This window comes from Mixophyes fleayi, chromosome 11 (assembly GCF_038048845.1).
Source record: "Mixophyes fleayi isolate aMixFle1 chromosome 11, aMixFle1.hap1, whole genome shotgun sequence".
Taxonomy (NCBI): Eukaryota; Metazoa; Chordata; class Amphibia; order Anura; family Limnodynastidae; genus Mixophyes; species Mixophyes fleayi.
The window spans coordinates 79,322,569-79,394,657 of record NC_134412.1 but is presented as its reverse complement, the minus strand read 5'-3'; the positions used below and the strand labels follow the sequence as shown (position 1 = coordinate 79,394,657).

The 72,089-nt window shown below is 40.3% G+C and overlaps 1 pseudogene; it reads left to right on the top strand.

Moving 5' to 3' along the window:
* Positions 1-39,082: 39,082 nt before the first annotated feature.
* Positions 39,083-39,243, top strand: LOC142108049 (U2 spliceosomal RNA; annotated as a pseudogene).
* Positions 39,244-72,089: the final 32,846 nt, after the last annotated feature.

Below are 72,089 nucleotides of genomic sequence, written 5' to 3'. Positions count from 1 at the left end.
CTGGTGCACTTTTTCGTATTATTGCCCCTATGAGATCAAGAAAGTAGTCGAATCGTACATTTTTGTTGTTGTGGCTTTATGTTGCTTAGCGAAAGACACTAGGTGTCAGAAATCCGCTCTACTTTAGAGAAGAAAACAGTCTAGATGGTGGATCAGTTTAATAAGAAAACCTTTGCACTTGAAGGATTACATGGCTTACCAGAACAAATTTATTTGACCCCCATGTGGTTTCTCGAGAGGCATCCAAAAAACTAAACAAGTAAATATAAGGACAGAATACAGCTTTCTCAGAGTCTTCACGCACTAGAGACCTAAACAGTTCTTTCAAAAGAAATCAATTTGCATAAATGCTGTTAACACTTTTCTTCAATACAGTGCCTGGCTCTGCTATTTATGAATGAGCTTACACTATAAATTTCCCATACATTATTGTGAAATGGGATACGTTTCAGATATTTTAATCAATAGCTATTTTGTACAGTCTGGCTAAAATATTTAAAAAGAGTTCAAAACCTTTATTACAATTACTAAAATATTTGTTACTCTAAAAGAAGAAAGTATTAGATGTGTAATATAGGTTGAAATATTATCTTTTTGTCAAAACAGGTCTATCTCATTAGAAAGGTCAGTTATAGTCCACCAACCTTCAACCTGGCCTTACTCTGGCAGTACATTTTGGCTGAATAATTTAATCAGACACTTTGGAAATGAAAAGTAACAAAAAGATTATGCATGTAATGTTTATCACCATGTATTTGTTGCCTTCAGTAGATTAACATGAAAGTATAGGCAACTATGCAAAGCATTGCAAACCTGTTCACCACAGCACTTGTTCAGCTGTACTTGATCAGTGCAGTATGGTCATACAGAGGCATTGCTTTATTTTTTAACATATATCAATTTCATATATCAATTTGTTAACTTTAAATATCCTGTTAGGATGGCTTTAGAGACTGAAAGGATCCATCCAGACCTTATCTATGGATTCTCTTGAGACCTTACTTGCTTATCCAGGGGTTTCATACGTCCAAAAAGCATTGCTGTTGTCACACACCTGTCGCCATTTGGGATTGTGCCTCTTCTCTGTCATGGCACGGCTCCTCTGCTGCCGCTTTTTATGCCAGTTGACTCCTGTGCTGGATTTGAACTGCCAAACTCTAAGTTGTAGCAGGAAGGCCTCTGTGCTGTGAGCCAGACATCTAGTTAATAAACCTGCTGCATCTTTTACATTTCATCTTTATAAACCTGCATCAGACTTGTTATCTACAGGTTCAGGCCTATATAGACAGCTTCCAGTTAACAATATACTTATACACTGCTAGTTTTTGAACCAGCTTGTTTGAACCAATTGTCCTAAAAACTTCTCGGACTGTTTACCTGTTTTTGACCCTGCTTTAGACCTTTCTACTGTTTACATACTTCACAATTATTCTGGTACCCAAGGCTCAAAGTCTCATCTTATGTATAGAAATCATTTGTTTGTTTGTTTGACTGTCTGGTTATGCATTCAGACACCCCTGCACTGATTGGGATGAAACTAATGCGAGGTGGTCCAGTTGGATCCTGGCCAGGTTTTAGAGGGGTTAGGATCCCTGTCGAACCTCTCGTTGCTGTACATTGGGCAGAAAGTTGATCAGGGGAGCCTGTTCTGAGCCTTCCACTGGATTGATTTGGATGAAAATGCCACAAAGTGGTAGCAATGGATCCCAGATCATACTAGGGGGCTGAGGTTCCGGTCAGACTCCCTGTTAGTGTAAGCTGGACAGAACTTTGACCTGGGGAGCCTGTTCTGGACCTTCCACTGGATAGATTTGGAGAAAAACTTCACAGAGGGGTAGCATTTGGTCTGGAAAGCCTAATGGAGTGGTTGGGGTCCAGGTCAGACCTCCAACTGGTGTATACTGGGCAGAACTCTGACCTGGGGAGCCTATTCTGGCTCTTCCACAGTATGGATTTGGATAAGAATTTCACAAGGGGGTAGCAATTGTTCTGAGATGCCTAATGAAGTGGTTGAGGTCCCGTCGGAACTCCCATTGGTGTACACTGGGCAGAACTTTGACACAGGTAGCTTGTTCTGGGCCTTCCACTGGATGGATTGGATGACATCTTAGCTGCTAATTATTTTTAAAATGATGATAGTTACATCCAACTCATTGATAACTTAATAACTTGAATATTTAAACCCAGGCAATGCCAGGTACTCCAGTTAGTATTTCATTTGTGTTGTTGCAGATTGCATTATATCCCTGTCTGCTACTGAATTATATCAATAAAAATTGTATTATCATACCAAACGAATGTGTGTTTTTTTTTCTGCTATTTGAATTCATCAGTTATAATTACCAAGACTTTAAACCATGCCTACCACTATTTAGTAGTTACCAGTTAGAGGATAGCCCTTCTGTGAGCTAGTCTCGTGCCTTACAAGACTTTCTAATATCCCCCTATACTAAATTCTATGTTGCTTCAAATAAAATGGTGTGGAATTTATCATTACTAAATATATTTAAGATGAGAATGTAATTACTTAAGATGCCTTGCTTCTTATGACACTTAAGATAGCCTATGACTTGAGGGGCGAAACATGGGTGGAAGGGGGAGGGCTAACTTAGGCAATGTACAGTCAGGGCGTGTCGACGCAGTATGAACCAATTCAATTCCTAGGTTTATCGCTAGTATGCTTGATTTCAGCCATATCATGTGCACAAGTTACAAGGTGGAAGTGTCAACTGACATTGATGACTGATACGGCATAGTCTTTTATACTGTTAATAGTTGCTTGTTTATTTTATAATTTAATATTTTTTGTATTAATTTTGATGTGAGCTTATATTGCACATAAGCTTGTGTGCATAATGCACTCTGTTCTGACTGTTCTGTCTGTCTACGTAAGGCAAGTACCATTTAGGCAGAGCATACTGACACTCAAATTGAGGCATATCTTGAGATCCACTTCGATTTGAATACAGTTGGAACTATGCTCAAGTTTCGAACGTGATTCAGGTCCTGAGATTGCCATAGCTGGATTAGCAATGTTCCATCCCCAATTTGCACCAATGCAGAGTATTAAACTAATAGCCAAAACAAACAAAAAATAATGAAGAGGCATTTCTGGCATTCCTCTGGTGTGTTAGGCTCCAAGGGAATAATAATATACGTCTCACACTTCTTGGCCCCACCTGAAGTGTTATGGGGCCAGGGTACAAATTATTTCAACATATGACTATGGGAAGACTCTATGAAGATCATCTTTGTCTGGTGTGTAGAAAATAATCCTCTCATCTAGGAGCGGTCTTCAAAGGCCACCATGGTACATTGTAGGCCAACTTATAATTAATATAGAAGCTAAACCTCAATCTTCTGATTGGTTGAAAGTTTTACCCAAAAAATGCTTGGTCAGAGGATTATAAATATTCCCACAATACCCCTTGTCTCTAATTGGTCAGACCTCTCAATTGGTCGGAGTTCAAACTGACTTTTTCTTCTTTAAGACTCATAATGCCACAATGTAGCACTAGAAATAGGCGTTGAGGGGTTCCCTTATTTTTTGAGCAGTTACCACATTCTACTGCTGGAATTGAGGACCAAGGGTCATTATTTGTATAATGAGGGTTCAGTCTTTGTATCGAGATGAGGACAGTGGGCATCTGTTGACAGTGCATAGAATAACGATAGAAGGTTGTGCTTGAGTAAGTGGCTACTCTTGTAATGGACACTGGCTTCTCTGGGGCACAGAATGTAATAGCCCTTCATGATTTCACCATTCTATGGTGTCTTGGGCTCTACTGTAAGAGGACCACAGACCAACGACCCAAAGGAGTCTTACCAAGAGACTGGTTACATACAAACAAGCAAGGTGCCAGATTACAAATCCAAAGACAAGTGGAATGTCATGGGCAGACAGCAGTAAAGCATAGTTGGAAGCAGGTTGAGTTTGTTGCTGGCAGTTATCAGGCAAAGACAGGATGTAAAGCCAAAGTTAGAATCCAGGAACTGAACAAAACATTGTTAAAACTCTTCTGCCTAGCAGGGTAACCTGTTACTCATGCAAAGGCTGAGAGATAGTGAAGGGTTTAAATTTCTGTGCTTAGCCACATGAGGGACACTGGGATGCTCAGTGATATAATCAGCTTCCAAAAAGGACTCTGCAAAGCTGCACAACAGTGATTGCAAGAATCCCCTCACCAAACCAGGGCTATATCTAAGTAAGGTTAGTTCTTTATATTCCAAGGAAGCTGTGTGCTTCCTTGGGAATATAAGGACTACTGAAATACATGGGCCCCCACCACCAACCAACAGGTGAAAGGGTGTCGTTGCTCCAGAAGAACTGTCTTTTGTATCCCTGAATGTCTGGGAAGGAACATGTAACGATACTGGTGGTATGATCTGAAGCCCAATAGCCGAGTAGATATCCAGTGAGTAGTCAGACGTTGTGCCGGGTCGGTCACAAGCGGGTAGTCAGACGTTTGCCGGGTCTGTACACAAGCGGGTAGTCAGACGTTTGCTGGGTCGGTACACAAGCAGGGAGTCACAGATGCAAGGAAATGTAGCAAGTAACAGGAGCTGAACATGCAGAATACTCAAGCAGATGTCTGATCTAGGAAATGCCTATTATAGGCCCAAACAGGAAATAAGATCCAAGATGGTTTCTACTTGATGCCTTTCTGGCCATCTTGGATAAGGGCAAATCTAAGGGCAAGTTTACAAATACAGAGATCTCTAGTGGTCGGAGGTGCAAATATCAGAGTAATTCCTTACAGAACCGGAGAGAAATAGAAAGAACACATGGCCATATACCAGGAAGATCTACTTGAAACACGTCAGGGCTTGTGTCACTCACCGGACCGTGAGTGCCTCTTCCCGGACATTTAGGAACCGTGGTCGTCCACCATCCTGAGGGTCTGCGCATGCGCAGCCCTTTTCTATACTTCAGTGTATACCCCTTTAACTCAATTGGCAGATCAGGCAACACTCCCTATATTAAGCACCTGTGGTCAACACCACGTTGCCTGATCTTGGAGTCTCATTCCTCATGAGTCTCTGAAGGTGTTCCTGTATTACTCGTGTATTCAGCGCTGCTGATTCCTGTGGTTTCTAAACCACTTCTACTACTGTGGTTCCATACCACTTCTACCATCAACTGTATCATCATGACTGTTTGCTGATTCCTATCCGCTGCCTCCGTGCACTACAGTCTTCTAAACCACTTCTACGTTATTTTACATCTATGTGACTGTTTGCCCATTGCTATCCGTTGCCTCCGTGCACTCCAGCTTTTACTTCACTCACCTGCTTCTCATCAAGTTTGTTTGCTGATTCCTATCCGCTGCCTCCGTGCACTACAGTCTCCTGCTGGCAACTCGCCTGTGTTCAACATCGTGACTGCCAGCTGATTACTATCCGCTGCCTCCGTGCACTACAGTCTCCTGCTTGCAGCTCGCCTGTGTTCATCATCGTGACTGCCAGCTGAATACTATCCGCTGCCTCCGTGCACTACAGTCTCCTGCTTTCAACTCGCCTGTGTTCAACATCGTGACTGCCAGCTGATTACTATCCGCTGCCTCCGTGCACTACAGTCTCATCTCATCTTTGCTGTGACTTCCTCGAGCCTGCCGCTTTCATTACCATCTGCTACACTTCATGATCAACAGCTCCTGCCCTGCGCTGCACTCCTGTTTCCCATCGCTGTTGGTTCCTGTGGTTGCTACTGGTTACCTCCGTGTGCCGCTGAGTCCTGCTGCTGTGGTCAGCGCTATCCTCCATCTCCTGCTGATCCACTCTCCACGCCTTCACGTGTTCCACTGGTCTCTACCCTCCTGTCAGCATTTGATTTGTATCTCATCTACTACCCTCTGCTGGATCATCTTCATTCTCCTGGGTCTCCTATGAGTCCAGTTCCACGTGTTGCTGACTCCTGTGAATTCGTGTCCCTGTTGGTCTACTCACCTGTGCGCTGCACCTGCTAGACCGCTGCCTCACCTATCCAGGGACTTTCTATCCAGGCGGCCTCCCGCCGCTCAGGTACCGCTGCTATCCCATCTGACTGCTACTGCTGAACCACGGTATGCATACTTCTCATTGACTGTGCTGTGTATTGCATATCTTGCTGGACTGTGTTTGGTTCTCTCTGGAGTCTGCTATCCGCTGAGTCTATTGCCATCATTGACTGTGTTATTATTGTGCTGGACTACTTCAAGAGACTTTCTAGATTGCAGACCCGCTCAGTCATTTATATCTATATGTATATCTATATTGTGCATATTACTGTGGATCGTGTATAAGGTGCCTGTGTATATCCTGTGTTGCAGTCTTCCCCTGTGCACCTCCTCACATATATATTCAGTGGTACAACTTGCTGATGTCAGACCACTGATCCCTGTTTCCGTTATCACCTGTTCCATCATCCTCTCACATAGCAGTGGTACAACTTGCTGCCGCAGACCACTGACTACCCGGATACCTCCACTTGGATTCCATTCCTTCACTCAGACAGCGGTACTACTTGCTACCCGCAGACCGCCGACTCTCATCACCTCCTTGTTTCTGTTGGACATTCCTCCTCCCTATAGCAGTGGTACAACTTGCTATCGCAGACCACTGACTATCTTCACGTGTCCTTGTCCATACAGTTCCTTGTGTATTATTACCTCATTATTACCAGTGTTGCTAGTCATAGACTTTCCTGAGCATCTCATCGGCCATCATTTCATGTTCCGTGATCACCTAGCTACCAGAGTATTCGATTACCATCTACATTGCTCTGGTAAGCCTACCATCTGGTGATCCCTGGGTAAAGACTCCTAGTGCCCGTGACAGTAAGATCAGGCCATGACAGACCCAGATGTGGAACCTACCGCCAAAGAGATGCTGCAACATCTGGTTAGCCGTGTGGAGCAACAGGATGCCCGCCAACAGCTGCTACTTCAGTGTTATCAGTCATTAACCTCCCAAGGAACATCTGGACAGACTGTGACAGCTACTACTGAAGCTCCTGTGCTTTCCTCCGTTTCCCTATTGCCATCCCAGGTGTCTACAGCTTCCACGCTTCACCTGCCTACTCCGTCAAAGTACGATGGAGACCCCAAAACTTGTAGGGGTTTCCTTAACCAATGTTCAGTCCATTTTGAGCTCCAACCTCAAAATTTTTCTACCCATCGTTCCAGAGTGGCCTATCTTATCTCTTTGTTTTCAGGACAAGCCCTGGCTTGGGCCTCCCCTCTGTGGGAGAGGAACGATCCAATATTACAAGATAGTGCCAAATTCATTTCTACATTCCGAAGTGTGTTCGATGAACCAGGTCGTGTGACCTCCGCTGCTTCCAGCATCCTCCGTCTGCGACAAGGATCTCATACTGTAGGCCAGTACGTCATTCAATTTAGGATCTTAGCCTCTGAACTTCAGTGGAACACTGAAGCCCTAGTTGCCGCCTTCTGGCAGGGGCTTTCCGATAAAATTAAAGATGCACTGACTACCCAAGAGCTTCCTTCGTCACTTGAAGATTTGATCTCTCTATGCCATCGTGTTGATATGAGATTTCGTGAAAGAGAGGCTGAGAAAACGACTTCTGCTAAAGCACCTCTTCGCTCTAACCCTCAATTTCGTCCAGTGTCACCCGCTGTGATTCCCATGGAGATAGGACGTTCCAAGTTATCTTCTGAGGAGAGGAAACGAAGAGTCAAGAATAGACTCTGTATCTATTGTGCTGATTCCACTCATGTTCTCAGCTCCTGCCCTAAGAGATCGGGAAATGCCAGGCCCTAACTAGTTCTGGAGAGGTGAAGTTAGGGTCCCTGGAGTCCTCTCCATCGTCTATGAAATCTAAAGTCTGCGCTTTTGATGTGACTATTTCCTTTGCTACCAAAACCTTTGAGTCACAGGCATTGATTGATTCCGGAGCAGCAGGAAATTTTATTTCCAAATCGTTAGTAAATCAATGGTCTCTACCAGTGATTACCTTAAAAACTCCCATTACTGTGACGGCTATCGATGGATCACGTCTCATCAACGGTCTCATCACCCAGAGTACGTCTCCAGTAACCCTTCAGATTGGTGCTCTGCATCATGAAGAGATATCGTTTTTAATTCTTCCTGTTACGACAAGTCCGATTGTCCTAGGCCTTCCATGGCTTCAGTGTCACTCTCCCCAGATTGACTGGCGCACCCCTCAAGTCACGTCTTGGGGGTCTGAATGTCACCATCATTGCCTTTCCCAAGTCATTCCTCTCAAGGTACAGCAAGCTTCCATCTCAGCTATTTCACCAGGACTCCCTCCTTAATATGCTTCATTTACCGATGTTTTTGATAAAGCTCAGTCTGAACGTCTTCCTCCTCATCGTTCTTGGGATTGTCCGATTGACCTTCTTCCTGGCAAGACTCCTCCTAGGGGCCGGGTCTATCCACTCTCGTTACCTGAAACTCAAGCTACATCTGAATATATACGGGAGAACCTCCAGCGTGGGTTCATTCGACCTTCCACCTCGCCCGCTGGAGCTGGGTTCTTCTTTGTCAAAAAGAAGGATGGATCATTACGCCCTTGTATAGATTTTCGTGGACTCAATGCCATTACTATCAAGAACCGGTATCCCATTCCGTTGATCACTGAGCTATTTGACCGCATCAAGGGAGCCCGTATTTTTACTAAGTTGGATCTTCGTGGTGCCTACAATTTAATCAGAATTCGTTCCGGTGACGAATGGAAGACAGCGTTTAACACCAGAGACGGGCATTACGAATATCTGGTAATGCCTTTCGGGCTATGTAATGCCCCCGCTGTTTTTCAGGGCTTCATCAATGAGATTTTTCGGGACTTATTATATGTATGTGTCGTCGTCTATCTGGACGACATATTGATTTTTTCACAGGACCTGCCCTCTCACCACCAACATGTGGCAGAAGTTCTCTCCAGGCTACGGAAAAATTCATTGTTCTGTAAATTAGAAAAATGTTCATTCGAATTACCCCAGATTCCATTCTTGGGGTATATAGTTTCCGGAGTTGGCCTGAAGATGGATCCTGACAAAGTAAATGCTGTACTACATTGGCCCCAGCCAACTACTCTTCGTGCGATCCAGCGTTTTTTAGGTTTTGCCAATTACTATAGACGCTTCATTCAAGACTTTTCTTCCATTGCATCTCCTATTGTGGCCCTGACTCGGAAAGGGGCTAATCCTAAGCAATGGTCAACTGAGGCTATTCAAGCCTTTCAAACATTAAAAGAGTCCTTCTCTTCGGCTCCAATCCTTCGACAGCCTGATGTGACACTCCCCTTCTTCCTAGAAGTAGATGCCTCTAATGTGGGCTTAGGAGCTATTCTCTCCCAACGCTCGGAACAGCAAAAATTCCACCCTTGTGCCTTCTATTCTCGGGGTCTCCTACCCGCAGAGAAAAATTATACCATCGGGGACAAGGAATTACTGGCTATCAAAGTCGCACTAGAGGAATGGAGATACTTGTTGGAGGGAGCTCGCCATCCGGTGACGATCTTCACGGATCATAAGAACTTGTCATATCTCCAGTCTGCCCAATGCTTGAACCCTCGTCAAGCAAGATGGTCTCTTTTCTTTTCCCGTTTTGAATTAATAATTACCTTCAAACCAGCTGCCAAGAACAAAAAAGCTGATGCCTTATCTAGAGCCTTTGTTACGTCCTCTGATATAGAAGAGGTTTCCAACCATACCATTCTAGACCCCAAATGTATCTCACTGGCTGCTTCATCCACCAGAACGCTACCATTTGGGAAGACCCTTGTGCCTCCTATACTAAGGAGGAGAATCCTTTCGTGGTTCCATGCCTCTCGCTTTTCTGGACACGCCGGTGAACACAAGACTTTTGAGATCCTCTCTCGAAGTTACTGGTGGCCTTCAATGAGGAGAGACGTCAAAGAGTTCATTGCTTCCTGTGAATTATGTTCGCAATTCAAATCCTCTCGCAGAACCCCAGCAGGGTTGCTGCGACCACTACCCATTCCGTCCAAACCATGGACCCATATTAGTATGGATTTCGTTACTGACTTACCACCTAGTAAGAACCATAACACTATTTGGGTGGTAGTGGACAGATTTTCGAAGATGGCTCATTTCATCCCTCTGTCTGGTTTGCCTTCCTCGTCTATTCTGGCTGAACATTTCATTAAAGAGATCTTCCGTATCCATGGATGTCCATCTGAGATTGTGTCTGATAGAGGAGTACAATTCGTGTCCAGATTCTGGCGAGCCCTTTGTAAAACCTTGGGCATACGATTAGCACTCTCATCTTCTTACCATCCGCAATCCAATGGACAAACCGAACGTGTCAATCAAGATCTTGAGACTTTTATAAGGATATTTTCATCAGCCAATCAAGACAACTGGGTAGAGTTACTCCCTTGGGCTGAGTTCGCCCATAACAACATGTACCATGAGTCATCATCCAAAACTCCATTTTTTGTGGTCTACGGTCACCATCCGTCTTTTCCGGAATTTCCTGCCCTCCCGCCCACCCAAGTTCCTGCGGTGGAAACTGTTTGTCAGACTTTTAAAAATATCTGGTCTCAGGTCAGAACCTGTTTAAAGAAGACATCTGTCAAATATAAATCTTTCGCTGATAAGAAGAGGCGGGCTATTCCACCACTAAAAATTGGAGATCGTGTCTGGTTATCCACAAAAAATATTCGTTTGAAGGTTCCATCCATGAAATTCGCCCCTCGTTTTATTGGTCCATATAGGATCATTCAAGTTATCAATCCAGTATGTGTGAAACTCCTTCTTCCTAAGAGTCTTCGGATTTCTAATGCCTTCCATGTATCCTTGCTCAAACCTCTTATTATCAACCGTTTCTCAACTCCTCCCTCAGCTCCGCAGCCAGTTCAAGTTCATCAGGAGGAGGATTTTGAGATTACCGAGGTACTAGATGCAAAAATTTCGCGAGGAGTCCTCCACTTCCTCGTTCATTGGAGGGGCTTTGGTCCTGAGGAGCGCTCTTGGATCAAAGCTGAAGATCTTAATGCTCCTGCCCTTTTGAAGAAGTTTTACTCCAAAAATCCGGACAAGCCCGGTTCCAGGCGTTCTGTGCCCACCTTTAAAAGGGGGGGTACTGTCACTCACCGGACCGTGAGTGCCTCTTCCCGGACATTTAGGAACCGTGGTCGTCCACCATCCTGAGGGTCTGCGCATGCGCAGCCCTTTTCTATACTTCAGTGTATACCCCTTTAACTCAATTGGCAGATCAGGCAACACTCCCTATATTAAGCACCTGTGGTCAACACCACGTTGCCTGATCTTGGAGTCTCATTCCTCATGAGTCTCTGAAGGTGTTCCTGTATTACTCGTGTATTCAGCGCTGCTGATTCCTGTGGTTTCTAAACCACTTCTACTACTGTGGTTCCATACCACTTCTACCATCAACTGTATCATCATGACTGTTTGCTGATTCCTATCCGCTGCCTCCGTGCACTACAGTCTTCTAAACCACTTCTACGTTATTTTACATCTATGTGACTGTTTGCCCATTGCTATCCGTTGCCTCCGTGCACTCCAGCTTTTACTTCACTCACCTGCTTCTCATCAAGTTTGTTTGCTGATTCCTATCCGCTGCCTCCGTGCACTACAGTCTCCTGCTGGCAACTCGCCTGTGTTCAACATCGTGACTGCCAGCTGATTACTATCCGCTGCCTCCGTGCACTACAGTCTCCTGCTTGCAGCTCGCCTGTGTTCATCATCGTGACTGCCAGCTGAATACTATCCGCTGCCTCCGTGCACTACAGTCTCCTGCTTTCAACTCGCCTGTGTTCAACATCGTGACTGCCAGCTGATTACTATCCGCTGCCTCCGTGCACTACAGTCTCATCTCATCTTTGCTGTGACTTCCTCGAGCCTGCCGCTTTCATTACCATCTGCTACACTTCATGATCAACAGCTCCTGCCCTGCGCTGCACTCCTGTTTCCCATCGCTGTTGGTTCCTGTGGTTGCTACTGGTTACCTCCGTGTGCCGCTGAGTCCTGCTGCTGTGGTCAGCGCTATCCTCCATCTCCTGCTGATCCACTCTCCACGCCTTCACGTGTTCCACTGGTCTCTACCCTCCTGTCAGCATTTGATTTGTATCTCATCTACTACCCTCTGCTGGATCATCTCCATTCTCCTGGGTCTCCTATGAGTCCAGTTCCACGTGTTGCTGACTCCTGTGAATTCGTGTCCCTGTTGGTCTACTCACCTGTGCGCTGCACCTGCTAGACCGCTGCCTCACCTATCCAGGGACTTTCTATCCAGGCGGCCTCCCGCCGCTCAGGTACCGCTGCTATCCCATCTGACTGCTACTGCTGAACCACGGTATGCATACTTCTCATTGACTGTGCTGTGTATTGCATATCTTGCTGGACTGTGTTTGGTTCTCTCTGGAGTCTGCTATCCGCTGAGTCTATTGCCATCATTGACTGTGTTATTATTGTGCTGGACTACTTCAAGAGACTTTCTAGATTGCAGACCCGCTCAGTCATTTATATCTATATGTATATCTATATTGTGCATATTACTGTGGATCGTGTATAAGGTGCCTGTGTATATCCTGTGTTGCAGTCTTCCCCTGTGCACCTCCTCACATATATATTCAGTGGTACAACTTGCTGATGTCAGACCACTGATCCCTGTTTCCGTTATCACCTGTTCCATCATCCTCTCACATAGCAGTGGTACAACTTGCTGCCGCAGACCACTGACTACCCGGATACCTCCACTTGGATTCCATTCCTTCACTCAGACAGCGGTACTACTTGCTACCCGCAGACCGCCGACTCTCATCACCTCCTTGTTTCTGTTGGACATTCCTCCTCCCTATAGCAGTGGTACAACTTGCTATCGCAGACCACTGACTATCTTCACGTGTCCTTGTCCATACAGTTCCTTGTGTATTATTACCTCATTATTACCAGTGTTGCTAGTCATAGACTTTCCTGAGCATCTCATCGGCCATCATTTCATGTTCCGTGATCACCTAGCTACCAGAGTATTCGATTACCATCTACATTGCTCTGGTAAGCCTACCATCTGGTGATCCCTGGGTAAAGACTCCTAGTGCCCGTGACAGCTTGGCATATTGTTACCTAGCATCCACTGCACCAGCGGCCTCCAAAGGGCACCTTGTTATATATCGGAATAGCGATTGTTCCAGGGCTATGGGAGTTTTGCAGAGCTCAATTTGGATGCTATTTGACTATTACCACCCATTCATTAAACCATCTTGACCAGTGCTGAAGACATTTCTAGTCCTATGTCTGGTCCTGGCCTTTGGCAATAGAGAGTCAATGTTTGCAATTAAAAATATTGCATTTGTTGGCCAATTTTTAAAATGCAGCTTAGGATCTGAAAAATACCAATCATTCTACCTATTTACCTTAGGATCTGAAAAATGGCATTGAGTCACAGGAAACATGTACAATTAAATATATGTTGCATCTAGTGTTATATATTTGCTTGTGGTTAATGGTTTTAATTGATGTTGACACTGCAATTGTTTTGCTTTTAGTTTTTTATGTGCTCCCATACTAAAAAATAAAGTTAAAATAAAAGAAAAACTTCATATAAATAAACTGATTCATATGACACTAATTTACAAGCTTTCTGGCTTACTGCCAACACGTTTTTAAAAAACGACTGAAGCACCAACACTTTATCTGTGTAAGGATTTATTGTAATCTCCAAGTGTATTTATAAGATGCAATCTCCAGAACACTTATAATGTTATAACGTGGATCTAAATTGTTCCTGTCAATGTTGACTTGCATGTGAGTCAGCGTTTACAGGAGAAGCGAGGGATTGGGGAATATTATATTTGAAAACACATCATTACAATATATATTACACCTTGAAAATACATGTCTCGCCATTGATAATTGTTAAAGTCTGGACATTTACTGCTCAAGTTCTTTCGAGGAAGACTTCCGCAGCATCTGAATTTGAATTGTCCTTAATCCAAATGTGGAAATTCCGGACACTGCCAAAGAGTTGGAGTTAACTCTTCGCGGTTAAATGGTAAACAAATAATTATTTATTCTAAAAACAGTTAATGTTTTGTACAAATGTTATCACTGAATAAAACAAGTGACCCATGTCTTAGTGATACTTTATTTAAATCAGGCTAGGTAGAATTCTCTAATTTTCAGATAAAGTAGTTGTACCTACTGCAGTGTTTACAATTAGACTAACATTTGGTTTTTAAGATATCCATTCTCTTCTTTTAGTTGACCAGTACTGAATCACAAATTTTCATAGTGCAAAATAGGTTGTCAATGAAGATGTCTATCTGGGAAAAGCTAAGCTGGTCAAATGTGCTATTCGTGCCTGCCGAATTGGCCATATTAGACAGCAAATGGTCTAAAATCGCTATTCCTGTGTGTTCCCATCAACCAGCGAGTGGCTGAATCTGTCCAACATCCATATGAGTGGCAAAATTGGACACAAGTCAAGACATTCGGTGATCAGGCCAAACATTGAGATCTTAAGTTTGTGCCAAACTCTATTATATTATTATTATAAATATTATTATTATTAATATTATTATTATTAGTTTTATTAGTATTATTATTATATTTTGTTTATAAAATGCCTATATCGTAATCGATGACGTACATTGCGAGGATTGATGTAACAATTGTAGCTGGTGGTCAGGGGCGGGCTTGGCTGGGGGGCAGGGGGGCATCGCCCCCCTGGGCCTCTCAGACTCACCGCTACAAGGGACTCTTGTAATGTCCAGAATAATAGCAGTTACAATCATTCTCGTCATCACCATTTATTTATATAGCGCCACTGATTCCGCAGCGCTGTACAGAGAACTCACTCACATCAGTCCCTGCCCCATTGGGGCTTACAGTCTAAATTCCCTAACACACAACCACAGACAGACACACACACAGACTAGGGTCGATTTGTTAGCAGCCAATTAACCTACCAGTATGTTTTTTGGAGTGTGGGAGGAAACCGTTGCACCCGGAGGAAACCCACGCAAACACGGGGAGAACATACAAACTCCGCACAGATAAGACCATGGTCGGGAATTGAACTCATGACCCCAGTGCTGTAATGATGTTAAATAAAAGGGCCTCCCTTTAATCACCTGTATTTCATAATGCCACAATGACGTCAGACTCACACTGACTCTTGTCAATGCCCGGACCTTTTTATATTGTTTGCCACACATTCCTCAGCTTGGTAGAAAGAGACTATGAGGCTGAGGCAAAAACAATGGCTCTCTGCTTGCCTAGGTTTATTAATAGCTTGGTATCAGCGAAGTGCAATTATACATTAGTCAAATAACAGTTACATTAAACAAATATAAATGCAAAATGAAAACATATAGGGCTATATATCCAGTGGTCATGCCTAAGGGTTCTGCAAATAGATTATATATAGAGATTCTACAGAATACCTTAATGCAATAAAAAGAGCAGTAATTAAAAATAGACGCATTGAATTACAAAAGTGTTTTATACTGCAAACATTTAAAATTAAAATGTCTACAAGGGTGGACATCCCTTTAAGAATTAATTCTATGCAAGAGTAGTACATAAACGTCTGCACACATTTAAGTTAGCATTTACTGCAGAGGGCTGGAATATTATATGATTTAGGAAGTGCAAACACATACATGTTACATAGGTGACAATATGTTTTATTAGCCAATATTTCCTATGTGTTGGGACATCCCCAGAGCGGTTGACTCAGAATCACATCTAGAAAAGCTGTAAAGATTTACGACGGTAAGTTGAACGCATTGGGTTTGCAGTCCGATGTTTTGGGGGGATTTTTTTTTCGATAGAAATGCCGAGATGAGTGCTACTTCATCTATACCTCTGCAATGACATGCCAGTTCTGAGAAATGACACACACTTTCTGCAGCACATCTGCCAAGATCTGATTCACTATAGGCCATTTCAGGCGCAGGGGTTAAGGCTCCAAGCATGGAATTGGCTGACAAAGTCAGAACACATCAGCAGTCGGTTAGTCATGCTGGGAGCTGAGAATAAAACACATCATACTAGTAATTAAAAGAATAAAAATGAAAACAGTATAAAACAAAAACTTCCAATATTCACAATATGCTCTATCTGCAATTTTACTTTAAACTTATTTTACATGTTTAATGTAATATAAGGTTTTCTTTCAAAGAAATGTTTGTAAAATATAGAATAATAAAAATAAAATGCATTTTTGGGGGATGTATATGTGTGAAGTGTTGTATACACAGTGACTATGGGCAGCACGGTGGCTTAGTGGTTAGCCTCACAGCACTGGGGTCATGAGTTTAATTCCTGACCATGGCCTTATCTGTGTGGAGTTTGTGCGCGTTCCCGTTGGTTGCTCCGATTTCCTCCCACACTCCAAAAAACATACTAGTAGATTAATTGGCTGCTATTAAAATTGACCTTAGTCTCTCTCAGTCGGAGTGTGTGTATGTTAGGGAATTAAGACAGTAAGCCCCAATGGGGCAGGGACTGATGTGAGTGAGTTCTCTGTACAGCGCTTCGGAATTAGTGGCGCTATATAAATATATGATGATATACAATACCCCAGAATTTTAAACTTCCTTTTTAAAATGAATTTCATCTGGTAAGCAAATGCTCTATTGTACAATTGACCTTAGAAAAGAAAGACGTCAATAAAAAATAAGAGAGTGCAGAAAGGGGCATTTCTGAAAACGTGTTTGAATCGCTAACAAGATGCCTCAGTTTAGCCTTTAGATTTATGTCATTTTATCATACTTAGGAAATTTGCCTTTCAAAAAAAGTCCTGAGTTATTCAATGAGACCATCTTCCCCATTGATGAAATGGTTTGAATGGCATGTCTACGTGACCAACGGGGGTGGGGCTCCAGTAAATAATCCTTCTTCCCCTCCCCCTGCTAATGGTGGTTCTTTGTCAATAGTTGCGCCCTGATTGAGTGTTTAAGTTGGGTTTTCCAAGACCTAGGCCAGGTCTGGTGAGTTAGTTTAAAGTTCCACAGTAAACTGAATACTATATATTGTATACTGTCTGTAATTTGCAAATGTTATATTGGTGTGTTCATATTCCACCCTCCCCCCCCCTTTTTTCTTTCTGTACCCCCCATTTACTTAAAAAATTTCAATAAAAACGATTGATGATAAAAAAAAGTCCTGAGGTTATCATCTCTCAGGATCAAATCCAAATTAAAATGTCACAGCCTTTAACACTCCTTTGGCAATTGTCCTGATTCATGGACCCCAAAAAGAAGTGATAACTATCAGAACCTGGGAGTGGTTTGGTGAATCTGGGCAGGGTTTAGAAGAGACGGGATGGATTTGGGTTGATCGTAGGTAAAACTTTTTTTTTACCCCATATTTGCTTTTGAAAATGCCTTTGATAAAATGATTATTTCAGGGGGTAAATTTACTAAACTGATGGCTTGAAAAAGTGGAGATGTTGTCTATAGCAACCAATCAGATTCTAGCTGTCATTTATTTAGTGCATTCTACAAAATGACAGCTAGAATCTGATTGGTTGCTATAGGCAACATCTCCACTTTTTCAAACCTGCAGTTAAGTAAATATACTCCCAAGTGTTTATTGTCCTTTTTATATATATATATATATATATATATATATATATATATATATATATATATATATATATATATACAGATGGTCTTGTCAGCATATTGCTCCTTGGGTTCTGTGTCTCCTCTGGGTTATAATGAATTGCTTGATTGACCCTCACTAAGACGTTATTGGGAAAATAAAGAAAACATCAGGGCAGCCTTTATTTCATAAATCATAATTTGGGATTTGGTAACCTGTGAGGATTCTACTTCCTCACCATAAAATTAAGATAAGGTGTAAAAGTCTTGTTCCGGAGTGTAAAGTAGGGAGCGCCATTTCAGTGCTGAATTAAGATCTACTTGTTTAATTACGTTATGTATATAGCACATGTCAGTTTAGGAATTTGACATATATCATGGTGCACAGTTTCAAATAATTTGTATAGTGCCTACACAATTCAGAGTTAAAAAGATTTTTTTGAATGGAGGTCTCCTTTAATGTTGATTATGCAAGAGTGCCTATTATCTTATTTTGGTATTAAAAATGGAACAAATTCTAAAATGACTGCCTTTTTGCCATCTCCTCTTGGATGTCTTCACTTTTTTCAAAATTAACATTGACAAAACTGAGCTCATCGTCTTCCCTCCTTCTAGATCTTCATCCCATCTTGATTTCTCTATCGCTGTCAACAACAACACCATCTCATCTGTTCCCCAACTCTGCTGCCTGGGCGTCGTCCTCTCCTTCTCCCTGTCTTATACCCCCCACATTAAAATTCTCACCCAATCCTGTTGTTTCCAACTCGGCCCGTTTTCCTGTCTTTCCCTTCCCAGGATGGCACCAAAACTGTCATCCATGCACTCATCATTTCCCGTATTGACTACTATAACCTTCTTCTCCACGGCCTCCCCTTCTCCCACCTCATCCCCTTTACGTCCATACTCAGTGTGGCTGCAAGACTCTTCTTCCTCTCCCATCGCTCTTCTTCTGCCTCCCCTCTCTGCCTTGTCCTACACTGGCTCCTCTTCCTGTACAGGATCATTTTCAAACTCCACATACTCACCTACAAGGCCCTCTCCAACTCTACTGCCCCATTTATCTCTAACCTCTTCTCCATTCACACTCGATCGCGTTTCCTGTGATAGGTCAATGACTGTTGCCTCTTCTCCACCCTGATCACTTCATCCCACTCCAGAATCCAAGACTTCTCCCGTCCATACCCTAATTTGTGCTCCTTCAATCGGGCACTCAAAACTCCTCTTTTCCTCAAAGCCTACCGGCCATCCACCTAACCTTCTCTCCATGCTTGGATACCTCACCCTCTCTCACCCACCACTCTTGCGATTGATCCCCTCCTCTGACTCCCTTTGTGCCTCCTGTCTGTTAGCCCTCCCTTTTGGATGCAAGTTCTTACCAGCAGGTCCCTCTTCCTTCTTGTATTCTTCTGCTCCTACTGCAATAAACAAACTATGTATTGGAGTGAAGTCTTGGTATTTTTTTGTTTAATGTTTGGTACTGTTTTACCCTGTATGGTCTAATGTCTGTTTCTGTACTGCGCTGCGGAAATTTTGTGGCGCCCTATAAATAAGCACTAATAATAATAATAACTTGTAGTTCAGCTACAGGACCAAAGTTAGCCAACCTCAGAAAATAAAAATAATAGCAATATAATAATAATAATAATAATAATAATAATAATAAAATGTTATTTTATATTATTTATTATTTATATAGCGTTTCTCTCCCATTAAGAATTCAAACACATAACAAATATAAAGTACACATGATATAAAAACATATTTTACACACTGTTAACTAATAATTATAACAAAGGGGAAAGACTGCGATCAATGTGGACTTTAACGTTGTCATGAACCTAAGCTTCTCTTCTAACACACGCCAGCTGAAAATCTGTTTTTCTAATTCTGTACTACGGTGACATGGGATTGAATCAGAAGCTCATCAGGCTATTGTTTAGTGCAATTCCCAGGAACTCAGCATTATTTTTTGTCTTTCCTTTACCAAAACGTAAGGCTATTTCCTTAAAGTTGAATGAGTAATATACTGGACAACCACATCAGCTGAACGAACTGCTGACTATTTTGTTGCTGACAAATACAGCACTCGTTGGGGTCTGTTTTATCAAGGTCAAAAGCAGCAAAATGCTCTATATCCGTCCTTATTCATACAAAATAACAGTTATGTCTATTTTACTTATTTATCATACAGCGATGTCAATTTTTCCTGCATTCCCCTAAAAATATGCATCAACAGAAATAAGAGTTATCAAAGTCAATTCAACAGGTACACTTCAACCTACCTGCGACCAATCCCTGCTGGGAGAATGACAACAAATGGTAATGTTTTAGAAAAATGACAAATTAGGACTATTTTAAATTTAATTCTACTTTAACTTTGGTTTTGTGTTAAATTCAAGAATGTGCCAAGTATGGGCCTGCGACACAAATTATAATTTGTTCTGTCATATGCCTATTTTTATGCCAATGTGAATAATTGTATGTGTAGCCTGTGGAATTAGTGCAGAGGGCAGAATTTCAGATCTTCTGATGGAAGGCTCTGGGCTGATCCCTCATACAGTCCATTTTAAGCACACATGCAAAAGACGCTTTTTATTGTAAGACATAGGGGTATATTTACTAAACTGCAGGTTTGAAAAAGTGGAGATGTTGCCTATAGCAACCAATGAGATTCTAGATGTCATTTTGTAGAATGTACTAAATAAATGATAACTAGAATCTGATTGGTTGCTATAGGCAACATCTCCACTTTTTGAAACCCGCTGTTTAGTAAATCTAGCCCAAAATGTGTATATGGGATTGATGGGGGGAAGATAATGCATTTTCTGGATTGGGGGCAATGAAGGACATGTGTACCGCTAAAGGACTTTCCACATTCATAGATGAGATGGAGATAATGGCCCACCTCTACTAGCAATGAGGTGCCCTTTGCACATGTAGCACACTTTATAGAGCAGAGAAGGGTTCTCAGGAGGCAGCGGGGCCCTTGGCAGGGATGCAGTTCCTGGCGGCATTTCTGTGCTCCCCTCACCTCCGTGGCTCCTAGACATCGTGCCCCCTTCCTACTACCTTTCTAGACGTTCTTTTAGCATGTCTTCCAAGCCCCCCCACCTCCTATTTCTATTGGAGTTCCCCAAGGCTCTGTCCTTGGTCCTCTGCTCTTCTTTCTCTACACCATCTATCTTAGTGAACTTATTCAATTATTTGGCCTCCAATACCACCACTATGCTGATGACACTCAAATATATGTGTCCACCCCTGACCTCTCTCCCACCTTCCTAACCCAGGTATCTATCTGTCTCTCTGCTGTAACCACCTGGATGTCACAGCACTTCCTGAAACTCAACATCCCCAAATCCAAGCTCGTCCGCTATCCTCCTACCAATGTTGCCATCCCTATCAATTTCTCCCAATTGGTTGACAACATCACTCTTACTCCTGTCTTCTAAGCCCCCTGCTTTGGAGTCACCCTTGATTCAGCCCTCAACTTTACCCCTCATATCCAGTCCCTCACCAAATCCTGCCACTTCCTCATCAGTAACATCACGAAAATCCATACCTTCCTCTCTCAGGAAGCAACCAAAATCCTGGTCCACTCACTCATCATTTCTTATCTCGACTATTGCAACCTCCTTCTCACTGGCCTTCCTGACTCTCACATTTCTGACCTTCAATCCATACAGAATGCTGCGGCTAGGATCATCTTCCACTCCCATCGCACCTCTTCCGCTTCTCCTCTGCGTAAATCCCTTTATTGGCTCCCTAGCCTTTCAGAATTCAGCTCAAGCTCCTTACCCTCACATACAAAGCCCTTACCAACACTTCTCCCCTTTACATTTCTGACCTTGTCTTGAGGTACATACCCGCCCAGGCCAGTCTGGACTTCCTCTGACCTCCCACTCAATTCACTTCTCATTACCTCCTCCCATGCTCGCCTCCAAGACTTCTCCCCCAACATTCAGTCCTTCAAACTCTCACTCAAAACTCACCTTTTCAAGCTCGCCTATCCTACCACCTCCTAACCATTTTATCCATCACCTCTTCTTCCTCGTCTGCCAACTCCATTTTCTCCCTATTGTTCCATGTCAGTCTACTTTCTGACTCCCTTGTATAACTATGTGTGAGCCCCCGTAGCACTAGTCCCACTCATCTGTGCTTATTATGTATATTACTTCATCTATTTGTTACTTGCGTCTGTATCCGGCGCTACGGAATCTCTGGCACCTTATAAATAAATAAATAATTATAATAATTGGGTGTATGTTGTGGACTGTTTGTCCCACAGAATGTGGTCTCCACTATCCAGTGACAGAGCTAGCATTCGAAATAAGATGAAGAGAAAACTGGTGTTAAAATAAATTCTATGTATTAACAATATACCCCTTACTATTAAATATGACAATATCTGTATACAGTAACCAATGATAGCAACTGTGAAAGGTGGACAGTGTTCCAATCATAAAAGTCAACCAGAAGTTCCGGTTGTGTGCCACCTATATTCCAGATAGTATCCCACAATGACAAACGCGTTTTGCACACAGCTCTTCCTCAGTGGCTTATGGGAGCATCCACCGGCGGTGCATTATATACTCTAATTGTGCTTTAGTGCAGATATTTTCATACTTAATTTTAAATGAGATATTGCATTTATTGTTAATATTTTTTATTTTATTTTATCACCTTTTTTTTATCTTCTTCTATCTTATTTTTTATTTCAAAATACAGGGAGATTTCGGCTGCCCTGCAGAAGGCAGCAACTAAAGTATATGGTGTACATATGTGGATGAGTGGGACAAGGTTGGTAGACAGTAGTATGGCTAATACTGCAACTGTTATGTGTTCCCAAATTAGCGCTGGAATTGCTTACTGTGGCATTCTCTCTGCCAGGCAGATTTGCTTAACAGTGTTGCCTGTAGATAAAACAACAGTGTAGATACAGACTTGAGCTTCTCAAAATAAACAAAATTGTTTGAGGATAGAATTCTCTGCGGGTCCCAAAACTCAAATTAAGAAGTGACCTTATGGTATTCGGAAACTCTTATTTTACTCAGTCAAAATAGTCATGGGTCATGGACCAAGTTTTGTTTTTATTATAAAGGAAAAAAAATTTCCCCCGAAATTGTATTGACATCATCATCATCATCATCACCATTTATTTATATAGCGCCACTAATTCCGCAGCGCTGTACAGAGAACTCACTCACATCAGTCCCTGCCCCATTGGAGCTTACAGTCTAAATTCCCTAACACACATAAACACACACACACACACACACACACACACACAGACAGAGAGAGAGAGCGACTAGGGTCAATTTTGATAGCAGCCAATTAACCTACCAGTATGTTTTTGGAGTGTGGGAGGAAACCAGAGCACCCGGAGGAAACCCACGCAAACACATCGAAAGCCAAAGAAATTGCAGTGAACTGTACCTAGACCACACAAATCTCTTGTACATCTTTATATCAGGAGTCATTCAATAACACTAATCTACTTTAGTGTAACTCAGTACAAAATATAAAGTAATATAGTACTGAAAAATAACAATGAATCTTTATACAAATCTATGCGTCTTTATTCACTGCAACCCCAATTAACAACGTAGAACAATACAAAACCAAATAAACCCAGGCATTGTAAAATAATTTGCCATAAAACATATTTAATACATTTTCTAAGCCAGATGTACATCAACAGCATTTATATTAATTCTGCCAAATAGTCCTGTTTAATGAGTTTTGATGAATTAATTTGTGGAATGTCTCATGTCATTTATTGAATTATATGGGCACATAACTTTGAAGCAAAGTTGGCAAAGTGCACAGTTGGCTAAACCGCTTAAGATAGGAGAAGGATGATTAAAATTCTGTGGGTTCGAGTTCATCAACATAAATTTCAAGACTTAGATTCACGAGGGGGCTTCACATTACAACCAGGCTTTGGAATTCCTTGAAAGTGTGTCCTCTGGATTAACCATCAATTGAATCATGACTTTTAGTGGTAATTGTATTTTATAACCACCTCCAAAAAAAAAAATCACACTTTCTAACCAAAAAGGAATAATTTGTTAAGTGTGGTTTGTTTATAGACTAAAAGTCCAATTCGGAAGCGATCCCAAGTGATTCATTATTTCCAATAGTGCCGAATCTACTGGTTGCTTTTATTAGAATCATTATTAAATGACTTAAATGTAGAAGTATGTATTTAAATGACTTAAATATAGAAGTATGTATATATATATATAGATTTGACAACTGATGTGGTTAATGTTTCATACAAGTACATAAAAGTTACTTGTATGAAATGTATTAGTTTGATAGAAGCCTCTCATCACTACTATGGGCTCTGCTTAACTTGTAGGTGCTACATCATGTTCTAACACCTGGGGCCTGATTCATTAGTGATCTTATCTGCCGTTTTTTGCTTCTCTTAAGCAAATCCACTCTGTGCATGCTCAGAAAAGGGAGATAAGAAGCAAAATCCACTGCGTAAGTGAAGAATTTCTTAAGTTAAGATAAAAATCCATCTTAACTTCCCTCTTATCTCCCCGTTTTTTCTTAAAATAAGCATCTTAACTTTTGCACAAGAAAAGGGGCCTGATTCATTAAGGATCTTAAATGAAGAGGTATCTTATTTCAGTCTCCTGGACAAAACCATGTTACAATGCAAGGGGTGCAAACTAGTTTTCTGTTTTGCACATAAGTTAAATACTGACTGTTTTTTCATGTTACAATCCACAGCAGTTCTGAGCATGTGCAGAACTTTCTCATTCACACTGAAAGTTTCCTGCTGAGGTCATCAAGAAGCGCCTATTGTCACTATAAAAGGGACCCTCTGTCATATAGGCTTTGCTAGATGATTGTGTTAACAGCCAGCCCAAGTACTTGACACTGACCTCTTGCTTGGGACCCTGCTTTGGATTAATTGGACCTGCCTTTGCCTTAACCCTTTGAAATCCTGTTTGTTGACCTGCTATACCGTGTATTGACCTGGCTTTGGATTCAGCACTCACCCTTGTTTATTGCTTTGGCACCCTGGATTCTAATTTGGCTATTACCGTGTACCGACTAAGGCAAGTGGACTTACTTACTGACATTTACTCACCATTTACTGATATGATTTGCATACTGATCACGCTGCAGTCTATTCCATGGTAGTCTCCTAACTTGACCACTGCTATATATATCCGTACACACATATTGCATTGTGTAGCCCTGGGCATTCAGTCTCCTGATATTAACCCTTTAAGGTTATACTTTCTCCAAGTCTTCTCCGTATTGGCCAAACCGGCTGGGACTCTGGACAGTGACTTTATTCATTTATTTATTATTGTGACATTAAAGCCTTCAGCCTTAGTCACATCTTTCTGTGCCTGAAAACTGTCTACCTGGGACCATCACCTCTACAGACTTATGGATCACTTCCAGCTAAGCTTCATCAGGAGTTCCTCTCTGACCAGCCAACTTCCAGCCTTTGGGGATTCAAACGCCAGAATAAGGTAACATATATTATTATTTATACTGTTATCTTGACAGGATCAGACACCTAAGGGAACAATATCTCATCATCATCCTCCGGGAGATGGAGCAGTAGTCTGGATGGATTCCAATTAGGCCAGACTTTATACAATTTATTTTACATTTGTATGTCAAGGGGTAAATCTAATACATAGGGGTAGCAGCCTTAGGGTTAGATTTACTAAAACTTCTGGGGGGAAAGGTGAAGTTGTTGCCCATGGCAACCAATCCGAATCTGACTCATTTACATGGTACATTCTAGAAAAGGGTGGCTAGAATCTGATTGGTTGCTTTGGGCAGCACCTCCACTTTTACATTTAGTCGTGGTTGGGTATACAGGGTGAGTATGTGGGTGGAGCTTAATAGTTTGAGATTAGGGGGTAAATGTATCAAGCTGAGAGTTTTACGGCGGGTTTGAAAAGTGGGGATGTTGCCTATAGCAACCAATCAGATTCTAGCTGTCATTTTGTAGAATGTACTAAATAAATGACAGCTAGAATCTGATTGGTTTTTCAAACCTGCCGGAAAACTCTCAGCTTGATACATTTACCTACCCCTAGATGTTTGTGTGTTTCTAGGGTATTGATACTACTGTTATAATATTATTGTTATAGTATGTGATTTCTGTGAGGGGGCAATTGGTGTGGATCTGAGCCCCTGGGTCTCAGGGTTGTGGTTTTAAATCTAAATGTCTGTTCCCCTGGAATGTCAAAGGTCTGAATAATGAACTGAAAAGGACCTTGGTTCAGAAACAGTTTGACTCAGACATTGCTTGTTTATTGGAGATCCATTTGGTTGGTAATAAACTCTTGGCACTCTCTAAACCATGGGTTATATGGGTCTAGCATGCCCCATTCACATCAAACTCTAGAGGGGTCTCTATTTTGATAAGTAAAAAAATGAGATTTAAAATAAAAAAAAAATGCAGATTGATCCATTAGACCGATTTTTCCCTAATTGATTTTAGCAGTCTATACTCCACCTCCATATAGTTGTTATGTTTAAAGATTTGTTATGCATTTATGGTGATGGATGTGCGCATAGGACTTAGGGTTTCCCAAAGCCAGTCCTCAGGGATACATAACAGTGCAGGTTTCCCATATCTCCTTGCTGGAGCACAGGTGTAGTCATTACTGACTGACACATTGTAACTGATCCACAGGTGGTAGAATTATTTCACTTATCTGGAAAACCTGCCCTGTTAGGGGCGCTGAGGACTGGCTTTGGGAAACCCTGGCGCCTATATAGTGGAGGAGAATCTTCTGCAGCTACATCCTATGGAAGTTTGACATTTTTGTGCAATTGATCTATGAAACTTGCTTAGTAGATGTCCGTCGCTTTAGAAATCTGGAGTTTGAGACTTTTTTGTGCTACTCTTCTACGCACCAATCTTTCTCTCATACAGATATAGCAATTGTGTCTTGTAAGCTGGTCCCTTTGGCTGCAGAGGTGCATTATAGACCAAACGGAATTTCCCACCAGTCATCCCCGGGTTGAACGTTAAACCTCTCGTAGCCACAGGGGGACAGATTTTGTGAACTTAACCCATTTTGGCTGACTGTCATGGGGTTAGGTTCTGAATTACTGGAGCATGAGAGGGTTACTTTTCTCTGAATGTAAAAACAATTAGGCCCCCTGTCAGGAACTATTTTGCACTCAAGCAGGATTAGACCCCATCACAATTCTGACACAACACAGGTTTAAAATGATAAAGTACTTGATAGCAGCAGGTAAGACTGGATAAATTTAATACAGGTTCAGGGCACAGCAATAGTTTTGTTCTTGATAGCAGCAGGTAAACACTGTGCACATTTAATTCAAGATCATAGCGCAGCAATAGATGAGATCCGGGTATGAAACATATTTAATTCATTCATGCACGAGGAGCGTGCGGATCAAGGCTCTCCTCTATGGGGTAATAGGACATTTTAAAAACTCCTAAATTTAGAAGGTAGAGGTTTCGGTATTAGTCTTGGCAATGATAGGTCAACTTTTTTGCTAAGAAATGCTTCAATTCATTTGAACAGTTTGGTATTAAATTCGGAATATCCAGCTCCGTCATGCCTTGTAGGTACGGTTCAGTGCTCCTATGAAAGTCCATCTTTTGGCACTGTTTTCTAATAAAATAGCCTCTGCTGTTACCCTTTCTTAGTGATCTACTTGTCTGACAACGGCTTATCGCAACACCTACTCTTTCAGATAGTTTTCAGCAAATACAACTTTATGTATTACGTAGGGTTTACATAGCGCCAAAAAGATTTGGGACTAGATTTACTAAACTGCGGGTTTGAAAAAGTGGAGGTGTTGCCTATAGCAACCAATCAGATTCTAGTTGTCATTTTGGAGAATGTACTAAGTAAATGATAACTAGAATGTGATTGGTTGCTATAAGCAACATCTCCACTTTTTCAAACCCCCAGTTTAGTAAATATACCCCTAGTTATATTTTTCCTTAGGACTGATACATCTTGTTTGAATAGCGCAGCAAGGGGTGCAGATTGTTGACATCTATTATGGGAATGTCCAATCTAAAAGATTTTGTGCGGCGGTAAGAGGTAAAACTGGTGTTGTCCGAAGACCTCTAAAGTAGAACTCTTTGGTTTAAGATTATCTACAATGTTAGATGAGTTATTGAGACAGTATGTGATTAATCGTATTGCCATGGCCAAAGTTTGTATCCATAGAGTCTGTATGGCTCCCTCAACCCATACCTGGAAGTGTGGGGGTAACATGGTACCTGAAACGCTTTGGGTGCGGACAGTGTCACTTTTTTGTGACCCAGGTACTCAGCTCCTTTCATTTCTATTGGTTTTTGTTGTATTTGCTGTGTGCATCTATGTGATATATACCAATCTGATATATATTATTTTATATAGATACCTTTTATATGTTATATCCTGCTATAATGATTGTTTTCTACTGTGCTTGTTTTTGCAAAATCTAATAAAATAAACTTGATGAAAAATAAAGAATCTGACTGACCACTTGTATATGCATACTCTTACCTACAAAGCCAACAAGACCACCCCTTCATACATCTCAAAACTAATATCAAAATATTCTCCCTCCCACCCTCTCAGATCTCTCATGAGCAGGGTCCTCCATACCCTTTGTTTTCATGTCTGCATTTATTTTGTCTGCCTTGTATGTCCCTGTTTTACGTATGTACTGTTTTCCCTGCTGTATGGCACTGTGGTGCCATACAAATCTATGATAATAATAATAATCATAGATATGAGACATATAGATATGAAATAGATAGATAGATTTGAGAGACATATAGATATTGAATAGATAGATAGATATGGGATAGATATCTATTAGATAGATCGTTAGATATGAGATGGATAGATAGGAGATAGATGGATTAGATAGAGAGATAGATATGAGTATAGATAGATGGATATGATAGATACAAAATATATGAAATATGATCGATACGAGATGGATTTGAGATGATAGATACAAGATGGATATGAGATATAATGGATACGAGATGGATATGAGATATGATAGATACGAGATAGATATGAGTATAGATAGATGGATATGAGAGATGGATATGAGAGATGGATATGAGAGATGGATATGAGAGATGGATATGATAGATACGAAATATATGAGATATGATAGATACGAGATGGATACAAAATATGATAGATACGAGATAGATATGAGATAGATATGAGATATGATAGGTACGAGATAGATATGGGATATGATAAATACGAGATGGATATGAGATAGATATGATAGATACGAGATGGATATGAGATATGATAGATACGAGATGGATATGATAGATACGAGATGGATATGAGATATGATAGATACGAGATGGATATGAGATATGATAGATACGAGATGGATATGAGATATGATAGATACGAGATGGATATGGGATATGATAGATACGAGATGGATATGGGATATGATGGATATGATAGATACGAGATAGATATGATATATGATAGCTACGAGATGGATATGAGATATGATAGATACGAGATGGATATGAGATATGATAGATACGAGATGGATATGGGATATGATAGATACGAGATGGATATGGGATATGATAGATACGAGATGGATATGATGAGATAGACAGATAGATAAATAGATATGAGATAGATACGAGATGGATATGAGATATGATGGATATGAGATATGATAGATACGAGATAGATATGAGATATGATAGATACGAGATGGATATGAGATATGATAGATACGAGATGGATATGGGATATGATAGATACGAGATGGATATGGGATATGATAGATACGAGATGGATATGATGAGATAGACAGATAGATAAATAGATATGAGATAGATACGAGATGGATATGAGATATGATGGATATGAGATATGATAGATACGAGATAGATATGAGATATGATAGATACGAGATAGATATGATGAGATAGACAGATAGATAAATAGATATGAGATAGATACGAGATGGATATGAGATATGATGGATATGAGATATGATAGATACGAGATAGATATGAGATATGATAGATACGAGATGGATATGAGATATGATAGATACGAGATGGATATGGGATATGATAGATACGAGATGGATATGAGATATGATAGATACGAGATAGATATGATGAGATAGACAGATAGATAAATAGATATGAGATAGATACGAGATGGATATGAGATATGATGGATATGAGATATGATAGATACGAGATAGATATGAGATATGATAGATACGAGATGGATATGAGATATGATAGATACGAGATGGATATGGGATATGATAGATACGAGATGGATATGGGATATGATAGATACGAGATGGATATGATGAGATAGACAGATAGATAAATAGATATGAGATAGATACGAGATGGATATGAGATATGATGGATATGAGATATGATAGATACGAGATAGATATGAGATATGATGATGGCTACGAGATGGATATGATATATGATAGCTATGAGATGGATATGAGATATGATAGATACGAGATGGATATGATGAGATAGACAGATAGATAAATAGATATGAGATAGATATGTGTAGTAAGGGCTGTGTTTATACACATACTTTCTGAACATAAGAGGTGGCACTACACCTCTAGTCTTTCCTAGGTATCATTTTACTCTGTTTTGTTAGATAAAGCTCCATCTGCCGTTGCTCTGACATGTTCGTTCCCTGCTGTTGAAGAAACGCTGCAGGTAACATTCTTTACTAAGAATATGTGCAGAGTGCAGCCATGAAGAGAGAGATCTGACTAATTCAATACAAGTTGGCCAGTATACAGAAGAATGATCATTTCACTAAAAAGTAAATATTTAAATGTCTTAAACCTGGCTCAGAAATCGCTGCCACCATAAGATTAAAGCCTGTTCCTTAACTCCTTTGCTGTCAGTGGGATGAGAACTGAATTGATTGGTTGTTTGATGTATGCCCCTTGGCATCAGAAGCGTAACGGTGAGCAGAGGGCACCTCCACAGTCAGACACACCTGTATAACGTGAAACACCATGAGATCAATCATCACAAAGAGATGAAACACATGATTAGGATTTTCAGTAAAACGATAAGATTCATTTTCACTGAAATATATTTAAAACTCGTTGTTCAATCCAAACTGAGTAGTTTGGAAATGAAAGTGTTAAAAATTTAACTCATAAGAAGAATCCACAAATTCCCAGAATTTGCGCAGAAACGTGTTGAAAACAAATCAGAAAAATATTTAACCAGTTGCTTCTGAAAATAATTTTCTCTTAAAATGTTTTGTACAACAATGTCTATATGTGGAAAGTGAAAAAAAACAACAAATTGACATATCAATGACTTTTTATATATGTAAAATGTATTTATAGAACTAGGCTACACTGGAGATTTTTAGTTGTGTGATTACAGTCTAAACAGATCAGAGATTGATCATTTTATAACTCATCAATGTACTTGGCCTCACAGGCACATTTGTAAATCGTTGCGCAGTACGAAGATGTAATCTGAAATGTAGTCACCTTGTATGAACTTCAGGCCATTTATATCCATCATGGTTTCTAATGAGTGATTAATTATTCAGGAGATCTTGGGTGATTCTGGGCAGGTAGGTCTTAGACAGGTGGGAAGTTTAATTTTTTACACTTTTAAAAATTGTATCAAGTTACATTGTGTTTGCTTAAAATAATAATTCCTAGTTGCCAAGATTTTAAAATAATTTCCAGGGACAGATTGCTGCTAGTTCAATGCATCATAAGGCCATCACACACGGTGTCAGGAGAGCTGGACGGATTACAGTTCCCACCTTATGTTTACCGAATAGGCATTATATTTTTTTCGATCTTAACTTTTATCGTCTTCAATAAATATATATTTATATTGACAATATACATTATTTAAAGGGCCAAGAGACAGGATTGTAAGTACCACCGGCGTGTGTGAGGCCTGGTTGGAGGAAGATGTCTGCAATGTGTATTTAGAAGCTCAAACAGAGTTCTACTGCACATGCATCCGCCCCTAAACACACGCACATGCTTAGAAGAGCAGAGCAGGGGACTTCGGGGTGGGGAGCAGATATGCATTGCTCCCCCCCCCCCAAAAGAAAAACAAAAATTTAGTTATGTCTGCTAGTTATGGCCATGATTACAGAGTAAGACCCAATGGTAAGGATTGCATCTAATGAGCCGAAAAAGAACAATTTATTTGTCCAGCTGGTTAATAGGGAAAAATGAGGACATCTCCAGGGGTAAATCTTTAAAACTTGGGACTGTTCCAGGAAATCAGGGACAGTTGGCACCCAATCCCATAAGGTTTAATTGCAGAGACTGAAAATCACCCATGTGGACCTAGCCTAAACAAATTTTTCGTCATGATCTAGAAATAAAACGTTTATCAGTTGATTGACTACATTTAGAACTGTTGGTTAAAAATTGTGAACTATTTGTCAATAATCAATGGAACGCACAATGGGTGTTATTCATAGAGCCAACCTGCAGTCTATCGGATGAGCAGAGGGCAATGAATTGACATTTGACGGCCATGCAGCTCAATATTACAGATCCGTAAATCCACATTAGACGAGAGGAGGTTGCATTTACAGAAACAGTAATCTGTGTTTCTGTCGATAGGTGGAACAGGACGGATAGAGGTTCCTACTATTATGGGCTTGGCGCAAGATACACCTAAAGATCAATGAGGTTTCGTTATACAGTAATATATTGAGTCTGCTAGGATGGCTATACAAATGGGTCTGAAAATCCAGCACTAAAAAGGTTGTGTAAGACATGAATCTCAATTAAAAAGAGCACATTATTTTAAAATCACAAAAGTAATAATAAATCAGTAGGGAGGGCCTAAAATAATTGTAAGAAATGCTGCATTATAGCGATTTTAATTCTCTGGGCCATGTGCATAGGAAGTCAGTTCCCTAAATCCCTACACCATCCTACAAAATGACGGAGCCGATGAAACCAGTAATGAACAGTTTTACAATTAAAGATAGACAATTATACTCTTGTTTAAGGATTAGCAGAAGGCAATCATGTATTATACAAGCATCACTGAGGATTACAAAGATATAAACAGAGGCAACTAAATTGGTGCTGTATCAAGAATTGGGCATTTTAATGAAGTGAAAACTTGGTAAATAAGGTGGATGTCTATATAGCCAAGGACTATTATTATTAATTATTATTATTACCATTTATTTATATAGCGCCACTAATTCCGCAGCGCTGTACAGAGAACTCACTCACATCAGTCCCTGCCCATTGGGGATTAGTCTAAATTCCCTAACACACACACACAGACTAGGGTCAATTTGTTAGCAGCCAATTAACCTACTAGTATGTGTTTGGCGTGTGGGAGGAAACCCACGCAAAGAACATACAAACTCCACACAGATAAGGCCATGACCGGTAATTGAACTCATGACCCCAGTGCTGTAAGGCAGAAGTGCTAACCACTTAGCCACTGTGCTGCCCCAAGGATCACTTTTCTTGCAACGCAATGATAAAAATAGTTTTGTCCAGTGTTCAGTCCTATCATTTCCCAATCATGGGTACACATTAACTGTCAAGGGTTCCTTCAAGCTATGGTTTTCGGTAACCTATGGATAATTTAGACCGTTTCTATCAACCAATAAACTAATTATTCATCACATTCTACAGTGGGTATGGCTGGGTTTGACACGGTACAGATTTGGTTTGGTAATATTAAGTATGCTGGAATACAGAACATTAGGACAGAAATGACTGGCAGGTGCCCAGCAATGGTTGGACCACAGCCAATCCATGCATTGTCATCCTGCATCCTGTGAAGGAGGTCGCTGAGTTCAATTGCTTATGTGCCCCCATATTACTCTGTGAATCTCATAACGCAATTTTCTGCTGTGCCAATAACACCGGAACCTGCTCTTATCTACTGCATCATTTTGTACGTGAGTCATGTACTTGTTACTCACTCGTTGCAGGTGGATATATTTCTGAGTTGAGGAACAGGAAACCTACATGAGAAATCCGTCAGATAGCCACAGAGAAGGAAAGATCCAGTAAACCCATGAACACTTTTATTATACCTTTTTATATTTACTTAAAATGTCTAGCACCAATTCTATACCATGTATGGTCACTGTATTAGATAATCCTGCTATGTGTAATTGACCACTTCATTATATGCAGACAACACAATGGAAGAAGAATTAGCAAAACTTTATACCTGGAAGTTTCACACTGTAATATGTCAATGATATTAAAGGAATACTTTATTAATGCCCTATAGCCAGAACAAGCACGTCGCAGACACAATGAAGCAGCAGAACTTTTGCAAGATGTATTGTATCCTGGGAAACCACCGCTGACATGAACTGAGCTTAATCATAGCATTATGTGCAGACAATGCTGTTTAGGTAGGTTGGTGCTGGCAGATCATGGGTGTGACCGATCAGAGGGAAAATCGAATTGACTTTAAACGCTATATCATCATCATCTATTTATATAGCGCCACTAATTCCGCAGCGCTGTACGGAGAACTGCCCCATTGGAGCTTACAGTCTGTATGATAGAGGACACCAAACATGTCGGGTTCAGTGTATCAGTTAAAGCAACATTGCCATGAGTTTAAACACAACAGTGCGATAGGTGTATTGAGAATGGTTTGCTGCCTAAATTCCATCCAGCCAACGGCAGTTCTATAGCTGGAAACTTACCATGATAAAAGGGACCCAATGAAGACAACACAGCTCTCCTACAGTAGCAGAAGGTCAGCATAGTACAAGAGTGCTGCTGAAAGAGGCCTATCAGTATTCTGGTGTTAGAAATGGGGTGCGGCAGCTGACAACCCAACCTTGCTCAATTAGGCCGACAATGCCTTACGGCAACATTGTAATTTTTTTGCAATTCAATCACCAAAATTAATTCATAACCCAATCAATTATCTATAAAAAGAGTAGCGAAAGGAGAATGTGTACATAATTAAAATGATTAAGCCTAAATATTTTTTATGAGGTTTAGGAAGGTAAAATAAATAAATAACAGTAGCTTGGAGTCTTTTATATGTCACTCTGCATGTTTTGAAAATCACCTTCGACAGGGTCTATTAATGCGGCATAAGCATGCAGGTGGGCTAGAGGTGTATACCCACGTGTATACCTATCATTTAAGGTGTATGTATGGGTACACACATATTCAGAAGAGGATGCATGCATTCCCAGAGGCTTAGTCCGGAAATGGGGATAGGCTCAAATATTCAGTTTCTTAGTGATATAAAGTATCAACACAAAAAACAAATTAGACCAAATAAATCAGAAGACTCTTCACTTACCCAGTGACAATAAATTCAGCTTCAGCTGCTTAAAAAGAGTCTAAGCTGCCAGAACAGATAACTGGTACTGCAAGAATTCCAGGAAGCCCTGTCCTATGTGGAACACAGATACTAATCACCATGTCTGTAACCCGAGCACCGCTTTCAAGAGCTGGGATTAGAGGAAATATTTTGGCCGTACCTGTCCGTTAAAAAAAATTGCAAGGGATAAGACGTCCATGTATCATCTGTAATGAATGACAATAAAAAAAATTATTTACAAATGATGAACTGTATCTCATATATAATACTTTAGATTGTAAGCTCTTGAAAACTATCCCTTGATTTTAGTTTGTATGTATAGAGGTACATAGAATACACTTGATGGTTGCCCACCTATGTTTCTGGGTAATATACCATGTTCTTGTTTGATCTATGAAATACAAAATAGAGATAAACAGTCAAATATTCCAAATGTAGATATAAAAAATATCATCGTCATCATCATTGAAACAGCGTTATTATTCAGTCATGTTGAGTTGATTTAATAGAAACATTGTAAATGGCAAAAATGGAACATTCTTGTAGCCAGGTAGGAACTTATAAAGGAGAACACTTCCGAAAATTAAGTTTTTGGTGGAGTTCACTAAGGTATAATGACGTAGAGATCTACTTACCAAGGGGGCAACGTTCTTTCAATCTTGTGGGTCTTCTGAACGATCAAACTCGGTGACCACCACGACAGCTTGCCCTTTGTCTGTGAAACTTCCCATTCATGGGTCCACAAAACTTCCCAGTGTTTGAAACTGGTCAGGGTAAGTAGCAGACGGGAGAACAATGCTGGGACACTGGAGTTTTCAGGGGACCTGGCAGATCAGACTAATGACACAAACCAGGTACGAAGAACTCTGAACATGATCATAACTTACTGAAATCTACACAAAGAAAAACAGTCAGTATTTAACTTATGTGCAAAACAGAATATTAATTTGCACCCCTTGCATTGGAACATGGTTTTGTCCAGGAGACAAACAAGAAGTTTCTTAAGTTAAGATCCTTAATGAATCGGGCCCTAAGAGTGGATTAATGCCTTGTGCAATGCTTTTAATTTTATTGTGCCCCACATGGCTATTGTAACAGACAGATTATAGGACTGGCCATTTCCTCTATACAAATAGTGCAACCTGTACTAAGGAATGTAACCTGCTCGCGTTGTCGCATCCAAATATACACCCTTTACATCTCCATATGTAGTCCACACATTTAAAATATTGTCTGTCGATTTTTCTCCTGGGCCATCCTTGACTTCAAACTGCAGGTCCTAATATATATGAATATGTGGTTATTCATTAATAATGACTCCAGAGTCTGATCTACTTTCGAGATCCGCCAATTCTTCTTAATGATTTATTCCATCTTTAGGTAATCCCTGTTGTATCCAGAGACAAACTCAACGCATACTCAGAAACGGGCTTTTTCTCCGGTGTCGTCAACAAAGAGCACCTATCCACTTTATCAACCTGAATTTTTATTTCAGATAAAAGAAGAGGGTCATGCCCCTTATTCCTGAATCTATCCATAAGAAAAAGGAATTCCTTTAAGTAGTCGCTATACAGAGTGCAATTATTTTTAATACTCAAACGCTGACTTTTAGTGATTGATTTAAGCCAAGAGTTTTTATGAATACTTTGTGCAAATACTCACATCCATCTCTATAAAAGACATATGGAAAGTCATATGGGACTTAAATGGTTTAATAAATAGATCTAAAACAACAGATTTATAACTCACTGTGTGTGTAATTTATTTTTTGCAATTATTAGTATTCATATGATGAATAGTCCAAATCAGTCATGGTACAGGTCTAATTGAAGAGCCTTGAAAGGATTTTTAGACCAGGGGTAAATGTATCAAGCTGTGAGTTTCCAGCGGGTTTGAAAAGTGGAAATGTTGCCTGTAGCAACCAATCAGATTCTAGTTATTTATTTAGTACATTCTACAAATTGACAGCTAGAATCTGAGTGGTTGCTATAGGCAACATCTCCACTTTTCAAACCCGCCGGAAACTCGCAGCTTGATACATTTACCCCCAGATGTGAAAAAGTTTCTAAAATCCCATGAGGAGATGTGCAAAAATTTGGAGCTGCGTAACTTTCCATTCCGACTCTGAGATGTCTGCAATAAAGAGTATTGCGATAGTTGAAAAAATTGTGTCTAAAAAGAATTGAGGACACTCCATAAAGATTGATACTTTGTTTTGTTTTTTGCTATCCAACGCCAAAAAAAGTCCTATATGGTCGATGACCGAATACAGGGATATTATATAACAAGTTACTAATGAATAATGGGCTTCCAATAAAATACCCTCAACTTCTCTAATAATTGGATTTTTAGTGAAAGAAGTCAATAAAAACACTATGTAGGGAAAAGTATTTACCTTTGTTTTCCATGTGTGATTTCTTCAAAGCCTTTATAGCTATATGCAAGAATTACTTAATTGTGTTGCCCTTGGATATGACATATGACAGCTCTGCTCTGCACATTGGATACTATACTGAACTTTATGCAATTTGCAAGCAGCAAGAGAAAACAACTCTGTCTGGATGATATAAAGACTTCAGTGAACAACATAGAAACAAGAAATCGATGTGTTCAATCCAAGTTGCTGGATTATTAGTACTACGAAAGCATTTTTATGTAGTGTGTACACTTTTACTTTTTACCTTTTAATATTACACTAGTGTGTATTAAAAAAAATTCAGCCAATGAGAAATGGCATTCAGATGAGTTTCAAGAGCTTCAGAGCGGCCAATGGAAAACGCACATTGCCTGTCATATGATGGCGATATAGCATTATAGGAAATCTGCATACAGCCTATTACAGCACAGAAAAAAAAGCTGACTACAGAATTATCACCCAGTTGTTATGGCGCAGCAATTTAATTGTGCTTATTTCTCGACAAAATCTTATTGCACAGGTGCTAGATTTTATAAAATACTGATAAACTGTAGTTAATGTATATGGCCAAATTGGTTTCTTTACCATCCGTTTTCTGTTTCCTAGATTACAATCTAATTAATGGCATTTTCCAGGCACTAAGGAGAAGTAAAAAAAGAAAATCATTCTCTCACTCACCATAGAAACATCTCTGTCCCGGCAAATATGTTGACTTAAAGCAGCGAATTGTATAGCATTGAATGCGGCACTTGTTAGGTAACGGCCCTGCCACTACTAGAGACAAAACAGCCTTATGGCAGCATAAAGAGCCTTAAATCTCTTATTTACTTGGGTTCCATTCTTCCAAAATATTTTGAAACAAAGTTCATGGTGGTCATAGAAACTCTTCAGCAGCCATGCAAAATTAGTTGTTGTTTTTTTTTTAATAGGGTTCGGATTCATTGATGGAAATGTTTAATCTACAGCTTCTTAAAGTGGATCTGACTTAAGAAATGATATATGGTACAATAAGTCAATCTTCCGTCACTTGACTTATGAAAAATCATATGTACATTGGTCATAGGATGCTACCATATTTGTATAAAAGTCCAACCCGTGTGCCAAATCTGTGCCGTATATGAGTAAATAAACTGTCCTACTAGTATCAGTGAAGATCCTGGTATTAAGAACAGAAGGGAATTCAGAACAAAGGGCCTGATTTATTAAGGATCTTAACGTAAGAAACTTCTTATTTAAGTCTCTTGGACAAAACCATGTTACAATGCAAGGGGTGCAAATTAGTATTCTGTTTTGCACATACGTTAAATACTGACTGTTTTTTCATGTATCACACAAATACTTGATAGCTTACTTGTACACTGAAATTTAAAGTTGATATTTGTGTGCTACATGAAAAAACAGTCAGTGTTTAACTTATGTGCAAAACAAAATACTAATTTGCACCCCCTTGCATTGTAACATGGTTTTGTCCAAGAGACTGAAATAAGAAGTTTCTTAAGTTAAGATCCTTAATGAATCAGTCCCAAAGTGTTTCCATTATCATAGAATGTTATTGTTCCCTACATAATGAATATAGCACGGTATCTGTAGTTATATTGACAGCTCCCAGAATACTGTATGTAGCATGGTACCTACAATTATAAAGCCACTCCTAGCTAGCAGATACATAATTGCACCTACTTTGATGCACTTTGCAATATAGACTCACGCCTTAAGGTTGCTTACCCACTGGCGTTAGGTTACCCGCCAGTGACATGCAATCGCTTCTCTACCTTTTGGCTAAGATCAAGTGTAGTATCTTTCTTGCATTTGTAAGACTGTGTTGCATCTTGCTTTTTTATCATCATCACCATTTATTTATATAGCGCCACTAATTCCGCAGCGCTGTACAGAGAACTCTCACATCAATCCCTGCCCCATTGGAGCTTACAGTCTAAAGTCCATAATACACACACACACACACACACTAAGGTCAATTTTAATAGCAGCCAATTAGCCTACCAGTATGTTTTTGGAGTGTGGGAAGAAACCGGAGCACCAGGACGAAACCCACGCAAACACCGGGAGAACATACAAACTCCTCACAGATAATGCCATGGTCGGGAATTGAACTCATGACCCCAGTGCTGTGAGGCAGAAGTGCTAACCACTGAGCCACCGTGCTGCCCATGGGTCCTTCTCAGGGCTTAGATTGCTATTTAACATCTGTCCGAGAAGCAAGAAGACGACGAGGAAGATCGACTTTGGGGAAAGAAGCTCTGCTGGGATCCTGCCTGGTGGGATCCTGCTTCACACAGCATGAGCAGATGTAAAGGACAATAGAACGTAATTAAAGTTATAGGTCATTTTTACATATTTCTTGATGTGTTTAGCATGATGTGTGAGTATTACAGAGGAGCCATAATGCATCAGTATGGGCCATTGTGCAAGGAACCATGATCTTTGAGTCCCCTTTTTGCTTTGCATTGCACATAATGACAGTTTGTACCATATTTGTAAAGTTACATTTAGCGTACATTTGATTATATGGATAGAAGTGGGACTTCAACGGTCAATTCGTTGGTATACCCAGGAGCACGTAATGCCAGTTTCCACCAACAGAATGTGTGACGTTTCACATCCATAATTCATAATAAGGTGACTATTCCAAAATTTCTCTCATCTATGATGGAAGTTAATCTGCAGAGAGATCGTTACTACACTGAAATACTGATCATCATTCAAAGGGAACAGCGCCCCTTGTGGTCACTATGGACAAAATACAGGATTGTCAATAAAGTTTGAAGAAAGCATTACTAGAGCTGCTCATACACAGTTAGATTTAGCCAATGCCTGAAGGCTGTGCGATTTAGCAGCATATCTGTGCACCCAAATGTTCTGCCATCCTTCTGGTAAATAAAGATAATGTGTTCTACAGGCTTGGCAGTCATTTAGGCTTATAAATGTAAAAATTGCATGTGTGAGCCTAGTTTGCCAGTCTTCTATGAAATTATGTTGCAATTGTTGTGTGTATGGTCGGCTTAAGACTGGAAGGGGCATATTCAATTGTCCGTGGTTTCCGCCGCGGAAAAACTATTACCTGTATTACGGTAATAGTAAGCTGGATTTCAGCTCGCAGCTCCCTGAGCCGCAAGCTGAAATCCAGTGAGAAAAGTACCATAATAACGGTATTTACGCGCTCTATTACCGTAATGATGGTAATAGTGCGTGCGCCGCGAGAATTTTGGCTATAATGCCAACAATTGAATATGCCCCGAAATGTCCTGATTTCAGTTAGATAGAACAGTCTTAAAGGACAATAGTAACCAGAACCAAAACTAATAGTACCGACTGGAGTTCCATAAGACAAATGACCAGGTCTGACAATTTCACTGTGCCTGTAAATGTGCCACACTGCTCTTTACCTTAATACCCCACCAGTAGGTGTAGCCCCCCCACATGTACCGCCTCTGTACTCCCATCTCAGTATGGTGAATGCCAGGTTTCTGAAATAGAAAACATGTTAAATCATTTTGATTCTTTGTTTTTGTCAAAGTTTTTTTTTGTTTTTTTTTGGTTTTGTTTTTTTTTAGCGAATCTGGAACTTGAAGACCAATCCCAGGATGTCCCCCATGCACAGATTGACCCCAGGCAGGCTGTTAAGCGTTAAGGCTCCACTTACCTCTGCCAGACGGTATATTAGCATCGCTCGACTGCAATGGCGATCTTTTAATGGTAAATTGCGTGATAATAGATTTTCTATCACTACGATAAACAGGGATAGAAAATCTTCAATATGGCCGAATGTTAATAAATGAGCCACTAAATTCTCTACTGTCGGTTTCTGTCAAAAAACAATTAGCCAGCATATTTTTGGACTGTAGGAGGAAACTGGAGCATCTGCAATAAATAACCACGGGGAGAACATACAAAGACACAGATAGGGCCCTGGTCGCAATAGATCCTGTGACCCCAGCACTGTGAGAAAGCAATGCTAACCACTGTGCCACTGTGTGATGAATCTCTATCAGGCTGCTGTCAAATACTGACATATAATTTTGCAGATGCTTAGAACATCTGGGCACGTTTCTGTTTGATCTCTCCGCGCCCTTCATTCTTTTGTTGCTGTGTTTGTTTTATTTATGCATCAAAAAAGGTTGTCTAAGGTGAAAACCCTAAAGCAATATTTAATTTATAGATTATTTACTCTACGTTTCAGCCGCTCTCTCGTCTCTCATAACTGTGTTTGGCAATTAGACACAAATTAGGTTGATAAAGAGATAAAAACGCTGTTAAATTTGCAAAAGCAAAGCATGATTCAATTTATTGTGTTGTTGTTGTAATTTATATTTTCCATCCTGTCATCTAGTCTGCAGTTCTCTTAACCAGCTGCTATCTTTGTACCTCTGGGATTTAAGTTGGTGCCTGGTGTAATTTTGCTGTTGGATCTGATCCACACACTTGATGTTCCAAACTCACACCTCTTTTGGATAAATAATGTACCCCTTACAGAGTTTTAGCCTGTCAACATAGAAATGCCAGAACTTGGACTCTCATTGTTTCCAATAAAGAGGTTGAATGGACACGGGAATAAAAGTTAACAGCATGAGCTGTAACAAGTGATATGCGCACCCAAAAATGAGGCATTGTATTAGCTGGTGTTGATGGTATTTTCAAAATAGAAATGGAATATAGATCTTATTTAAAAATAAAATGTATTCACTTTATTGTCCTGCAAATTTATGGAAAAGCACATGGGTATAATTAATTCTATATATTAATTTCTGCATACATATTTGAATTAATTTTATGGGTAGCCATGTAGTTGATTTTAAAAGTATTTGCAGGCCAAAAATGCAGCATAATCAGGCCTGTAAAAGTTTGCAATGGTCATTGGGATAAATCGGGCGGATTGAGGGGGTTCCATGCTAATTCGGTGCACAAGTGCAGGATGGGCGTACTTATTTAACTTTAAACTTAGGCTAGGTACACACTACAGAATTTTCCGACCAATGTGTTATCTACAGCGATTTTACTAACGACTCGGGAGGGGGGGGGGGGGGGAGAGTCCCGATCGTCATGCCGAACACTATACATGTTTCAAAACAATGTACCCTTCGATCTGTGCTCTCTGTCATAACTGTCGGCTGAAAAGATCATGACTCTGTAAACTCTATGGAGATCCTGATCGTGAGTGCGTACACACTGCAGGATTGGAAGGACGTCGTTAAATAGCTCAACGAGATTTATAGTTGTGCTGAACAATCAAATCAAACATGGTCGGTGCTTTTCAACAACTATCGTTCATCGTCTAAGTGTACACACTAATGCGATATTGAGCTAAACGGCCGTATATTGGGTGATTGGCTGAAAACACTGTAGTGTGTACCCAGCCTAAGGGTGCGGAAGCAGAGCGGAAATTGCAGACTTAGGCAATTAAAATCCTTGACCATCATTTGCAATATAATAGTTAAAATTAGCTCTAATACACTTTCAAGTTCATCTTCTGCAAAATAAGGAAGGTCGGCTTTGAAGGCATTTCACGAACCATGCCTACAGACCATGTGTGTTTAATGTTAGGGTTTTATATGATTTGTAAACTGCTAAGACTCTCTAAGTGAGGTCTCTAGGCTCGTCTGTCTAGTATCCTCTGACATTGGGGTTCAGTTAGCCGGCTCAGTGCGGTACACGTGCCAGTTGTCTAGGGGAGAAGAAGCCAATATGGAATATCTGAGCCCTATGGTTTCCATCTCAAGACTTGTCTGGATCGTTGCTCTAATCTTGGCTATGCGGGGAGGCAGTTAGTCCTTCCAATGTTGTGCTAATACTTCTCTTGAGGCAATCAGGAGGTGGAGAGGGGCGTATGTGTCATGGGAGGGGAAGGTTGGGGGGGGGGGTGAAGAACAGTATCTTCAGATAGATCGAGACTCGTACTGGACAGGATTAGTTAAATGAGATAAAGGGTTGAGAGGACCCAGTTACGGGTATATTCTCGACACTGCAGAAGGGTGTGCAACCCTTTTGTCCTCACAAAATAACTTTTTGTAATAAGTTTTCCACCACCTCTGAGATGGAGTTCTCATCCCTATAATAGGACACACTTTTCACCTTGAGGAACACAATTTTATGCACACTGTGACCAATCTAATCAAAAACATGTAATAAATACACTGTCCCTCACTGACATGAGTAGTTCATACCTCTTAACTGTCCTGATTTAAGCAGGACAGTCCCGATTTGAGGGTTTTGCCCCAATCACCTCTGCACTGGAGGGGCAGGTGTGTCCAACAACGTATAGGCGTTTTTTGAGGGGAGGGGGTTATAGGATGGTCTAGCGCTACAGAAGCGCAAGGTAAGTCTGCAGGGGTGTGGCCTCATCTGAATCCTGATTTAACCACACCCCAATCATGAGGTGACAGCAGCCTCTCCCGATTCAAACAGCTGTAAAGTTGGGAAGCATGTTCTCTTAAGAGATAAGTAAGTTGAGTGGAGCAAAATTTTCGGACAAGAATGTCAAAATAAAAATGGAAAGATAAAGCTCCATGTAAGTATAAGTGACATAATTACTGGTTCAGTCTACCGGACTACTGTTTCTTTACAAAACAGTAGGTTGAACCAATATTCCGGACAGTGCAGCCTATCAAATTCATCATGTACCAGTGACATCACTGAGCCATCTCATGACCATACTCAGTGGTCTAGCTCTGGACCCTTGTGCTCGATGCTGGGTGGGAGTCGGAGCACCTGCTGCTCTTTAAAGAATATTGGATTTTTACAGCTGATATAAACAGTAAAACATTCCACAATGCAGAGGACAGATATAAGACTAGTGCCGATAAATGATAAAAACAAACAACTTTTCGTAATAATGTGCAGACAAGGTGGACTTGGTGCTTTTCTGCTATCAGATTTCATCCGTGTCCAGTGCTTTGCAAGTTATTGCGTTTACATAAAATAGGCAGATGTGGGAAAAAGGCATGAAGAAATGTTCCTCCTTTATTAAGTATACTTGTAAAAAGCTCTAAACACTTAGTGATGGCCAGCAGGATTGTAAGCTATGAAGACGTAAGCAAGCAGAAGCTTGCATATAGGCTTGTGGCGTGACAAATGAATAGGCTGAGTGACAGACAGATCCACAGATGCCTACAGTAGATCATCTTACATTTTCAGCACCTCCTGTAGAAAACTGATTTGTCCCCGAGGTTGTCTACCACTAATTCCATTGGAAGTAGGGGAAATAGGACACTAATACCAAAAATCTCCCACAAAGGATGACTACATGATTAGGGCCAAGGCCGAGCATTACTTTTCGGAGGTAATACTTTTAAGTGTAAACATTTGTTGGCCTTGAATGACCTGTCACAAAGATTATACCCCTGATTCTCCTACTAACCTCACAAAGTATTTTTTACCAATCTACCCCGAGGGCTACTTTGGAAAACGAAGATCGGAATCTTCAACAGAGAGAGCATAAGAGGAAAGATAACTCTAGTTTAACATCTTTATGTGAAACAACTGGTTTGACCTCCAACCTTGTAAGCTAAAGTTCTGTTTATCAGTTAACACAGCGTGTCACAATAATATTAAAATGAGGGGTGGTCCTTTTAAGCCATTATTTTTCAAGAATGGTCAACTCTAACAAGGATGTTTCAAAGCTGCCACAATTTATGCCGAATGCCACCCACAATGTAATCAATGTGTCCTATAAGTACCATTTCAATATGATCTTTCTTGCATGGTATACATTGTACCATGGCGCAAACTTGACTGGAGAGTTTCTTGAGAACATTTGAAAATTGTTTAAGAATGATAGACAAAGGGAGAGAATTTGATACATTCCATCACAAAACAACTGTCATCTAATTTCTTTAAATCCTTTTCCTTTTAGGCGATATGCCTCCCGGGATGATAAGATGATACAGACAAGAAACGGATAGCTCCAAACACAGATACCACTATGTCTTATTTTCTCTTACTGCATGTTTGCGTCTTCCTTTTTTTTTTTTTGTAGATACAATAATTTTACTGTTGTGGTATTTTTCCCTCGCACTTGATGTGTTGTAGCCAATGGTTCAAGTGGCAATTTAGAAGTGGCAGAATGGAAAATGGAATTGAATGGAATTTTAAAAAATTATTTTTAAAAGGTCAAAACAGTATAATAAATTACTGAATAACAATACAAAACATAGCATGACAATCACGTGAATGACATTATAGATGAAAAAAAACAGTTGGTAGTAAGTTATCTTATTGGGAGAGAGTAAGAGGAAAAGGGAAGTGAGGGAGATCAGAGGGAGCATCAACGTGAAAGAGAACGAAATTGAAAAAAAGGACAACCGTGGGTCTCGTAACTTGATGAAGGATTAAGAGGAGTTGTTAAATATGCTAGTCACAAATTCCATCCGAATTATAGAGGGAAGTGCGGGGGTTAGCGAGTTGTTTCCAGTTTGTTGCAATTTGGCAAGTAGTGGCCGAGATTATATGCCTAATCAACTTATTTTGGGGTTGAGCGCCTGCGTGGACTCCCAGGGGGAGAAGGAAGTATTTTGGTTCCATGCGGACATCAATTTGGAGGACAGTGGAAATCCGGGTCCTAATATGAAGCCACAGTCGAGCAAGTTTTGGACATTCCCACCATATATGAAGGAATATACCTTCTAAAGAACACCTAAGCCAACAGCGGTTGGAGGAAGCAGGAAGTATTTTTTTTAAGACAAGTTGGAACATAGTACCAGCGAAACAGGATCTTATATACATTTTCTTTAATCGTAATGTATATGTAGCTGGAGGCAGCATTTTCCTGTATTTATGACCAGTCTTCATCTAAAGTCTCATTCAGGTCTCTTTTCCAAGCCTTTTCATGGGGATCTTGCACACCCATAGGGTGCGTTCTGAGTAGATACTGGAAATAAGATCCATTGTAGACGATTGTCGGAGGTACAGGGTTTCAAAAGTGATAAATGAAAGAGCGGACAGAATGCGCCTGGTCGATTTAGGGAAGATTCTTAGTTGCAGATATTGATAAAAGGACTTTGTGGGAATGTTGAATATAGTTTGCATCTTGGAGAATGAAGGGAACAACGTATTACAGGCCAAATAGCTCAGGTATCTCACACCATGCAAAGTGCAGGGAGGACACATGGGCGGTTTTAGTCCTGGGGGAAAATGCAGGGAGCTAATGAGCAGAATTACCGGGGAGGGATGTGGAGACAAACTATATTTTTGGGCGGTGGAGTCCCAAATAGTTAGGAGTGGGAGACAATGGGATGGGACATAGAGCGCTTGCAAAGATGCGCACAAGGAATTTTATAGTTTTACAATCAAAGCAGTAGGAGAAGTAGTGGTATGACACACCACAGTATACCAGCCCACTGTTGTAGCTGAATATTTATTTGCTGTACTCCAATAAACACCTGTTTAATTTTCCTTCAAAACAACTCCAACAGAGCATCATACAGCGATCAACACTGGCACAGAGCAACTTAAGTGTCATTTACCAACATGCTTAGTGCCCCCTGAAACACGCCAGACATGCTTCCATTGTGACCATGTGTCTTTCCTTATATGTATTGTTCGATGTGCGGCCACTTATGTTAGCCGGTGTAAGTTTTAAAAGTTTAGTCAGTGCACAACACTAAGCCTGATCCACGGGTAATTTTGGCTGTTGTGTTCTAGTCTGAATTATTTGCTTTGATCTGACCCAGCTTGTATTCCCACAATCGCTGTCTGCTTCTAGCCCTGACCTTTGGCTCGTTTCCGAACATTGGAGCTGTACGGCCCACCTTGACCTTATGACCTGTCTTTGACTACATTTGTGTCTTGATTTCTGTGTCTTCCTGTGTCAGCAGGTGGGCAATTGAGTGAATCTGGGTGCAGCTACCAGTGAGGGCCCCACTGCACCTCAGATAAGCCAGCGCTAACCACTAATGACACATCCCAGAATCTGTGGTCCAAGGTAATATGTGGTATCATAGAGCATCAAATGTGTCAAGTTTTGGTAACATGGTTGTGTTCATTATAACATAAGAAATAAGGGTATGTGCCCACAAGGTCATGTAGTACTGGAAGAAGTAATAGTTATGATTAGTAAAATTTTCAAAACTGTTCTGCAGAATATTCGCCTCATTCTGTATTTGGGCGCAGAATTGGACTTAGGGTTTCACAATTCCCTATCCTATTTCTTCCAACAAAACTTCTTCCTTCTCATGCACCGATCATACTGCAGTGCATGGATTGACTGTCATCGATCTAGTTCTATTTTTAGACTATAAATTCCGCAAAATGCAAATTGAGAAATACAGAGTGAAATGACCATTCTGCAGAATGGATTTGTGAGAATGCAACTTGAAGATTTGCCTCCCTGTCTCTGTCTAATGGCCTGTACAACACAATTCCATTTGTAAAAAGTTTTGACACAATTTCTTTCATCTATAGCTATGATCAAGAAACCTGGTAACTATATTCCGGATATATGGCCACATTTAAGTGTTTTCTATTTTTCAGAAGTTTCAATATTATGTTCCGTGGGATGGTATATGGTGGTATGTCATACTGCCACTTCTCCTACTGCCTTCATTGTAAAACTATCAAATTTCATTCACTTACATTATCCATACCGTCACTTCTAAATTTCTATCTCGTGCACTGTGTTGAACAATATTGACCATAGTATGTTTATGCGGTAGAGACTTTAGATTGTAAGCTCCACTGAGGCACGGATTGATGTGAATGGTTGAAAATCTTCTCTATAAAGTGCTATATCATATGTTGATAAATAAATGTTAATCATACCTACTTGCTAGGGTCAAATCACATCCATTGACAAACTAGCGATCTCTGGTCACCCGATTTTAGTTAAAATTAGACCACATCCTACTTGCTATGAAGAATACAAACCAAAATGTAGACCTTTTTAGCATTTATCTACATCAAACTATAACTACATTTTTTTTTTTTAACAAAACAAGTTTCAAAGTTTGTTTATATCGTGCAATTGTGTACAGTCTGTTGGGTTAATATAAAAAAAATAAAAAAAGTTTGTATGTCTTTTAAATATCCTGGGTTTGGTTATCTCTGAATCCTATAGTTGCTTTTGTGAGTTAAAAAATTAGACTATATTTGTCTCACAGCACTAATAGATTAGTTTAGCTTCTAGTTTGCTATTTTTGGTGCAACTTGTTTTTTGATAGTTTTAACCTATGACCCTTAATGCAAACTGCTGAAGTGCCAAGATGCTTTACTGGAGAACATAATATAAACAGGAACTAATTATGCTCAGTGCCTGGATGCTCAGATCTGTTTGTGGAGCAGAACCCTCTTGACCTCAGTGAATACAGAGCTTTGCAGTCACTTCCAGATGGACAGTTCAGTCACCGCTGGTTCATTCTCAGTAGGCACTTCCCGCTGTTGTGGACGGGAGACTTTGTATAATCGTGCAGAAAATGAACATACATAATTTACAATGTTTAAATCTGCTAAGTATTATACCAGGGACATGTGTATAAGACCAACATGAGATGAATGCGGCACGTGATCATAAACCAATTCTAATGTTCCGTAACCAAGCATGGAAGACTGCGCCAACCCAAATAAAGGATTGACATTTATAACAGATAACGCATTCTGTTGTATGAGATGAATGAGGATGGACGGGGATCACCAAAGTCTGCTGGCAAAGTGTGTTAATGGTCAATTTAATACATATACATCAACACTACACCTTCCCAACATGACCTCTAGAAATTATCATAATACATGTCTATTACAGTCTACATATACATCAACACTACACCTATCCAACATGGCCTGATTACCGGAAATGATCATAATTAGAGATGTTCAGATGGATCTGGATTAGCTTCGTGCTTTGGTTTTGGATTTTTTAGAAAAAATCCTAAAATATGCTATAATCACATAATGTTGCTCTTTTTTTGTTCCTACATTATTATTAACCTCAATAACACTAATTTCAAGTCATTTGCAGTCAATTTTGACCACCTCACAGGTCACAATATTATTTTCATACACTTTCTGGCAAATACTGCAGCGACCTGGCTGGATGGTAAGCGACAGAGCAATGACACAAACACACGGCAGTTCCTAGCACATCTAGGACACATTGGCACACAGCAGTGGCAGAAAAGAAAAATGGGGGTCCTCCCACCCACCGTTATGTTGGATCTTAAAAAGGAATCCAAAACTTGCGAGATCCAATGACTTAACGATGACGTTTTTCCTCGTTTTCAAATCCGAAAAAGCACGATAGAGCCACGGCTCGGATCGGTACTCGGATCTGCTAAGTTCGGGTGTGTTCGGTTCTCGGGGAACCGAGCCTGAGCATCTCTAATCATAATATAATTATATTACAGTCTATGCAGATATCAGCACTACAATCACCCAACAATTGCATGGGTTTCCTCCGGGTGCTCCAGTTTCCTCCCACACTTCAATAACATATTGGTAGGTTAATTGAAATTGACCTTAATCTTCGTTTCTGTTATATACTGAATGTATTAGTCACTGAATACGCATAGTTTGAATGTATCATAACTTGTCTTGGACTGTTACCTTTTATTGACCTTTGCAAAAATAAAATCTTTAAAATTGACCTTAATCTCTCTTGGTCTGTGTGTGTGTATGATGTGAGTTGTCTGTACAGCGCTGCGGAATTATTGGCACTATATAAATAGCTGCTGATGATGATGATTATGACTTTTAGAAATGGTCATAATACAAGTCTATTACAGTCTACACAGACATCAACACTTGACCTGACTACTGGACATGGTCACAGAATAATTCTATTCTATTCCCTCCTAGTTGCAGTGAGCCAGGAGGGAATACAGATAACCTACAGAAAGGGATGAAGGGATCAGATGTCCTTCTAAACTCCCAATCCTCTCCCTAATGACACATAGTGCATTGCGATCTAATACAGATCCCTATGTGGCCAATATATATTCTGTGTTCGGCAAGGATGCTGGTGACACCATAACATGGGCTACCCTGCAGGACGGAGAGGCGCAGTTCTTTCACAGTGCCCACTAGTGTTAGAACAAGGCACTGACATCAAAGCCTATATTATGACATGATAACACATGCTATATAAATTAATCAAGTAAATTCATTATTTTATATTATTAAAAAAAAAATAACATTAAAAAAGCAAAAACGCACATACTATTAACGTGTAAACTTCATTATGGCCATAAATGTAGACTAACCTAATACAATACTACTTGGTATAAACTAGGCTGCACTAACTTTGCTAAAAATAAATATAAAGTAACACATTCCTATATAATCCAAAGAATATAAAAAAAAAACATGTATTAAATAATGCTACCAAAAGAAAATCCTCATATGTCCACAATTTATGTAACATTTACAAGGCTAGACTAAGATATATTCAGTGATTAAAAAAAAAAAAGTTATTCCCAGATCACGTGACACATTAATGTGAAATTTGACCTGTCTACTTGAGGTGCAATAAACTTTATTTATGATGGCGTGTAGTTAAATAATAAAACAATTTGAAAAAAAAAATCAAACTGTGAAATAAGCTTTGGTGGCATTGATGGATCTGTTAGTTCTTTTCTGCCAATAATTGTATGTTTCTAGTTTGTGGATTGTCTGACTTCCTGCTTACACTGTGGTCAGTGCTCTCGGAAGAAGACTGTACACACTGCACTATAGAAGTCTATACTGGGCATTTACCAACATGCCCAAAATCATTATATCAATTCCGATTGGATCATTATCGGACTTTGGGATAATTGCCCAATATTGGCAGTGACATTGCAGGGTGTGTGTCCAGCATCATACTGCTTTGTTTAGGCCCATCGGTTGCAAATGGAACCTTGTTGCTTCTAAGTCATCTTCATTGTACATATTATTGAAAAATAATAGTTTTACATTAAAAAAAACAAAAACGTACCAAAACTTTCTCTTCTACATAGGAAATAAAAGGATGATGTTTGCTATAGTAAGCACTGACTTTTGACATGTCAAAGGCTATGTACAATACTAAGGTTCAGGCATAGGTCGTATATACAATAACTGGAAACATAAACTTTCACATATCAACATCTTAAACATCTTCTTTGCAACCTATCCCTCCTGTCTCTCCATTATCCCCCTGTCCTGTCAATCTCTGATTCTCCGAGAACCCTGGAGCTGTGTATGAAATAGATTACCCGAACGGAAACATAACGTTTCTCAATTCTTCTCTTGTGAAATGATATATACTCAAAGGTGTCTATTTCTTGAAGAATCCAGGTGTTACTCAGCCTCCAATTCTTTGATAGACGTAAATTTGGTCCGTAATCCCCATAGCTGTCAAGTGGAAGGCTTGGCCAAGTAAATCCACTGAGTAAGTATAAACTCTTTAGCTAGCAGAAGAGCAAAATCCCCAGTTCACATGATAGGTATCAAAGGTTGTGTATTACTGAGCTGAATAATACATGTGAAATTATTGACGTGTTTCTACTTAATGCAAAATGTTTATGACCCTCTCTCTTGTTTCTTTGCAGCAAGTTGCCATGATAGTGTAGTGTAGGGAGTGAGCTGCCTCCGGTCTCCATTTGCCGGTCGTGCGGGGCCGCTGGGCTCTTTCTGGTTTCCCTGCTGTATAGGCTTCTCTTCCTGTATGTATAACAGAGCTGCAGTGTCTGGTTCCTGTATATGGATAACAGAAGTACCACACAGATGTGGGCAGAACAGTGGCTCAGTGGTTAGCAAGTCTGCCTCACAGCACCGGAGTCATGAGTTCGATTCCTGACCATGGCCTTATTTGTGTGGAGTTTGTATGTTCTCCCCGTGTTTGCGTAGGTGTCCTCTGGGTGCTCCAGGTTTCCTCCCACACTCCAAAAACATTATAGTAGGTTAATTGGCTGCTATTAAAATTGCTCTTAGTCTCTCTGTGTGTATGTTAGGGGATTTAGATTGTAAGCTCTAATGGGGCAGGGACTGATGTGAATGAGTTCTCTGTACAGCGCTGGGGAATTAGGGATGCTATATAAATAGATGATGATGAATACATGCAGTGTATAGCCATATATATATATATATATATATATATATATATATATCTTGTATTCCACAAGACTGTTACTGCATAAACTTTATTCTGTGGAGTGTGGTAGGATTCACTGGCTGTCACAATGCCAACACACTTTACAACGACATTAAAATAGTGATGACTGTAACAGCGACAAGCTGAAAATCTAGACTCCAGACTGCAATTATATCCAGCACCAGGGGCAGACTGACCTGGGTCCCATAATGGGCTACCTTGGACTGGGACACCTGCATTTTTTTCCTTTTAAATAGGCTATGGAGTCTAATCTTGTTCCCCGGGCTGAAGTTTACCAGCCCTCCCCTTCTGCCCACAGATGTTAAATGCAAATACTATATTATAATAATCATCATCCTCACCATTTATTTATATAGCGCCACTAATTCCGCAGCGCTGTACAGAGAGCTCACTCACATCAGTCCCTGCCCCATTGGAGCTTACAGTCTACATTCTCTAACACACACACACATACACACACACTAGTGTCAATTTGTTAGCAGCCAATTAACCTACCAGTATGTTTTTGGAGTGTGGGAGGAAACCGGAGCACCCGGAGGAAACCCACGCAAACACAGGGAGAACATACAAACTCCTCACAGATAAGGCCATGGTTGGGAATAAAACTCATGACCCCAGTGCTGTTGGTCAGAATTGCTAACCACTGAGCCACTTACATGATCTGTGAGCAGAAAATCTATTGTTTTTGTGCTCGACTTAGGCATGCTGTTATTATTATTTGTTGTGGGAAAGTGTGACGTGTAGCCAGTCCCCTTTTATAACTCCTGTTCCCTATGGGACAAGCGATCGTAATCTGTGCTTGCACATGAGAATCAAAAGCACTGTCAGTCCTATACCTTTCTTAATGATCTCTGCTGCAGAACATCGCTCTAAGCATCTTATAAGGGATCACCAATGTATCAACCTTGCCTGGATTTCTAAGCTGATTCTGAAACACTGACTGCATTGTACCAGCAATTAGAAGATAGATAGCTGTGTATTTGTTATCTGGCACATACTGCATATAAGCCAATAATGTAATCACGTAATGAAGACACAAGCCTATGTAACAGAAATATTTAGTTATCATCTTAATATTCATTGCTAGGGATTTGAAATGATGACATTGCAGCAAGTGGTAACACAATAAACAGCTATAACGAATGGGAAATAAAATTCAGGATTAAAAGGCTTATTGACTTGAAAGACTCTGCATAGCCTGAGCTAAATATGTGAACTACGTCAGCCACCGACTTTTCCATGTCTGGTAAAAATGCAGTTTATTAAAGGGATCAAAGTGAAGACATATTCAGATCTGTAAGTACATAATACGTACGTATTATTCTTTTTTAAGGTAGTAATTCCAAATAGTTTTATATGGTTGTTCAATCACTTTGATACAGCTGACGCATTTTGATCTGCGGATTTACTTCTAAAATGTAAAACTGGTTACACAATGTTACAGCCTTGTACAGGTGATTTAAATAAAAAAAGAAATAAACTTCCTTAAAATTCCGTATGAATATCATGGTCAACCCTGAGATATGAAGCTTTAGGGGAAAAAAAAACTATGTAGGGATGAGGAAAATCTTCATGACTGTTTCAAACCATATTTACCTTGCATGTATTTGGCGCGTTTCACCAGTAGGATTTAGCCTTAAATTTTCCCAGTTCTAGCCCAACCATCCCACAAAGCGAAATGAATTGATACTGGATTTTCCAGCTCAATTTACATACTACAAATTTGAACCTTGAATTGACAAATACGGAGTCAGGTGCAGAGTTGACTTGGGTGTAATTTCCATACACAAGTGTTTTTGTTTTTTTTCTGGGAATGCGCAGAGCGAGAACACAACATTTATGTTACTCTGATATACGTTCAACCCGGCCATGTCACTCATTTCTGTTTTCTAGAATACAGCACCATTATACTGTTACTAAATCAATGGAGCTTAATTTTATTTTTGCTGATAAGAGTTTTCATTTTAAATATCCCTTAATTCTCTATTCTACTGGGGGCATTTATGAAAACTGATGCGCAGAAAAAATAATTCTGTAGCCTATAGCAACTAATAAGACATTTGTATTTGCTTTCTAAACTCTACTACGAAGATGACGGAATCTGGTCAGTGAGGTTGGCAGTAGTACCTACATTGGGCAGCATGGTGGCTTAGTAGATAGCACTTCTGCCTCACAGCACTGGGGTTATGAGTTCCATGGCCTTATCTGTGTGGAGTTTGTATGTTCTCCCCGTGTTTGCGTGGGTTTCCTCCGGGTGCTCCGGTTTACTCCCACATTCCAAAAACATACTAGTAGGTTAATTGGCTGCTATCAAATTGACCCTAGTCTCTCTTTCTCTGTGTTAGTGTGTATGTTAGGGAATTTAGACTGTAAGCTTCAATGGGGCAGGGACTGATGTGAGTGAGTTCTCTGTACAGAATTAGTAGCGCTATATAAATAACTGCTGCTGATGGTGATGATTAATGGTATTGCCAGTAGTCATCATGGCTGCTAATAATCCAGCAGGTGATTTGTAATACAATACTGGTGAATGTGCAGGCCACCCCTGAGCCTGGACAGCAGTAATGTAACTGGATTTTAAGAACACTAAGGGATAGGAGTAGGTGTTGCCCATAGCAACCAATCAGATTCTAGCTGTCATTTGATAGAATGTACACGACAAATGAGAGCTAGAATCTGATTGGTTGCTATGGGAAACATTGCCAATTTTCCTTTTTTAGAAGATTGATAATTCTACCCTGAAAGAACATTATAAGATCATGGTACTCCCAATAGCCTCCATGGCTTGCAATGGCTGGGATATTCCAGTGCTGTCTTTTCTATCAGTGACTCTTTGATCTTAGTGGGGGACTAAAAATAAGACTAAGTAACCCTACAGATACCCATTTAAAACATATTTCTAAGGCAACTTGCTGCCAGGCAAGAGCATGTAAGCCATGCATGTCAACTTTTATAACCATCGCCTGATTGCGTCATTAAACCTGATGACTCCCTAAAATTGGGCAGCTGCTCGGAACGTATGGTAGACATGTATGATCTAAGCATGTTACACACAGTTCATCCTAGACAGACCATGGTGAGCAACAACTTTTATGACAAGTTTTCTGCACATGGTTATAATCTCATTATATACCATTCTTAAAGCTCATATTCAATAAATATTAACTGAAAAGATCCAAGAGACTGAGAATAGACAGTGAAAATTGAACATCATTTACATAATAAGATCCTTTGCATTTAATAGTAATGAAAAATAGGCACATTTATAAGACAGACAATTCCAGGACAAATCAATAAAACCTGGGAAATTTGGACAATTTGCAGTTATGTAAATACAAAGCGCTTGTTTTCTTATTTTTTCACTATCTAATATTCTAGTAGCTTCATATGAACGTGCTCCAGCAGATCCGAAAGTTTCATTAGACCTTCCAAATGAAGCACTATATGAGATATAGAAAGCATTGGCTGTGTCATATATTAAATTATTTATTACATACTTACCTGATCAGAACAGCTCCATTAATGACATGGTGCAAAGGCCAGTGATGTGCTGTAACCTGTAGTGATCAATCGGATGTCAACTCTAAGGGGTATATTTACTAAACTGCGGGTTTGAAAAAGTGGAGATGTTGCCTATAGCAACCAATCAGATTCTAGTTATCATTTTGTAGAATGTACTAAATAAATGATAACTAGGGGCCTGATTCATTAAGGATCTTAACTTAAGAAACTTCTTATTTAAGTCTCCTGGACAAAACCATGTTACAATGCAAGGGCTGCAAATTAAGGATGAGCGGGCTCGGATTCCGCTAATCCGAGCCCACCCGAACAGTGCGGATCCGACGGGATCCGAGCACTGTTCGGGAACTTCCGGGCGCCAAACTAATCCAAACCGAGGCTATGACATCCAAGTCTCGCGTCGGATCTCGCGAGACTCGGATGTCATAAATACTCACCTTGCGGCCGCCATCTTTATTTCGCCTGACATCAGGGAAGAGGGAGGGTGTGTAGGGTAGTGGTGCTCTGTCCTTGTGTCCAGTGCTTTGTCCTTGCTGAGTCCAGTGGTGCATCAGTCCAGTGCTTTGTCCTTGCTGAGTCCAGTGGTGCATCAGTCCAGTGCTCTGTCCTTGCTGAGTCCAGTGGTGCATCAGTCCAGTGCTCTGTCCTTGCTGAGTCCAGTGGTGCATCAGTCCAGTGCTCTGTCCTTGCTGAGTCCAGTGGTGCATCAGTCCAGTGCTCTGTCCTTGCTGAGTCCAGTGGTGCATCAGTCCAGTGCTCTGTCCTTGCTGAGTCCAGTGGTGCATCAGTCCAGTGCTCTGTCCTTGCTGAGTCCAGTGGTGCATCAGTCCAGTGCTCTGTCCTTGCTGAGTCCAGTGGTGCATCAGTCCAGTGCTCTGTCCTTGCTGAGTCCAGTGGTGCATCAGTCCAGTGCTCTGTCCTTGCTGAGTCCAGTGGTGCATCAGTCCAGTGCTCTGTCCTTGCTGAGTCCAGTGGTGCATCAGTCCAGTGCTCTGGCCTTGCTGAGTCCAGTGGTACATCAGTCTAGTGCTCTGGCCTTGCTGAGTCCAGTGGTGCATCAGTCCAGTGCTCTGTCCTTGCTGAGTCCAGTGGTGCATCAGTCCAGTGCTCTGTCCTTGCTGAGTCCAGTGGTGCATCAGTTCAGTGCTCTGTGCTGCTGAGTCCAGTGGTGCTTTTGTCCTGTGCTTTGTTCTGCTAAGTGCATAGTTAATTTAAAAGTATTAGAAAATCTTAAAAATGTAAAAAAAAAAAAAAAATTATACAAAAATCATTTAAAAGAATTATATATTTTTTTTTAAAAAAGTATAAAAAAAATTCTTGCAGTCCAGAAACATTAATACTGCAATCTATTAAAAATTGTTCACTGTTCCAGCAGTATTTAAAAAATAGTACTGTAATACAACGTGTGCTGCATATAATGGAGTACAAAAATTTGGAGGATAAAGTAGGGAAAGATCAAGACCCACTTCCTCCTAATGCTGAAGCTGCTGCCACTATTCATGACATAGACGATGAAATGCCATCAACGTCGTCTTCCAAGCCCGATGCCCAATCTCCTAGTACAGGGCATGTAAAATCCAAAAAGCCCAAGTTCTCAAAAAAAAGCAAAAAGAGAAACTTAAAATCCTCTGAGGAGAAACGTAAAGTTGGCAATATGCCATTTACGACACGTAGTGGCAAGGAACGGCTTAGGCCCTGGCCCGTGTTCATGACTAGTGGTCCATCTTCACCCAAGGATCTTAGCCCTCCTCCTCCCCCCCCCCTACAAAAAATTGAAGAGAGTTAAGCTGTCAGCAACAAAACAGCAAACAACTCTGCCTTCTAAAGAGAAATTATCACAAATCCCCAAGGCGAGTCCAAGGGTGTTGGTGGTTGCGAAGCCTGACCTTCCCATCACTGTACGGGAAGAGGTGGCTCCTTCCACCGTTTGCAGCACGCCCTCTGCATATGCTGGTAGGATCACCCACAGTCCAGTTACAGATTTGGCTAATGAAGGTGTGAATGTTGTACACCGGGAGGAGGATATAGATGTAGCTGGCGCTGAGGAGGAACTTGACGAGGAGGATGCTGATGTGGTTATCTTAAATGAGGCACCAGGGGGGGAATCAGTTGTTGTCCATGGGATGAAAAAGCCCATCCCATCGTCATGCCTGGTCAGAAGACCAAAAAATCCACCTCTTCGGTCTGGAGTTATTTTTATCCCAATCCGGACAACAAATGTATGGCTATATGTAGCTTATGTAAAGCTCAAATAAACAGGGGTAAGTATCTTGGACACCTAGGGACATCCTCCCTTATACGTCACCTGAATAACCTTCATAGTTCAGTGATTAGTTCAGAAACAGTGGCTAGGACCGTCATCAGTCCAGGGACACCTAAATCCCTTGGTCCTGTTGGATACACACCACCAACACCCTCCTCGTCAACTTCCTCCATGATCTCCATCAGATTTAGTCCTGCAGGCCATGTCACCAGCCAGACTGAGTCCTCTTCAATCCGGGATTCATCCGAGGAATCCTGCAGCGGTACGTCTACTACTGCCACTGCTGCTGTTGCTGCGGGTAGTCGGTCATCTTCCCAGAGGGGAAGTCCTAAGACCGCTACGTCTTTCACCAAACAATTGACCGTCCAACAGTCGTTTGCCATGAGCACCAAGTACGACACTATTCATCCTATGGCAAAGCGGATAACTGCGGCCTTAACAGCTATGTTGGTGTTAGACGTGCATGTCCGCCATCTGTGCAGTGGAATTGAGACTAGTTGGAGGAGGTATTGTGGCCCTGGTACCAAATTGGGTACCGGGGCCACTCCACTACGCAGTCCATAAAGCTTCGTATCAGATATTAAACTACGTTCAATGTTCCTGCCAAATAAAAAAATAATGAAAATTCCCTGTCATCAATGAAAACAAGAGGTAGTGACGCGCTAGAACTCCACCCTCTATATGCTGCAGAGGATGGAGGAGCAGAAAAAGGCCATTCAAGCCTACACAGCCACGTGTTTGTGCCGCCTACTTGTGTCGCTTTGCTTAGACATCCAGCTACCTCGGTGCAACCTTTTGGACTAAAAACAATATTGTGAGGTGTGAGGTATTCACAATAGACTGGAAATTAGTGGAAATGAATGTTATTGAGGTTAATAATAGTCTAGGGGCTAGATTTACTAAGCTGCGGGTTTGAAAAAGTGGGGATGTTGCCTATAGCAACCAATCAGATTCTAGCTTTCATTTATTTAGTGCTTTCTACAAAATGACAGCTAGAATCTGATTGGTTGCTATAGGCAACATCCCCACTTTTTCAAACCCGCAGCTTAGTAAATCTAGCCCTAGGAGTGAAAAAAAAAACGAAATATGGATTTTAGCACTTTTTATGCTTTTTTTAAAAAAAAAATCAGAACCCAAAATCAGAACCCAAAACCCAAAACGCCAAAAGTGCCCGGTGCACACCCTTACTATAAATGTCGGTGTAAAAATAAAGCCATCAATTATTTGTGTACTACATGAAAAAATAGCCATTTTCCTTATGTGCAAAATTATAAACTAATTTGCACCCTTTGCAAAGCAACATGGTTTTGCCAAGGTTCAACATTACTCATTTTTTTGCTATACGTTCCTTAATGAATCAGGCCCATAATGTAAAATAGAAGACACTATGAATCATGGAATATTTGTGCATTTTAAACAAACAAAAAAAAGGAAACCAGTAAAATGAAAGTAATTAGGTAAATATGTTTAAAGAACAAACATTTATCAATTGCATATTTTATATATAATTTTTTCTAAGAAGCAAAAAATAAAAACTTAGCAAACTTCTTAAGAACAGGTTTTGTGCTGAAGCGTCCTCTAGCACTGAGCGGGTTAAAAATCACCTGCTGTCAGGAGCAGCAAGCTTAAATACAGAGAACCTGCCGAGAAGGTCCTACACAATGCAATGAGGGTGACCTTATGACTCCCTGCAAATCCTAAATTAATTAATCACAGAAATCCTCGGGCTTTATGAACAGCCTGTTTTATTTAAGTTTTTTTTAAGGTTGAGAAAATCAGAGGGATTAGCGCAGACGAGAACGGTGAAACATAACATGGCTATCTCAGTTTTCACCTTCAGAAATATCTCACACTGTACCAAGGTTTTTCTGATCTAGTTTCCCATCAGTTATCTATACCATTTCAGACCTTGAAAGTCAAAGAAACGGTCACTGTTTATTAGCCATGTATCAAAAAATGTGATTCAACAAAGACGGCATTACTTAATTAATGATTTTTTTTTTGTTCATTAATAATTATTATACTTCACTCCGTGATTTAAAAACACATTTGAAATAAAATATACATAAAAAAAAAATCATATTTAAATAAATGCTATTATATAGTTTGATATTATTGCTACTTAAAAAAATTATATAACATTTACTAAAAATACAATATAAAAATAATGACCATAATTTGATTATTTATTTCTATTAAATTGCTTTTTTTTCCTGCAGCATTAACTGTTTCGTTAGGATAGATAAATATTTGCAATTTGTTTATTTACACATAAAAATATTTTACAACTAAGTAAAGATATTGAAGTAGATTTTTTTAAAATATTTTTGACTGCTGTGAATATTGTTTTATTGCTTACAATTTCAGTTTAATTGTGCAGATTTTAACACACAATAATAAAATAGTAATAATAAAATAGTAACTGGAAACAAATAAAGGGGTAGAATTATTAAACCTTCTAAAGTGATATGTGGAGTTGTTGCTCATAGGAACTAATCAGATTCTAGCTATCATTTATCTAGTACATTATAGGAAATTATAGCAAGAATCTGGTTGGTTTCTATGAGCAACAACTCGACATTTCCTTTGTAAAAGGTTTGATAGATCTACCCTTAAAGATCACTTAAAAAAGTGCAAAATCTTCTGGTGGTTGTAGCTAGGTGGATTGTAGACAAGGCCGCTGGAACACATTATGCCCAGTAAATGCAGCAGGAGGGTTCAGTTCTTACCAGGGCCCCACCAGCCCGCCTGTGTCGAATTTTTTATTTTATTTTTTATTTCGGTGTGGTTGACTTGCTCCCTCCTGTTCCGTGTCTTTGCTCTTTTTTAAGAGCCAGAAGGGCTTCCCGATGCATGCACTTGGCCCTGATTGAAGACATTCCATACCGCAAATTAGGTAGTTTAGCAGCCACATGCAAAGATAAGATTTGGTTTTGCAGACAAGATTATTTAAATGAAATAAGAAAGCATATTTAGAGTGATTTTCTCTGTTACGTGGGTGACCAGAAAGTATTCTGTTGCTCTACCAAAACTCTTAAATTTTATGAGTGCTCAGGAATTGGTGGTAATCAGGAGTTAGCCTTTACTTTTAATACTTGAAAAAAATTAAACAGTGCATCATCATCATCATCATCAACATTTATTTATATAGCGCCAGCAAATTCCGTAGCGCTTTACAATTGGGAAAAGCGCTACGGGTAGTGGGTATTGCATGGGTATAGGCAAATGTTTAATGACCCTGAGAAGTTACAGAAGTTACGTCAGAGTACTTCTTCACCTGGCTTATAGTAAGACCTAATGAGTCAATCAAGTTTAAAAAACAAAAATAATGAATCAATGGAAGGGTGTCCAAACATTTTCACATGCCACATTCAGTTTTTTATTTACATTTTCAATATGTTAAATTCAGCTTAGAAATTGCTGATTAAGATGAGCAGAAATGTGTTTTGTATCCTGCAGAGGCTGTATCAACAGAAATTTTAATGATTCAATATTTCTACAATGTAGGGATAACAAATATAGTCAATTTGCCGAGTCGGCTGTAAAAATTTGTAACTGATTAAAGAAGAATTTGGTCCAAAACAACAAATTTAGGCATGGGTAGATATATCAGGGGAGGGCTGGCAAATTCCAGCCCTGGGCGCAATACACGTCTCAGCAGCCTATTTTAAAGGGAAAAAAAATGCAGGTGGCCCTGTGACCTAGCCCAAAGCAGCATGCTATGGGACCAGCGTGGGGGGCAGATGCCCCCCAGCCCAGCCTGCCCCTAGATATCATTGAGTTTTCCCTGGTATTGCAAACCCTAAGGCATCCAAAGGTCCAGGCATACATACCTCTCTCACTACTGCTTCCCTCTTTCTAATGGACGGAACACAACTCCCAACTGTCCTTGCAGTCAGACCAGACCAAATCCCGATTAAGTCATCCAAATTCGGGACTGCCCCACCAGATTAAGGACAGTTGGTAGACTGTCTTGCTCATTCCTACCTGTTCTTACAGCTTTCACCACAAGTGACTGCTTGTCTGGATCCTGGAATGTTGCTGCCCTATTTGGAAAATAAGACAAGCACATTAAATTTAGAAAGCCCCAATGCTAAATCAATAGCACCCACGTTTAATAATTAGGCCTCCCTCCCTGCAACCAGCCCCAACTATTAAATTTAAGAGATGGACCTATTTCCTCCAACCAGCCCTGACATTAAATTAATTGTATTCACATTTAATAATAGAACTATTTCCCTCAACCAGTGCTAACATTAAATTTAAAGCATACACATTTAATAAATAGACTTATTTCCCTTCCCCACAATCAGCCCCGGCAATAAATGAATAGCATTTACATTTATTGAAATTCATATTTACATTTATATATAAAGTAATCCTATTTATCTATAAATAAATATCCCTCCTTCTCCCCAAGTTCATACCCACTTTAATTCATAGCCCCCCAAACCAACACAGCTTTAAATGAAAGGTTCCATCACCCCACCTTAAATTAATAGGAAATAGCCCCACCATAGTCTTCATAGCATTGCCCCACAAATAAATTAATAACACCTACCATTAAATAATTGGCCCCCACCCACACTCCACAATTAAATTAAATTAAAAAACCACTGACCACCCTCATTACACTACGTCTCCCAACCTCCCATCCAGCACACTTAGCTTATTCCAATCGCTCTGTGTAGGAGAGGCAGACGCTTCTGTCTGCCTCTTGCAGCAATGACACATGGGAAGTCGACTGTCATGTGGTGCATGTCCCATGTGAGATATCATTGGAATGCATACACACACATGAGGGAGGGAGAGAGCAGGTGGACACACTTAGGGGAAGACTGGGAGGAACAGATCGTATGATCTGCGGCCGTCTGTCAGGATAGTACACAAAATAAGTTTAACATTTATGATAAAGAAGCAGTTTTTTTTAGATTGTGTTTTGATCCTGCCTAGTGATCAGGTCATTCTGCAGATGATCTTAAGTAGAGCGGCCTGCCTGTGACATGTATAGATTTAAATCTGGTCAACAGCTACATATTCATGGAGTATAATAATAATAATAATAATAATTCTAATAATTTTATATCCATCCTTTAAAATACATGCAAAACAACAGCCAAAAAGTTTCTAGGGTCAAAAGTTCACTAGATACGGTAGTTTATTTCTATCTTAGCAGACCATTAAAGTGCATGTCACCATTCTCGGCACAATGGCTGAAATCCAGGTTTGTTAGCAAAGACACCATCCCAGCACGCTGCATTCAGTTCATATTTGGGAAGTCGTTTTTTTTTTTCCCCTCTGAAAATCTGCTGCTGACAGATGAAGAGTAGAAAAGGAGCCAGTTTCCCATGGAACAATAACCTCATGCATACCGCAGCCCAACCTGCCACACCAGACTACGAGAGCAAACAAGGAGGGGTCGTGTCCGCGTGCCAACGCAAGACAACAGATTGGAACGCAGTAAAAGAACTTGCCACATTTAGACCATTGTAAACAATGCTGGGGATAGTGTGTGGACTGTTCAAATATAGTCGATGAATAGTGTCATATTTTATAAGTCCTCTTCTATGAACCGTTGGTGTGCTCCGTACTGCTGTTTTTATACGACTTCTGTATACATAACATTTATTCTGTCATAATACCGCTGCATCATTACTTTATTATGATATTATAGCAACAAAGTATAAGGGGTAATATATCCTGTACTAAATAATCTGAATATCTAAATATTTTTTTTCCTTTACATATAATTACTAATTAAATTTGGCACTCTAATTTATTCATAAAATAATTTGGTCTGCGTAAAATAAATAATAATAAGTGTTAGCCCTCTAATTAAGAAATCATCATTACACTTAATTAATACTTGTATTATGTCTCCTGTTATGATAAGAATGGCCAGGTAGCGCTAACAGCATGCTTTTCTTATTCTGTTGAATCTCTGGCGAGTTTGAGTAAACCGCAGGCAGGATAAGCGGTTTAGTCAAAATCGCCGGAGATTGGATTTTGGAATGTCAAAATCGCAGGTTACATGTTCCGATTTTGAGGTGATCTTGAGGAATTTGCAGTGTTTTGAAATAGCTGAAAGAAATTGCAGCTTGATACATTTACCCAGGGCCATAACTAGGGCTGTGCGACAGGGGCGACCGCCCAGGGCGCAACGCTGAAGGGGGGCGCAGTTTAGGAATATTTTAGGTTAATTTGGTTAAAATTGAGGGCTAGGGGGCGGCATTTGTCTTTCTCGCCCAGGGCGCTAGCATTCTAAGTTACGGCTCTGCATTTACCCCTAGGATTTTCTTTACTACACGTGAAACTGTGCGCTTGAAAGTTAGTTTTACATTGGGCCTTAAAGGCTCATCTCACAGAACGTGCAAAATTTCTTATCGAAAGTGGAGAAGGCCGATTGCTCCCCATGTATAGCAAAGAACGCCCATAAGAATGCTCCTCTTCCTCTGCATTCCCCCACGTCATTGGACCCCAAACTGTCACAGTAATGACTTTTGAGATTGCCGCTGACTGATATTGACACCACTAGACAGGGAGGCGTGGAGTCTAACGCATGGCGAAACCAGAAGTACTGGGCCACAAGAGGCAGGCGTCCGTCCCCAGCACCCATGCACAGTGTGGGGACGGCGCCTGACACACTCCTCAGTAGAAGGCGTGGACAGAAGAACATGCTGAGCTGATAGAAAGAGAGAGAGAGCCTCTGCAGTGAGAGACTGCTGAGTGAGTACATCATGGGAGAACAACTGCTGAGAGACGTGGATAAGAAGTCACCAAGTGCCTAACTGTGGCTAGGAACCCAGCGGAGAAGTCCAGTGGGCTGGGGAACATCTTGAAGATGAGTGTTTTGAGCAGCTAACCACTGTCATCTCTCAGCATTGTGATCCAGCCTAGATAGCCCGTGTCAGTAATCCCTATTACTATTCCTACCAGTGTCCAGTGAAGTTCCATTGATGTCTGCATCCCACTACTCATATAGGAAATACAGTACTTAAACTATACTAGCTAGTAGTGACTGAGGGGTTTGCTGCCACTATTTATAAATGGCCTGATGTCGGAGCAGTCTTGCAAAACTAGGGGACTAATGCACCTACTACATACTTGCCCTCACTCCGACCAAATCCTCCCATCGGCTGGTGCAAATGTCCATTAATCCACAAATATTGCCATCTTCTATCACCATCCCATGCGCTCGGAAGTAATACTAGGCACAACTGGGCAAATCAAGGTTCACAGCACCCCCAAAGTGGACCTTGCGCTACACCTCCGCCTTCTTCACCTCCATAAATGACCTCTGCTGCGTGTTGGTGATGCTGTGTGATGGTCCAATTTGAAAAAAAAAAACAAATAAAAAAATATTTTTTTAATGTTAGATTCAAGAGAGAACCAGCGAGATCTATAAGCTACTTTATAATTGTAACGTCTGGACACATTTTTTTCGAACCCAGAGTATCGCCTAACATAATTCTATTGGATTTCATCATATGTACATTATGTGAGATAGCCAGTGGGAAAAAAAGTGATAAAAAATTAAGCCACATGTCATGTATGTTTAAAATAAAACATAAGATATTGCACATTAAATGCTTGGGGGTGGAGATGTTGCCTATAGCTGCCAATCAGATTCTAGCTTTAATTTATTTAGTGCATTCTACAAATTGACAGCTAGAATCTGATTGGTTGCTATAGGCAACATCTCCACTTTTTCAAACCCACAGTTTAGTAAATATAGCCCTTGAGGTTTGGAGTGGGGACTGTCTAAATTAAATAAACCAAGCGTAAGGATTCCTGACAAACAGCAGCACAAGGTCTTTGAACTGGAAAGACCAGACGATTTCTGCACTCTGTCAATCAGACTTTGAAAACTTTTGCTATTTTCTTCATTTTGCTCAATTATGTTTTCAGTAGAAACATGTACCTCATTTGCCTAGTGATATTGTCAGCTTGAAACATGAAAGATAGCATAGTAAAACTCATATTTACATCAAAATACTGCAAGAAACTATTTGGGGTGTTTATACATAATTCTAAATTCATCGGCCGTGCATTCGATCTGTTTTAAAGATCATCATTACTTCTTTGACATAAAGTACTAATAACATCCACAGATATATATATATATATATATATATATATATAATACTTCACAGAACTGGAGATGTTTCACATTGTATTAATATATGCTGCGTTGCTGAGTTAACGCTTTAATTCTATGTTAGCAGGAGTTGAGAGGCTGATTTAGCAAAGTGCTGATTGCAGTAAGTTAAAAAGAATGTGTAGTAGTCAGTGTTGACTGTGTCTCCTGTACCTGTCTTCTGCAGCTTGTATTGCGGTATTGTGGTATTCAGGACAGTTGGTAGACTTTCCCTCTCTCCTACTTGTTCGTGCTGATTTTACTACCTGCTGTTGGTTGTGTCTTAAAATCAGCTGTTGCTTGTCTGGATCTTGTAATGTTGGGGGCCTGTTTGAGAAAAGGATAGGTGTATGAAATATGGAACACCGAACGCTCTAGGCCTCATGGTATTGGATGCTGCACAAGCAGTGTACAGCGAGTACTCTGAGGAAAGGACCCCAGTGGCTGGTTCCAATGCAGGGGGCGAAAATAGGAGTGCAGCATCACAGAGAGATCATCACTGTAGATGAAACGAAGACTTGCGTATACTCAGTATTAAATGTCCAATATAACTGATGTCAGCAACTTAGCAGCAGAATGTGGGATAACTCTATTCAGAAAGTAGTGTGCTGTGAGACAAGTGTCAGATATTACTGTTGAAAAGTAAACTGTACTTTTAGCCAATTCACAAGCCAAGGGTCTGTGCAAGCAGGCCGTCAGGACAGAGGCAGAAACTCTGATACAAATGCTGGACACAGTGTTAGCAAATGGTGGCAGTTGTGTCACGAGATTCAGCATACAGAAAGTTAATGACATAGAATTAATCATAGTGAACAGTAGGAGAACGAACAGTCCAAGGGTCTAGAACAGGATATAACATTAGGAGCAATGGAAACGCTCAATATGGGGACAGGCACACAACAACCTGGCAGTTAATGTAGTGGTGTAGGTGCGCCCAGCTCCAATGCTGACGCAAGCACCGGGGGTATAAGCAATCGGATCAAAACGTGCCTCTGAGTAGCAAACCAGGGAGGCCTGCATCCCCAAACTAAATGCCATTTTCCAAAATGTTATCTATACTTTATGTCAATAAATGATAGGCATAGAGAACGAACCCTATATACTTTTACACCAAGGGTGCTACGGTGTGTGACACTACCCCACCCCCAACATTAAACCAATAGCTCCCACGTTTACTAACTCAGCAACTAGCCACGACAGTCAATTAATAGCATTCATATTTATTAAATAGGTCAATTTCCTCCAATTCCTGATAATAAATTAGTAGCACTCACATTTAATAAATAAACTACCCCATTTCCAAGCTGAGGGATGTATTGTAGGCAACTGGTAAGTGCTCCTGCACGCTAAATATTTATGTATTCCTGGCCCATATGACTTCAAAAGACCTTCTACATAGTTTTCATTTCGGAGAATTTGTTTGATTACTTTGATAGTATGAATAGCTTAAAAGCATCTGTGGAGGAGGAAATATAGTAAAATAATTTTTTAAAAAATGAAAGAGACTAACGTATTGTTGTTTTTAAGACTTGGATACAAAATATTAAGAAAAGAAAAGCAAAAACAAAATAAACAAATAAAAAAAAAAAGAAACAAAAAGGACAGGTTATTTGTCAATATGTTTCTATTAACAATGATGGAAAAGTGTAAGTTTCTCTATATAAAGCCTATAAAATTAATTTATTTATTGCATGAGGCTGCCAAAAGACAGCCACATCCGTGTGAACCAATATAATATAAAATTTGCTTAGATAACGTAGAACATTTATGCCCAGTTAAACTGACACATCTCCCAAACTTAAAAGCGGTCCGGTTATGCAATTAAACCCTGCAGTCATTAAGTGGTTAATATAACAGTACTAGTTATAAGCCTTAGTGTAGTAGGGCGGGTTTCCTCTGGGGCTCCAAGAGCTGCCATGGTATAGTAAATAGCAGCGGTACGTCATTATGTATCACTGCAATTTGTTAATTAGGAAAAGATAACTGGATAAGAAGGGCATGTTTTAAACAACCAAAGTGTAAGTGTGGCTTGGACCTTTTCCCTATCCTTACCTTACCTGCTGCCTTGCACACGCCCTACTTCAAGATACAGACGTGAATACTTCCTTCAAGTGGGAAGGGTGTGTGTTCTTATTAATTTGTTTGCATGAAATTAGTTAATTTTTTTTACAAAACAAAAAGACAGTTGTCAGCAGTTATCCTTAACACTGCATATCTTTGTGTATCTGTAATATTTTTTTTCTCTGGTTTTGTTTCAAAATATTGTCTTATTGTCATAGCAGCTGTCCATCAAGCCTATTTAAGGTACATTTGGGTGTGGCTCACAAGCCAGCCCTTGCTAGATGTAAACCCCTATACCTGGGAGGTGAGTGTTTCTGATTTTAACTGCATATTAATGGTGTTTAAAGCATATAAGTCAGTGTAGGACCTGCGTATAATGAGGTGCCCTTGATACTGGGATGCAGAGCTTAAATGTTTTGATCAAAATATGAACCAAAACCTGATGTTTTATTTTGCTAAATGCACACGTGTATGCAGTGTTAAGGGTAAGCACTGACAACTGTCTTTTTGTTTTGTATACATATATGGGCATTTATATTGCCATGTCGCTGGTGTCATATACAATATGGGATATATCGAGCGCGGGCTTGTTGCTAAGCAGCTGGTACCATATATAATGTGGGATACACTGAGTGTGGGCTTATTTTTTTTTTCTCTAGTTAATTTTGCTACTTCGGGGGTTTGCATTAAAGCGATGTTGTTTTTTCACTTCGTAAATTACCTAAGATGTCTTTAGATGCAGGAACTGACTGTTTAAATAAAATACTTCATGGGAGTAATAGAAGCTGACAAGAGTACACACTGAGATCTGAAGCCTGTCACATATAGTTCTCTGGCCTGTCAAGGTTCTTCGGACTTAAATCATCTCCTGTCACTAAGCTGAGAGTCTGGCAAGTCTCCCGTCACTACGTTCTTACCCTCTTGTGTCGGCTTAATGATGGCTACCGGCCACTTTCACCATCACGATCCTTATCATTGATTTGCTCATGGCATGCTCTGGGCTGTGGTCACATGATTAGACGGTGTATCTTTCTATGGGTGCAACCTCTTGCTGGGATTCGTTCAACATGTATTTTACGGTAGCACAGAGTAGAAAAATGTATACCGGAGAGCTCAACAAGTGGTATTATGAAACAGACCCTATATAATGTTCTGGAACCTGAATAAATTAATCAGAGCAAGATGTGAGGGGTGTTCCAGGTCACCCCAGGGTGATGGTCCCGGGAGACCAAACATCCATGGTAGAGTCCTACAAAGTGTAGGTAGATAGCCGGCATGTCTAGTGCCATCCTTGGATATAGATATAGTGGTGTGTTTTGACTGAAACATGATCACAAGAATTACTTTACTAGAAGAAATATGAGTCATGTGCTAGATGTGCATGAAAGTTTCATGTTATGAAGGAATATCAACCTCAGAGGACCTCTATACCCAATGAAAGGATCAAAGACTGTACCACAAGACTGGCAGGAACAGAGCCGTAGCTTAAAATTTTAGCGTCTGGAGCGAGAATGTAAACTGCCCCCTATAGCACTCAATTTTAACCAAATGAACCTAAAGCAATTTCCCCGCCAGGGAGGTGGTGATAACAAATTGACTTGATCAATCTGAATATTGATTAGCTGCCTTTCTTACAAAAAATAGCGTCTGTAGCGATAATTAGTAGATAACATTAATGGGGCCATTGATCTAAAAATGAAAACGGATTGTCATGTATAGGGTTAGGAAGGATTCACTCCCCAACAGGGGCGGGCTGGGCCGGGGGGCAGGGCCGCTCAGTCCAACCGCTGTTAGGGTCGGGTCCCCCCTCGCCGATGCAATATGGCGTGTCATCAATTACGCGGTCGCATCGCGTGTCACATGATGCGGCCGCGTGTGCGCCCCCTGGGCTTAAACTTGCCAGCCCGCGCCTGCTCCCCAACCCCTTGAGGGTAAATTGGCAGCTCCCTTGCTGGGAATTTAGTTTTCTCCTCCTCTGCATCAGCGCAGCTAGAATTTACAAAATGTTGCATTCCATAGACTTGTGTCCTTTTTCAACCTCACATCTGTGTAACCCTGTAGTTTGTAAATAATTTTGTTTTCCAGAAAAGTGAGCACGTTTACCGAAAACTGAAAACCTTTCCAAATCATAACCTGAGAAAATATATGGTGGCACAGTGGTTAGCATTGCTGCCTTACAGCACTGGGGTCATGAGTTCAATTCCAACCAGGGCCCTATCTGTGTAGATTTTCTATGTGTGGAGTTTGCATGGGTTCCCACACTCCAAAGACATACAGAATGCACCCTAGTGTGTGTGTGTGTGTGTGTGTGTGTATATGTTACGGAATTTAGACTGTAAGCTCTAATGGGACAGGGACTGATGTGAGTCACACATATTATCTGTACAGCGCTGCTGAAAATGATTGGCGCTATATAAATAATAGTCAATGTGTGACAATGACCCACTTATTTGAAAATAATATGCCTTTTCACTTCATGGTAAGATTACTTATTCTATCCTGACAGTTTCTCATAAGATCAGATCTCCATTTCCCATTGTTAAAGTTGATTCCACTATGACAAAGTAAAAAGGAAGTTTTTACAACATTGTCAACCACCCCCTTCGGCATATTCTAGATTTTAAAGGTAACATCTCCTTTTCCTGCAGTTCGTGTCATAGTAGTAACTAGATAATATTTCAGTGTATTAATGGATTATGGTAAGGCTTCCTCATATCCACATTGTTTTATAAATCTAAGCTTAACATCAATCAGCTCATCCTGGTGTATAATACCTTCAATATTATATACAGTATAGAATGTGTAACATGAGGTATGGATGAGTAAGGTGATACATTCTGTCTTTTAGTGTCTTTAACTTTAGCAGCGTAAACCTTTACTTACTTTCATCAGTTATTGTTTCTGCTGTTCTGACATTCAGGTGTGTGGCTGATGATTCCATATAGTAAATAATGGAATGTTACTGTAACAAGAGATGAGCAGGACAGAAGGAGGGATAAGCGCACATGGTAGCTCGGGGATTATTCTCAAGCTTTGTTTGGAAACAGTAAAACGGAACACCTTTATGACACGAGCAACACAAAAAGTTATTATGTTATCTTTCATATAAATAGTAATTATGGGATATGTACACTGGAGATGGATCTGGAGGAATAATCATAGCATTGATTTATCATAACATAAAGTGATGCAGCTTGAACTGGATGTAAATAAAGAACTTGCAGAAATATCGCCCTTTGCCAAGCGCACTTCTTAATGCCACCCGGCTGACAACATTTTCTGGGGAGAACACTGTTGGTACATTCTACAAAATGGCAGCTGGAATCTGATTGGTTGCTATCTCCACTTTTTCAAACCCGCAGTTTAGTAAATTTACTCCATAGTCTCAAATTAATTAATAATGTGGTAAAATCATACTTGCCAGCTTCTTTTACTTGGAGTCCGGGAGCTGCCGGGGGGGGGGGGAGGTGGGCGTGCGGGGGCAGGGCTCCAAAAATTGCGTCATTTTGGACCCACCCCTGTGATGTAATGACGCAAACGCATCATTTTACAGTGGGGGGCAGGGCCAAATGCCGCGATTCCCGGAGAATCGCAGCATTTTGGACCTAATTCTGCCCACTTCATAGGAAGTGGGCAGATGTGGGAGACTGCCATACGGAATCCGGGAGTCTCCCGGACATTCCGGGAGAGTTGGCAAGTATGGGTAAATTAAT